Genomic DNA, 70,078 nt, shown 5'->3' on the forward strand with positions numbered 1-70,078 from the left:
CCCACACACACAGCTGCCACCCCCCTAGGGGCTCGGCCGCCCTCACCCGCTACGCCTAAGCCCTTTCTCCAGCCCCGGGGGCCAAGGCCACCTCCCGGCGCCACCCCCGGCCCGAACCGCTTCTTGCCCTTCCTTCGACTGGGCCGGAGCCCCCCGCAGCCACCTCCGGCTCCTCCTCCCAGCTCCCGCGGTCAGAATCATGCCGGCGCGCCTCCAGCCTGCTGTCCCCCGGACTGCCTTTAGGGGCAGGCTGGAGGCGCGCGCCACCCCCTCCCAGTCCCCTTAACCTTTGCTGCCGGCCGGGACATTTTTCCTTAGCACCTTGAACGCAGATCTCCTGCCCTGGGCTACTGGGAACGGGAAGGGCTGTGTTTCCCTTTTCTCGGTGCCAAGGGCAGGAAGGATCCGGCGCCTCTGGTCTCTGCAGACTCCCAAACCTTGCCCCGCGCTTAACATACTCTCCCACTACTTTACCCCACCCCCACCCCCGCCGCCCCCATCTACTGCGGGATTCCAAGACACAAAGTTTCATATAGGGTCTGAGTTTGTAGGGTGTCATCAGGAGGCGTCATGTTTGCACTCCGAGCTGAGGAGCTGAGTGGGCACGACTGACCTGCCACCTTGCCTTTGTTGCAAGGGGGAGGAGCCCTGAGCTTTGAGTCCAGACAAGCTGTGAGGATGTCCCTTTAACGTATGTTTGCAAACTGAGTCCTGGGTCTGGGTGGTGGTAGGGCTGCCTGGCCCCTCCTGCCAGGGTGGCATTAACTCCCTCCCTTCACTGGTAAAATTCCCAGTAGGACATTTGGCAGAAGAGCTGGGCAGGGAGCTGCCAACCAGGCCTGGCCCTGTCTCCTGGGTTCCCAGGGTGCTGGCTTGTCCCCTACCCTGACTTCTTCTCCCACCTTAGGGCCCCAAATGAAGGCACCATCCCTCCCATCCCATCTTCCTCAGGCGGGTTGGGACTCGCAAAGTGATCTAACAAGAAGAGAAGGAAAATAACAACAGAGTAACTGTAAGAGGAAGGAATGAGTAATAAAGCCGACCCAGGCAGGGAGGAGGGCTTTTATGTTTAAGAGATGCTATTTGCTTTTTAGGTCACAGGCTGCAAAAACAGGCTTTGATCCGAAGTGGGCGAATAATTTATTGAGAAAGTTTGCATGGTAGGGGAAAAAAGGGATGTTTGTTTGATCTGGAGGCCTCTCAGTTGTCCCAAGTGCTGTTGGCTGTTGTTTAGAGTGGAAAAGCATTTGGTTCCACAGCAAATGCCTCACCGAGGGAAGTCCTCGCCCCAGGCAGCAAGACTTGCAGTGAATGCTGGTTTTGAAATTGTTTAGCCAAGGGTCTCCCCAGCACTTTTGGAGTTGAAGTGTTTAAGGATAGAGTTGTTTGGGCTCGGGATGCAGCAAATGTGTCCAGAACATTTCCCATCCAACAGGCTTTTCCTTTCCCTAAATTGCCTGGCTAAACAGCCAGTAACACTGATCCAAGAGGCTGTCAGAAATCTCCACTTAGCTTTCGCTGACAGGTGAGGTGGGACTGCTGGTCCCCAGCCCCCAAGTCCTTCCAGAATCATGAGATTAGGCTTTTGACACTGATTTCCACATCCTCAAGTTTGGGGGGCAAGGTATTCTGGTTAATCAGTGTTCCAGTTAACAGGGAGGTACTTGTCTTATACCCAAGACCCAAGTCAGAGGCTTCCAGTCCAAATTCTTAACAGCTCATCCAGCAGGCTCTTCGTGGGCCTCACAGTTTTCCTTTTAGGTTCTCCAAGGGGAGGCCAAGTCAGAGTTATGAGAAGGGGGGGTACCCCTTGCTTGCCCTGTCCTCCACATAGGACCCTCACTATGTGTCTCAAAGATGAGGAACCCAGGGGCTTCCCTGGTAGCGCAGTGGTTGAGAGTCCGCCTGCCGATGCAGGGGACACGGGTTCGTGCCCCGGTCCGGGAAGATCCCACGTGCCGCGGAGCAGCTAGGCCCGTGAGCCATGGCCGCTGAGGCTGTGCGTCCGGAGCCTGTGCTCTGCAACGGGAGAGGCCACAAAAGTGAGAGGCCCGCGTACCGCAAAAAAAAAAAAAAAAAAAGACGAGGAACCCAGGAAGATTCTCAGAAAACCTATAGGAATCTGGAATACCCCAGCCATACCTGGGAGTTGTAGGTCTGTGCACTGTACACTGTACCCCCTGGGGGGGGAGGGGGGCAAGGCGCACTATTTGGAGCCAGACAGTCTAGGTTTGAATGCTAGCTTTGCAGTCACCAGCTGTGGCAATTGCTCTGTGCCTCAGTTTCTTCATCTGCAATTGGGGTTAATAACAGTACCTACCTCATGGTGGGTGTGTGGATTAAGCGATATATCGCATAAAGAAGACTACGCACAAAGCCAGGCATGTGGTAAGCACTTGATTAGTATTAGCCATTCTTACTGTTATTATGAATGACCTGGATAGGACCCAAATGCAGCTGACCTTTGATCTCTCCCCTTTAGGCTAGGCCAGAGAGCCAGCTCCCTTCTCTGAAGAAGGGATCAGAAGGACCCTGCAGTTGCCAATGGGCAGCCATCCATGGGAGCGAGTGGACTGAGCTTTGCCCTCTCTGAGGTGGAGGGTAGGGTGCGAAGGTGCTGAAGGACAAAGTAGACAAAGCCCCTTTCTCTCTCCCAGGATCCCCTTGGTATGTCCCCAGAACTGGGTCTGGAGGGTGGGTGTGGACAGTGTGTTCTAGGGGAGCTGGGTGCCCCCTGGGACACTTGGAATTGCAGGTGGGCAATGATGGGTGTTGGAGGAGGGTTAGTCTCCCCCGTGATTGGAGAAGTAAGTTTGAGCATCTGTGTGTACCAAATCATTTTTGTCATGGCAGATACTGTCCCTGAGAAGGCATCAAAGTTAATGAGAGATAGGAGAGAGTGGGGCTCTGACCCCCGTTTAAAATGGTTTAAGAATGTGCAGCTCTTGTTTTCTGAATGTCTGGCCTTCCCGACACAAGCAGGCTCTGAGGACAGGTTTTCCAGCCGAAATATGATTAAATTGTATTAGCATCTTATTACATACACGCCTTAGTGGTCTGCCTCAGACTGGGAGAGTTTTTGTTTCTCTTTGGAAGATTGTGTCTGGAATGGTAAATTGCCTGCTTGAAAGCCTCCCCACCCCCCTTTTTTTAAGGAGGAAGACGAAATCCTGCTGTGTATGGTGGCAGGCTGGGTAGGCCTGGTGGCCCCCAGAGAGGAGAGGCCAGAGGCCAGGTTGGGGTGTTTTAACTGCCTAGGGAGCTGCTGCAGTAGCAGGCCTGAAAGGCCCACTGTTTCCAGGGTCAGCTGGAAGGGCGTTAATGGAGGCCCAGGGTGTTTATTTGAGTTTATTTGCGGAGAGGTCTTTAAAAGGGGGCTGGCATTGGGCCTTGGTGTTTCAAGTCCAGACCCGAGGCCCCCACTAAGACCAGTGGCTAGTGTTGCCGAGAAAACATCTGCCACCAAATTGCCGTCCTATTACTGAGTTGACATTGATCGTTAGCCAGGAGCCCAACCAAATACAGCCTCCTGGAAGATGTGTGAGGTTAAGACAGGGAAGGCGGGCCATGCAAACGGGACGAAATCTTGGGCTGGGGTGTTTGCTCCCGCAAGCTGCGAGCAGGCCAGCTGGGCTGCGTGGTCCCACACTTCTAGAGGGAGGAGACAAGAACACACTCGGCACTCCATGTGTACCAAGTCCCTGTTATGTGCTGGGGCGCCAGCAGGAATCCAAACAGTTGCGCTTTTTACTCTCGTGGAACGTATATTCCCAAGGAGGAGGACATTCAACAAGTAGCTCAACAAACACAAATTGTGATGGGTGCTCTGAAGAAGCTGACTGATTGGGTGGTGGGCTTTCTGTAGATAAGGCAGCTGGCATAGACCTCTGTGACGTTTAAGCCGAAACTTGAAGGATGAAAAGTCAGACGTGCCTAGGCTGCGTAGACCATTCCAGGCAGAGAGCACACCTGTGTACAGGTCTCGAATCATGGACTGTTTGGTTTGTTTCGGGAAATGAAAGGAGGCCAGTTTGGCTGGGAAGTGGTGGGGATGGGGGCGGTGGTCAGTATGTGGTAGGCAGGGGTAAGATCACATAGGGTCTTATGGTCAGAAGCTTGAGTTTTGCCCTTTGAGCAGCAGGAAACCTTTGAAAGATTTTAAATAGGGCATGACATGATCTGATTTATGCTTTTTGAAGATCATTCTGGCTGCTGTGTGGATCTTGGATTATGAGGGAGCCATAGCGGAAGTTGGAAGATGAATGAGGAGTCCCGCAAGAGATGAGACTGGCTTGGACCAGCATGGTAGCAGTAGAGATAGGGGAAATGTGGGTGGATTCTCACTGTATCCTGGAGGGAGCGCCCACTGGACTTGCAAGCGTTGGCGGTGGGGCGGAGGAGGCTGTGGACTGCTGCTCATCGAGGGGACTCAGAGGGGACCCGAAGGAGAGCCGTGTGTGTCTCCGTGCTGGGAATGTTGTGGGAGTGCAAGTGCACTGGTGGCAGTGGCAGGAAACGGGGATGCTTTCTTTCCCAGAGTCTTCTTTGTAGGTAAGGTTTCAGGAGCACTTTCTGCCCCTAAAAGCAAGTGCCTTGTGACCCTGAGGTATTTTCCCAGAGCAGACCTTGCTTTGGGAGAGGTTGGGGGAGGCAGTGGAAAAGGAAAACCAGAGGCCAAGACCATGTCTTGGCACTCCCATCCCCCACCTGCGTGTATAGCCCTGGATTTCAGCTTTGGTAAAAGAGTCCTCCCTGTCTCCTTTGCTGGGTTGGAGAGGGCCTTCATGGGGCAAAAGGCCATGCCGCAGGGGAGCCCAGGCCTCATTTGGGGCTTCATTAGCCACTGGCAGTAGAGGCTCACCTGAGGCAGGGAGGCCTTTGGAACAGACTTGGTTCAAAGGAAAGAAGCAAAGCAGTGGTTTCCCGCTGAAGCCTAGTTATTATTCCAGTTAAGCCACCGCAGAATCTGCTCCCTTAATAACACCCTGCTAAGGAGGACTCTGGGGTGTTTCACGGAGGGCAGGTTGGACGGGCGGCTGGCTGAGGGTGGGTGCAGGTCTGCACGCCAACGGGGCACTCTGGTCCTAGGCAGTGAGAAGGTCATTGGCAGTCGAGAGGTCCTGTTGTAGGGGACCTTGCTTACTGTGCAGGCTCACTGCCTCGCTGAGGAGGCCTTCAGGTGGGCGCTGGTTAGGAGGACTGTCCACCTGGCCCGAGTCTGCTGTGGAGTTAAGAACCAACACTCAATACGGAGTGCCAGCCACCGTGCTAAGGGCTTTATACTGCTCTCATTTACTCACCAGCTGATTCTGGCCCACAGATGTGTTTAGTTTGGCCCTCTCAAAGTGTTTTAAAAATCTGAATCAGTTGCCAACATTTTAAGTTCAGGAGATTTATGTAAAATTCCAGATCCAGTTTGTGTCCTTTGGGAGGTGTGTCTTTTCCAAGGTCCCTGGTCTAGTGAGGGGTGCAGGTAGGATTTGAACTTGGCCTCCCTGAATCCAGTGCTCCTGCTTTATATGCTATGAGAGAGCCTGGCTTGCAAGTGCCCCTTTTCTGGAAATGAAGAGCAATGCAATTCATGTAGAGGATTGCAGGAGAAAACAGGTGGGTGCACTTAGAGCACCTCCCCCCCTGCTCCTGTTCTACCTGTGAAAGGGCTGGGTTGGCAAGATGTAGGCTAGAGTCAAGAGTTCTGTTAAAGTCACCTCATCACACTCAGACCCCGGAGGATAGCAAGGATGGGCAGCTGTGGGTGGTGGAGCATTATTGCCCCATTCAGCGTGTGACACAGAGGCAGGGTAGCCTAAAGGTCAAGAACATGGTCTCCTGAGTCAGACCTCTTACGAGCACTGTGATCTTGGGCAAGTCACTTAACCTCTGAGCTTCATTTTCCTCAGCTGCAAAAGGGAAGCAGCCGTCAGGCCCACCAGCACCAAAGGGCTGTTCTGAGGCCTCAGTGAGGTCCCTGTGTACCAGGACGCACCCCCTCCCCAAGCAATGGGTGCTTAGCAGTTTTAGCTCTTGTTCCTGCCTCCTTGGCGTCCATGCTGCCGCCAGGCATCCCTCCATACCCCCACACCCTCTAGAGAGCACTTTGCCTGCACCTTTGGAGCTGGGCAGCAAGCAGCGCCAGTGAACCTTCCTGGCATCCTGATCCTGCTACTGGGGGCACAGGGGTGGAGAGAAGCTCCTGGCTAAGGTCAAATATGAGGCAGGAGGGTACTTCTGAATAGCTCAGAGTTCTGGGTAGTCACACCCCGCCTTAGAGAGCCAATGCTCCCTGGTCTCTGCAGGGCCACAGTCAAATAAGGTGACCCCCAGGCTTGGGCATGAGCAGACCTGGGATGACAGCAGGTGGCAAATGGGATTCCGAGTGGGGGTGGGGAGCCTGGCTGGCCTGCAGCTGGGACGGGCAGCGGGGCTCTTTCCCTACTGACACTGGCTCCTTGTCCTTTGCTGTGGACAGTGAGGCAGCCCAGGGTCTAGACTGACAGGAACACGGTGGAAAGCACTCTGGGCCCTGAGCCCCAGGTCTCTTCTCACGTTAGGACTCGGCCACTGACTAGCTGTGAGACCCGGGGCAGGTTAACAAGCCACTCAGTGTGCTCCCCTCCAAGAGGGACAAGAGCAGGCTCTGCCACCCAGGACTCTGCAGGATTAGAGGAACTAGTGGGTGGGAGAGCACTTGCAAGAGGCAGGAGCTGACAAGGGCACAAAGGCAGCTCAGTGTGGGCTCAGGGATCAGACCACGTGGATTCAAATCCCAGTTCAGCCAGTTACTAGCAGGACAAGGCACTGAGCCTCCTCCGTAAAAGAAGCGAATAGCTCACAGCTCCCCAGGTTAGGACCTGAGATAGCATGGGTAGGGGAAAGAGCTCAGTATGGAAGAGCTGCCCTTCCTACCTCGAAGTTAAATACTGTAGTGGAGAGAAAGTTGGTTTTTTCTTTTATCTGCAGAAGGACATTGAGGGGAGGGAGGGCAGCCCAGCCCAGCCCATTCACCCTGGGCCTGGTGTGGCTCAGGGACCCAGCTTGCAGCCTCCCTGCCCCCACCCCATCTCCACACCCCTCTGGCGGCCGCTCTCAGTATGTGCCCTCAGTGCCGTCTGGACTGGCTTGTCCCTCAACTCCGATGACCTGATCCTCCTAGAAGAGTCAGTCTCGTTTCCTGTGCCCTCCCTCCCCAGCACCCAGCAGGGTACCACTTGTAACTTGCAGGTGAGAGTGGATTCTTCGGTGGGCCTGAGTTTCCTTGAGTGGAAGCTGGCACTGGGCAGGTCCTGGTCTCTGTTCATTCTGGGGCTGCTGACCCCCCTTGCCCTCCCTCGTCTTTGACCAGACTCTCCGTTGTCTGAGGCTCTGGGCTCAGGAGGTGGGAGATGCCGCCCCCTCTCCCAGCCCCAGGGCCCATGTAGGTGGGCGGGGAGAGGGCGAGGCTGGTGAGGAGAAGGCTAGGGCACCACCTTGTTCTCACTCTTTCTCTGCAGTGGGGTGAGTGTGGGGAGGAAGGTTATTGGGCAATTTTCTGAGAGACTGAGGATTTCCCAAGCCGCCTGTGAGTATAATGGGGCCTGCCTTTCATTGCAGATGGAAGAGAAGAGGCGAAAGTACTCCATCAGCAGCGACAACTCTGACACCACCGACAGTAAGGCCTTCCATCTGGGGCTCCTACCGGGAAAGTGTTTGCATAATTATCAGGCCCACAGGCCCAGATCGGGGGACACTGCCCCATGGTCTTAATGTTGATGAAAGCATCAATCAGGCCAGGTCCCTCTGCTCCTAAGAAAATCCCCACACCACTGTGGCCTCCAGGGCCTTGCTGTCCTCTTTACTCTACTCCCCTTTACCCTCTAGCTCTCAGCCCCATGTGTTTTGCTCTGGTTGGAACAGATCAACTCCCCTCTGGGCCTTTGCCTATGCTGTTCTTGGCTGCTAGGAACACACCCCTCTCCCTCTGGCCCTGCCGTTGGGTCAGGGCCCTGTAGAAGTGTCCACACAACAGATAAAAAACCTGTCACTCTTCATTATAGTGACCTGATAAGTATCATTTCCTAACCAAGCATCATTTCCTTATTAAGGTAAGCTCCTTGATAAGAGGGGTCATGTCTTGCTGACTGCTGTATCCAGCTAGATCGGGCACATAATAGGTGATCAGTAAATGTTTGCGGAAAAAATTAATGAAGGAGTCTGACCTTCATGGGATCTTGGCAACAGAACCTCAGGGTAGACTTTTGTGGGGGCTGGGTGTGCCAGCCCTGGATATGGGGGGGGCACTGTTACAGAGAAAATGGGGCTTAGGGAGCCCCTTCTTAAATACGGAGGCGAAAAGGGAGGTTTGTGTCAGGTGAGGGCTTTTTTCTGGTACTAGAAGGCAGCTCTTCTTAGATGCCCTAAGAACCTGGGCCTGCATGAGCCAGTCGGAGTAAAGAGTTCCATTCTGCCCTGTGTAGGAGAGACACTCTGCCAGGAAGATCCCACTTAGCGGTGTCCTCTGGTGAAAGCCCAGGCTGAGGAAGAGCCTGCGCTGCCCGGGAGGCCGGGCCTGGAGCCCTGCAACTGTAGACCTTAGTTTGTTCACGTACGTGGTGAGCAACTGGGATTGGGGAGATCTCCAAGGCCCCTTAGAGCTCCCGGAGTTCTCTAATCCCCCGGAGCCTGAGGACACATGCACTAGAATGAGAAATCTGGTCCCAGCCCCTTCTCTCCCTCCAGGTTTCACTCAGTGTCCTTTGGGGTCTGTTTACTCAGCTTGGCTCTGGTGTCTGACCTGGCCCGCCGTTCCTCCCTGAAGCAGTAGATCACAGCGTCCGGCCCTTTGTGGCTGCAGTCACGCTGCCTGTGGCCTGTTTCAGTAGAGCCAAGAAGAACTGCATCCTCCGCTTCTAACTTTATTTCAGGCAAAGGAACCCTTGAGGGCCAGGCGCCCGCAAGGGAGAGCATCTGGGCAGCTGAGCCCTGTTTCTGCATTGGAGTTGGGCCGGGCTGAGGCATCCTCCCTTTTCACCAGTCCCCACCACTACCCATCCGTAGCTGCTGCTCCTTTGACCCATAGGAGTGGGGGCCAACCTGAGTGTAGTCCAGCGAGGGCCTCTAGACCCTAGTGATGTAATAGGTAATCTTAATCAAGAAAGCGCTGTGTGCCAGGGACTGTGCCAAGACTTTACAGGCATGATATCATTTAATTCTCACAACAACTCTTTGAAGATAGTTATTCTCTGCCCCCATTTTATAGAAAAGCAAGCTGAGGCTCAGAGAGACTAAGTCATTCGTCCAGGGTGAGGAGCTAGTAAGTGGCTGAGCCAGGGCTCAAGGTTAGTCTGTGGGTCTACTTTAGAGCAGCAATCTTCCCACTACCTTGTCTCGCCTCTGCATACCCACTGGGCATCATCCCAGAGTGTCTAATCAGCAGTGGGGGTGGAGAGTGGCCACAGAAGGCTTCTTATAGCCCTCCTTCACCAAGGAGGAAGCAGAGGACCAGAGAGGGCAAGGGATTTGTCATGGATCACACACAGGAAGCTAATACTGAGTCCTTGTCCAAACTGCCTTTCACCTCCCAGGCGTCTTCTGGTTGGTGGGTAGCGGAGGCATCATGTCCCCATTCATTGTTGGAAAGGCCCAGAGCAGGGACAGCCCACCAGGTGCTTACAGAGGTCTCCGCCTCCTGAACATTCAAGCCAGAGCTTTCCTGACAGACCTCCTTTCCTTGGACATGGGTGGGTGGTGTTCCTGGCCTTCCAGGGGCCCCTCATGGGCTGTGCTCTCTCTGCAGGTCACGCTACATCTGCATCAAGATGCTCCAAACTGCCCAGCAGCACCAAATCAGGCTGGCCCCGGCAGAACGAAAAGAAACCCTCAGAGGTGGGTAGTGACAAGTATCCTGGAGAAAGATGAAACAGAGGTGGAAAGGAGAGGGAGGGATGTATGGGGGAAGTGCAGGTATATGGTGGGGGAGAGGATTCCTGGCAGAGGGTGCAGTCATTGCAGAACAAGACCAGTATGGCTGAGTAGAGTGGATGGGAGGAAGGGGTGGGGGAGCCAGTTCTCATAACCTTGTAGGTTGTTGTAAAGATGGGTCCTATTGATCTGAGTGAGAGGAGAAGCCTTTCAAGGATCGTAAGCAGGGTAATTATATAGTCTGCTGTTTTAATGAAAGGTCCCACTGGCTGCTGTGAGGAGAAGGGAATATGAGGGGCAAGGGTGGGAGTGGGGAGGATTCTTTGGCAGTGGTCCAGGAGAGAAATGACGGTGGCTTAGAGCTGAGTGATGGCAGTAGAGTAAGAAACAGTAGGATCTGGGACATTCTGGAGGTTGAGCCCAGAGTGACAGGATTTGCTGATGTAGGGATGAAGGGTGGAGTCCTCAAAGTCATCCAGTTAGGTCAGCCACTCCTTATTATGCCCATTTCACATGCATCTGCCCTTTAAGCCTTCCTTATTTTGATGCTGTTTCTTGGGACAGGTGGAGGTACTTATGGCCTCTGGAGCTGTGGAGGAGAGCTTTGGGGGTGGGTAGACAAATGGACATGGGATCCTCCTCTGCAGCCCGTGAAAAATTGCATCCTAGAGACTCATCGCTCCCTCTTAGGTCTTTAATGCGTTGCACTGGGCACAGAAGAGACCCTTGGCACAAATGAGGCTGCCAGAGCATTGAGTACCCAAGAAGGGGGTTGCTTTTGAATCTGACCCTTAAGAGAGAGATTGTTCTGCAGCCCACAGGGTAGCCAGGCACTGGGCTAGACACTACTTTTTTAACCTTCCTGTTATAATAAGGAAATTGAGGATCCTAAGGTTATACAGCCAAGATGTGAGGTTCTTGGGGCCAACCGCGCCAAGGGTGGGAAGGCTTGGAGTTCTGGGGCAGAGCACTTGGCCCGGGTTGAGGGAGGATATCTTTGTTCTGAGCCTGGCAACCTCCTCTCCCCTCCCTCACTGCAGGGGCCATCCTGGAGCTGCTATCATTAGCCAGTCCCTAGAGGGGGTCTTCCGGAAAAACCTTGCATTTGAAAAAGGACTCCCCGCCTCCTCCGGGAGCTGGCCTACCCTGGGGCTCTCCTTTTGTGGGGTTGGGGGTGGGGACACCTTTGAGACCTGAAACCTCCCATTCCCATCCCCCAACCTAGTATCCTCCCTTGGCCCTATAGGGGAGCGGTGGAGATGGAAGGAAATATCTCCAGGAATGCAGTCAGGACTGGAATGAGAGCAGGGGGTGAGGTGAGCATGGGAGGATGCTGTTCTTGAGGCTCTTGGCACCTCCTGGTCTGGCCCTGCTCAGTGGGTGGAAGGCATGTGCTCATGTGCACTGGGAAGTAGGATACAGAGTGTGCTAGGGCCCTGGGAGTCCCGGGGACCACCCCTCCACCCGTCTGCCCCCACCCGCATCTTGAGAGCTGCAGGGGCTCCCAATTACTACTAGGGTTGGATTAGTAAAACAATAGCCATCTTTTGTGCCTTCCTGGTCCTGGAAGGCAGGAATTGTTCTGCCTGTTTGGGAGCTGAGGAACCTGCCTCTCAGAATCCCACCTGCCCCCTGCTTTCAGGGGCTATTCAGATTGGAGAAAAGAGGGGAAGTTCTGGGGAGGCCCTGGGGCTGGCTTAATCCCTTCCCCTGACTCCCCCCTTCAAGCCCCAGTGGGAGGCAGGGCCTCCTCTCAGGGCGGAGATCCCTGGGGCAGTGCTGCCATCTACACCGGGGATAGGCAGGCAGGCTGGGGGGAAACAGGTGTCAGGCAAAGGCTGAGGGGAAAGGGTGATTTGCATGGGGCTGAAAATTCCCCTGCCTCTTGGGTTTTCCAGCGCAGGGCCTTTGAACCTTTCCCCACCTAAAAATAGAGTCAAACCATTGCAAGGGTGTTGATCCCCAGCCCTGCTGGGGACTGGCCTTGCATGGCCCTGGGTTCAAACCCAGGAGCCTCTGCAGGGGGCTCTGAGGCCTGACTGGAGACACCCGCCCTCAAGTCTTAGGCTCCAGAAGAGCTGAGGAAGTCTTCCCCGCCTTGAACTGTCGCCAAGGACAGGCTTTTCCTCCCACAGCAGGCTGGAGAGCAGCCTGCGAGGTTTCCCTCGTCCCCTAAGTGAGGAGGCTGAGCCATAGCCGGCATAAATTCCAAGTTATCGTGGGGCAGAGAGGAAACCATCAATGAAAGCTTCCAAATTATTTGGCTCATGAGAAGGCGGAGATGAAAGCGAGGATTTGGCGGCAGATAACGTTTGCAGTAAATCTCTTCACAGGGCTGTCCCTTCTCTTTCTGTGCATGGGCTGGAGAGAAAGGCCTTTATAATCTGCTGGAGCTGGGGGCCGAGGGCTATGGACACCTGGTGAAAGGGCATCTGGAGTCCCTTCTGCTCAGTCCCCAGAGTAAGAAGCCGGTGGGGTCGTTTTCAGGCTGCTCACACGGTCTGCTCCCAGTCTGGCCCAAGTTCCCAGCCTTAATGCTTGCAAGTTGATGTGTGTGGTGCAGGAGTCCCTTCCTGGTGGCCGCAGAGCCACGGGACCCATGGCTTACTTCGTCTCCTCATCTGTGAAGGTGGACATTGATGGGTGGCGATTTGAGGATTAGGAGTATCTGGCATAGCAGCAGCACTGGCACGTAGAGAAGCCACCAGCTATGGAAAGAGCTTTAGGCCTAAAGGTGGCTTTAGGCGACACTGGCAGGGCTGCCCCTGGAATGACCTGTGCACTCTGAGGGTGCAGATCAAGGAGCGCGCTATACACCAGAGGGAGGTGCCCCGGGCTGGAACAAAGTGATCTGACCAGGAGTCAGGACCCTGGACAGGGCCAAAGCCTTGAGGCCCAGCTTCCCTTCTGGCCCTTAACCAGTGGGTGGCCTCCCTCATCCTGAGTGAAAGGGGACTGCAGGCCTCAGTACCGGGGGGCTGAGAGAACAGGCCCTGGGATTCCTGGGAGGCTGGGTTAGGATTTTTGGTGGGAGTACACTAAGTCTGAAGTTGGCCCCAGGATCCCGTTTGGCAGTGGAGGGGAAAGGTGGGGCTGACCCCAAGCACACAGGCTGCTGCCTTCCTCTGCTCTGCCTGCCAGCGGGATCCCAACAAAGCTGAGATCTGTCCCTTGGGGCTTAAGTCGGCCAGGCTAGTCCTGAAGGAGAGGAAGGGATTAGCCTGGTTGGGGAGGTGATATTAGTACATAAACCACGCTGAGGCCTTGGCTTTCTGGCCTGGCCTGTCTCACCAAATAGCATGAACGTAACTTAGTGGGTCATATCTGTGAGAGCCTTATAGAGATCACAGACCAGAGATTATTTTTTTAAATACCAATATCAAACCCCCAACCCTTATCATTCCCAAGAATTCTGACTTAAATGTTCTGGAGTAGGGCCCCAGGTACCTGTACTTTTTAAAAGCCCTCCTGCTGGAAGCCAGGCTTAAGAACTACTGCCATAGGGTAGGAATAAAGACGCAGACGTAGAGAACGGACTTGACACAGTGGGGGAAGGGGAAGCTGGGACGAAGTGAGAGAGAAGCAGTGACATATATACACTACCAAATGTAAAACGGATGGCTAGTGGGAAGCAGCCGCATAGCACAGGGAGATCAGCTCGGTGCTTTGTGACCACCTAGAGGGGTGGGATAGGGAGGGTGGGAGGGAGGCTCAAGAGGGAGAGGATATGGGGGTATATGTATACATATAGCTGATTCACTTTGTTATACAGCAGAAACTAATGCAACATTGTAAAACAATTATACTCCAATAAAGATATTAAAAAAAAAAAAAAAAAAAAGAAGAACTACTGCCATAGACCTTTTCCCCTGATCTGCTAAGACAGGAGTTTCTGGCTTGGTCCTCCCTGGGAGTTGAGGGAGGAAGGGAAGGCCTTCCAGCCTGGGTCCGTGACCTAAACAAAGGCTGGGAGTGTGGGTAGGAGCATCCCACAGCTCACCCCTTCTCCCAAAGCAGCCAGGGGACTGAAGGTTTCTGCCAAGCCCTCTGCCTGGCATAGGTGGGAAGGGCAGTTTGAGAAGAGACCCGGAGGCCATCCTGTGGTTTGGAGGCTGCTGTTTGAAGCTGTATCTTCCTCAGGCCTGGGGCAGAGAGGCAGATGGAGGGGCAATCCGAGAAGCGAGGGTTTCCCCTAGGCAGGCTGTCTTGAGGTAGAAAGCTGAAAGCTGTGTTTTCAGGAAGTCAGAGTCCCCAGAAGTCAGCCAGTGGGCAGGAACATAGGTCCTTAGGACCCTAGGACTAGTGATAGTGATTAAACTCAGCAGACACTTGAGAGCACCTACTAGGCCCAGCCTAGTGCTAGGGGGCACAGAAAATGCAGGCCCTATCCCTGGGGAGCTTGTCCTCTGACTGTTAGCAGGATGCAGGTGCTATACAGGAAAGTGACCGTTATGAGAGGTGCGGCCGCTTTGCCACTAAGGAGCTCTGTGACCTTGGGCAAGTAATAGTTTCTCTCTGAGCCTCAGGGTCATCATCTATAGAGCTCTGCCCTGCAGTTACTGTTCTGATGTGACTGTCCTGCCCTGAGGCCTGTGGAGCCTGAGGGTGGGGGAGATCCCAGACGTGAGTGGAAGTGAAGCTGGCCTCCCTGGGATGGAAGCCTGGATGGTCCCAGAGCAGGGTGGGCAGGAGCTGGCCTCCTTTTTAGGCCCTGGTGACAAACTGTATATACCCCTAGATGAGAGAATGGGGCTTCTCTGCAGGTCCACAGGGGCCCTTCACCAGTGCTCAGCCTTTCACCCCTGGGACAGGGCCCAGGAGAAGGAGGTGACCCTGTGAACAGCCTCTGCCACCAGTGGAGTGTCTTCCTGACCCAGGGTCTGTGAAAGTTCCTCTATAAGGATGGCCTTCCCTAGGAAAGGCAGCGAGTGGAGAGTGAGAATGCAGTATATCTGCTTGACCCATTGCTTTTGAAAATGGACCTCTTCCTCCCTGGGTGAAGGCAAGGGTGACCAGATTGTGCTGGGGTGCAAAGCCACAGGATAAATAAAGGTGCATTCTTGGAGGAGCCAGAGGTATTACCCAAATGTTTGAAATAACGTATTTTATATTAAAACAATGATGGCGTATGTTGTAGCAAAATGCTCCCAAACTTGAGAAGTAAAACAGGAGGCTCCAAAAAAGAAAAGTTTTTTGCTTACCCCTGTGGTTTTGAGCGGTGTTTCTAGCCAGCAGTTCCTCTGCTACCCTGGGAAGCAGGCAGGCAGTGAGGGGAGCCCTTCCTCTGGGCTAAGCGCCTGCTCTCTGAGCCTCCCACTGCCTTCCTCTGGGGTGGGGGGCAGAATCCACTTCTCGTATAGTTAGGAACATTGCTGCTCCCGCCAACTGGAAAGGCCTCCTGGCCTCTGGGACTTGTCTTGCAAAAGAAATGTGTGTAATAAATTCTCTTTAAGAGCAGGAAGTGCTGTTATCCTTGTGAAAGAGAAAGATGTTGAGAGTGTGTGTGTGTGTGTGTGTGTGTGTGTGTGTGTGTGTGTAAATGTCTGACCAAATTAGCCTAGTGGTAGCTTGAATGGGACTGGGAGGCTATTTCCAGAGCCCTTCTCTGGAATGTAGGCCTAATTTTAAGTATCTAAGTATGCTCTTGGCTGAGATACTCTTTATCAGTTTCCAGCCCAAGAAAGAGATCTTTTTTAAAAGAAGAAATAGCTGACTGGTTTGCAGGCAGCCTTACGTTGGTTAAAGGACAGTGCAGACCTTAGGCAAGTGGTTTAACCTCTCTGAGTCTTGGTCTCCACATCTGTAAAGTGGGAGTAATATGAATTGGGTGAGATTGTATATATATAGCATTTAGCACAGCACCTGGCATACTAGAACAGGGCAATCACTTTTCACTATTAGCTGTTCTTTCTAATGAGATGAGGTGCTCAGAAAAAAAACTGATTTCAAATGAGGTACCGGTAGTAATTTTACTTGGCTCTTTTAGGACAGACTGTGAAACATCCTTTGGGAGATTAGAGAGAGGGGGCACTCCTAGCTTTGCATTGGGACTTTTGATGTGGACAGAGTCAAGGAGAGGCAGTCCAGGCCAAAGCCATTTTCATTGGCTTTGGGACAGTGACCAAGACCAGTTCCTGAGTTCCACCTGGAAGAATCCTTTGGGCCAGACCTCTGTCTGCACTCTCCCTGCTAGGAGGACAGGACAGGAAGTTTCAGAGTTTAGTCATACTTCAGACCAATCCTGGGGTTCATTCACTTACTCACTCACTTGTTTCACAAGCATTTCTTGAGTACCTGCTATGTGCCAGGCGCTGTGCCACAAACAGGCACAATGATAAGCACGACACATGCAGTCTCTGCCTCTCTCAGCTTGATTATTAGAGGAGATGGACATTAAGCAAATAATTACACAAATAATCATATTCTGTAATTATGATAGATGTTGGAGCTTTTCCTTAAGTGACTGAACTTCCCCTCATGCCTCTTGGTCTGAAATACACTATGATGTAATACTTCACCCTTGAGAAAAGGAAGCAGAAACTAAGGTCCCAGGATGAAATGTTCAAATAACATTCATAAATCTTGCGATCATGTACAGAAACTCTTAGCATAGCAGAGTGAAAGTTGCCTGTTGTCATTGTCTTTATTTGCTTTTGGACATGATGTCAGACTCCAGATATGACATGCTTTCTGGCATAGCCCGTTTTTGGTTCTTCTGGGGAAGTAGGTACAGAAAGCTCCATAGACTTTTCAATGCTTGTGGTCTTCAGTCTTGGGAAAAGGAACTAGAGGGCAAGCCACGTGCAGTTTCCCCGCATCTGGGCAGAGCAGGGTCTTCAGCTCCCTTCAGAGCTGCGTTGGCACCTCTGGCACTCACATTGGTTACTAGATTAGAGTTTTAGACCTTTAAACATTCTTCATACTGTTTGAAGAAGCTACAATTAACATCTCCCAAGCAGCTCAGCAGAACTTGGTTGCTAGGCAGCAGACCTCTAAAGACAATTTGTCAATTTCTGCCAAAAGGGAAAAATAGTAAACATTCACATTCTTAGAAAATTGCTTGTTTTCCAGCTTCCAACTTCCTTGCCATGGCAAGGCCTCCAGTTCATCAGTGTCCATTTTATTCCTTATTTAGTTTTCATAAATAATTCAGAGGCATTTTAGGAGAATAATCGAGCCTTTTTTTAAGCCTAACCTTTGGCAGTTCAAAACAGAAAGATGTTTGGGTTGCTGTATTTGTGGACAGGTTTTGTATGAATGTACAGGGGTTCCTTTGGAAGGTACAGAGTACCGAGCTGTAGCCTTGGGCAGCTACCCAGAAAGGTGGTAGCAGATCCATGGGAGGCTCTTGAGTAGTTCAGCCTTAGTTAGCACCTAGCATGTGTCAGGCCCTGCGTGCACTGCTGCAGCAAGAGACGAGGAGATTCCAGTACAGGGGCTGTGGAAGTTCAGAGGAGCCCAGAACTCAGCCTGGCATCGGGGAAGGCTTCCCAGAGCAGATGTGGGCTGGACTAATACCCTAAGCGTGAAACAGGCTGCCCCCACTTTGGCAGGGAGAAGACTGTCCCAGCAGGGTCCTCTCATGTGCCAAGGGTGAAAAGTACTTGGGAGGGAGACTACCCGTGCATCCTTGTGGCCATGGGGCCTGGTAGACTGCAGCTCAGCCTGAGGGCAGTGGGAAGACAGTAGAAAGCCACTGGAGAACTTGGAACTTGCGAAGGTCACTGTCTGATTTGCATATTCCAGCCCTTGGGGAAACCACTTGATTTGGCTTGGGGTTAACTCAAGGGCATTGGCCATGAGCAGGTGGCCAAGAGGGGCTGGGGTTGTGCAGGGGTGCTGAATGGCTCCGGTGTTGTCTATCTGGGTTCCTTTGCCACTTCCAACATGAAGGACCTTGTGTAGGTTATTAAACTAACCTGAGTCCCGGGTTTCTCAACTGTAAAATAGGGATAATGGTAGCACCCACCTCACAGAGTTGGTATAGGGACTAATAATTCAAGAACAGCCGTTAGACTGGCACTGGGCACACAGTGCTCTTTAAGTGTTGACTGGTACCATTAAGATGGTGCTGCCCTTCCTGTGCTTCCATCAGTCCTCTGCCCAAAAGGGCCACAGGTAACCAGTCTGCCCCCTGCTGCCTGAATGACCGCAGATGAAACTTGCAACTCTCTTGGGACTGAACTCTTTTTCTCTCTCTCTCTCTCTCTCTCTCTCTCTCTCTCTCTCTCTCTCTCTCTCTCCTGAATCTCCCTGACTGAATTGAGCACGGGATCCCTTCCAGCTCTTGAGTTCTCAATGCCAAGCCTGTTCCTAGGTCAGGGCCACCTCTCCCCCCGCTGGTGCGGCTTGGCAGTCTGTCTTTGCCTTACAGACTAGGGCTGCCTCTTGCTCCATTCAGTCCACGTGCTTGGGTTATTTCAGCTCTGGATATATGCATGGTGTGTATCACCTGTTCATGGGGGTTCAAAAAGCATTGCCAAGGAGCCAGCTGGGGGCCCAGAAGGGCCCTTTTATTCATGCATTCATTTGATCATCCACTCAGTCACTATTTATTGAGCACCTACTATGTGCCAGTCACCCTGCCAGGCATTGAGAATGTTGCAGAGAATAGGACAGGTGTGGCAGGAGAGATGACAAGAAGCAAGCAACATGCATACACCAGTTAATTTTCAGGAGTATAAATACTGAGACATGAGGCAGAATGATGGGCTGGAAAGTGGCTCTGTCGGGTGGTTGGCGGCCCTGAGTCAGGGTGATCAGGGTGATCCCTCAGGGGTGACATTTAAACTACAGCCCAGGATCAGGGAACAGCAAGAGGTTTCAGACTCACCTGTGCCCCTTTTGGAGGGGCACACAGTGACACTTGGCTCTTGAACGGTTGATTTCCGGTGCAGGATGACAGGCTTTCACTGTCGGGCGGTTCCTTTTGGCATCAGAGCAACAGGGCATTAGATGTCGAACCACGTGGCTTGCCAGGCTTGGGAGAACTTTGAGACAGTCACCAGTCCACTGTGGGTTCAGTTTACCCCCACCAGGTCATATACTGGGTCCCAGAGGGAAATAACCCAGCCCCAGCCAGCAAAGGGAGGTGCCGAAGGATACCACAGAAGCACCCAGTACCTGAGTTTGTGTTTTTCTATCAGCCGTCTTGCTACTTGCTAATAAGATATGCAAATTATCAGGGCTGTGAAATCTTTGCACATTTCATCTTCTGTTTAATTAGCATTTAATCGTAATCTCATTTTAATTTTTTCACACTGGCACCCTAATTAAATGTTAGGGTGTTAGCCTTAACAATTAAGTTATATTGGCAAATAGAGTCTTCAAGAAACTTGACCTTTTGCAAGCCAGGGCCCTCTCTAGCTAGATGCAGACATTAATTAGTTTTCTGCAAGATGCTGCCTTGAGCCCCCTTGGTGTGCCCATTTCAGTTGTTTCCTTGTGGTTACAGCCCTAGATTCAAGTGAGACACACAGCCAGCGGGTGGGGCCTCCTGCAGGCAGAGATTACCACTGAATGGCTTGTCACGAGCCTCTGGAAGGCCAGTGGATGCTGATTCTTCCTCAGCGCTGGGTCTGAGGCCTGGAGGACTCCTTGAAGTGGTTTCTCTTCTCTCCACACTGTGAACTCTCCTTTAACTTGTGATTCTCATGTGATGATCACTGGGAAAGTTGGTACCAAAGCAAGTCACACAGTGTCCAGTGCTGCCACCAGGTCCTACAGCAGCCTTTTGTGGAGGACCCAGTGAGGCCGAGCAGCCAGGGCAGGTGAGGCACTGCCAGTGCCACTGAGGCTTGCCTTGGAGGTTGCTTTGGGGTGGGGGCAACAGACAGAATGTGGGAAGAGCTGTTTCCCCACAAGTGAGCAGGTGCTCAAAAGAAAACCAAAGCATGAGGGTGCGTCCAGTCACAGCCTGGCCCTGAGGGAATTTGGATGGGCTTGATTTGAGAAGGAATTCAACACACTCCTCCTACCCCATCACAAACAGAATGGTACTTCAGAGCTCCCACTGAGCAGGGCTCATGGTATCCTTGTTCTTTTTTTTTTTTTTTTTTTTAATTTTTACTGGAGTCGAGCCGATTTACAATGTTATGTCAGTTTCAGGTGTACAGCAAAGTGAATCAGTTATACATATACATATATCCACTCTTCTTTAGGTTTTTTTCCCATAGAGGCCATCACGATATCCTTGTTCTTGAGAGACCGTGGAGACCCTGACCCATGAGAGGCTATTCTCTGGGCTGCCCCAAACCCTGGGCTCTCCCTCAGCTATCTGCACGAGGCCCTGGCACGTAGTTGCCTGGACTCTTTGACGCTAGTGACTGTGGTAGCAATAGCAAACATAACTTTGGATCTTCAGCAGAAATTTCTGAACCGTTACTTCACGGCAGTATTGCATTCACAGAAGCCTTTCTGCCATCTGATGTTTCCTCACTGTTTTTGCTTTTCTCGGCAAGTCTTTCCTCTTCTCTCTGAGGTCCACTACCATCCATCACTCACATTCTGTCCTTGAGCAGGTCAGAGCACATAAATTCAGTCCAACACATTTATTGAAGATCTTCTGTGTGCTGGGTTCAGAGAAGATGCATTCTTGTACTTAGTACTTTTGTGCCATCTTCTTATTTTTGAGTGAGTGGGCTTTCTGCATTTGCCTTTTCCTGCCCTGGCCTGTGAAGCAGATCACACTGAGGCAATCTGAAGCCATTCTCTCTCCACCTTTGCTCCCCACAGGTTTTCCGGACAGACTTGATCACAGCCATGAAGATTCCAGACTCATACCAGCTCAGCCCAGATGACTACTATATCCTGGCAGACCCATGGCGACAGGAATGGGAGAAAGGTGTGCAGGTGCCTGCGGGGGCAGAGGCCATTCCAGAGCCCGTGGTGAGGTGAGCCGGGAAGCCCAGGCCAGGGGGGCCGTAGGCAGGGGATGAAGGGGAGGCTAGGACCAGTCAAGGGATTCCTTTCTAGTGTGTCTCTATTCTTAGATTCTTTTGCCCTAAAAAACACTGCAGTGTTCCAGAAATACTGCAGGCCAAGGGTTTGAGCTTGGGCTCAGCTCTGGAGCCAGACAGCCTGGGTTCAAATTGCCAGTCATATTCAGTGCGACCTTGGGCCAGAAATGTAATCTCCCTGGGTGTCAGTTTCCTTGTGCGTAAAATGGGAGTGATAACAATAGCACCTGCCCCATGCAGTGGTCGAGATGATGTAGAGAAACGATGCATGGCAGGTCCTGGACACAGGACCTGGCACACATGAGCACTCGGTGAAAACTGGCCATGGATTAGCTTGACGTCGATCCAGACTGGGTCCCACCAGAGGATCTTCTCAGGGAAATCTCCAGGTTTTCAACTAGTCCTTAAGATAGGGATAAGCCACGCTCTTGACTTCTTCAGCCTTTTTAAGGAGTTCTTAGCAGGAGGGAATCCAGTGCCTGGCACACACATCAGATGTTCACGAAGCAGTTGCTACGACCAGGCTCTGAGGAGGCCCTCCTGCCAGGGCTGGGCCAGGGTTGGCTCAGGGATGAGTCCTCATTGGGCTGTGGTGCCTTCTGCTCTTGTAGGTCAGAGAGACGCCTGGTGCTCTTGTCAGGAGGTGGCCTTGTGGCCATAAGCCTTGCATCCAGTGACAGAGTTCAGCCAAGTGCTTCTTGCTGCACCCCGGGAAGCCCTCCAAGTCATGTCTTGGGACACAGGGGCCTACTGTCCTGGCCTTCTCTGCCCACCAGCTTGCCTGGGCTGGGCAGCTTGTGTTATTGGCAGTTCATTCCCGGCCTTGGCAGCCCTGTGGCTCTCACTTAGGCTCATTTTGACCAGGCCTGGGGCAAAGATCTCAGCTGTCACCTCCCTTGACATTGGCACTGTTGCTTCCTGGCAGCCACACCTATGACTGGCTCACAGACACCCAGTGCCTGCCTGATGCCAGGCCTGTGCTGGGCATGGGATTACAGAGGCGAAGCGGACTCTAAGCCTCACTCGGTGGTCAGTGAGGATTGGGTGTTGGGCAGTGCTCAGCCTCCTGGGCTCCCAAGGGCTGAATGCCTACCAGCTCTTGTCTTCAGCTCTCTGAGAATCAGGGAAGCTCCAGGCCTCTCTGGACGGGAGTGTATGTGGGATTTAGAGAAAGAATTTATTCTACACATCCTCTGCCCAGGGCCGAAAACGTGGGTCGGCCTCCTAGCCAGTTTCGCACCCTCAGCTCTGCAGACTGAAGAACTGTTACTGACCTCTTTGAACCTGTTTCCTTCTCTGTAAAATGGGTCTAAAAACAGTACATGCCTGATACTGTGGTGGTGAGGATTAAATGAGAATTCGCATGCCAGGGGCCCAGGATAATGAGGCAGAGGGGTGGGCCACCAGCTGGGCAGAGAGGAGTGAGTCCTGCTTAGGCTCAGCCCAGCAGTCTGTCCTCTGTCCTTGATGTCAGTGTCAGGTGGTTCCAGAAACATCCGCCGGCCTGGGTGATTACTTGCAGATGCCTCCACACCAGCAGCTTGGCTTCAGTTGGTGTTGTACCTGTTGACATCAAGACGAGAGCATGTGTTCAGACAGCTTTGGCTTTACTAGGTACATTCCCCACATACACATGGCTGCTCTAGGCTGACAGGAGCCAGGCACTCCTGGACCATCCATTGCTCTTTGAAGAGGATAGACTGGAGGGGGAGGGATGCTCTCGTGGAGATATCTCTGTGCCCCATCTTTCCCTTTCTCCCTCCAGCCTGGTCCCTACATCTTCTGGGGTGCCTTCCACTGCACAGCCCTCATCTGGAAGCTAGCACGGCAGCCACCATGCTCAGAATTGTTATAGGAACTCTGTTCCTGAGAACTTGCTATGCTGAACCTGTTAACACTCATCTTCTCATTTAATTATCATATTGGCCCTCTAAAGGGCATATTGCTGTCCCCATTCTATAGATGAGGAAGTCAGGAAATTCTGGGGAATTCCCTGCCTGACCACCACCAGGACCTTGTGGGCTGGGCCGGGAAAACACAGGCCACGGGAACAAGCCCTGGGTTGCCCCTGTGTGTCCCAAAGAGAGTCTTACGCCCTGATCACCCTGGCTCGCCGACTCTGCCCTCCCCTGCTGCTACCCTGGCTCCCTCCATCCCTCTCTCCTTGCCCAGTCCTCCCTGGCCCTTGAGCAGGTCTGCCCACCTCACGGTCTGAAACTTCCCTGGATAATGAGAACCTCTCACTCTCAGATCATGAATTGAGGGAGGGCCTACACTGCTCCCTCAGTGTGGCCAAAAGACTCAGCTCAGGGAAAAACCAACCTCTGGTGTCTGTCTGGTCTCCTGGAGTAGAGAGCCCTCCCCTTCTCCAGATCCCAGCCCAGCCATCCACCTCCTCCCAGATGACCTCAGTCTTACTGGCTGCTGCTGAGACTGAGGCCTTGGCCTAGGGTAAGGTCTGTCCACCCTTGATAGGAGTGTTTCCTCCATAGTCAGAGCCAGAAGAGGCCAAACAGATGAAGATGAGAGCCCCAGGAAGTACAGGAAATGCCTTTTTTGTTGTGAGCCCTCTAACCTCAGCTTCCCAGAGAAAGGAATGTGATCTTGGCCCCAAGAGGTCTGGCCAGGTGGCAGCTGACTGAGCACACAAGTGTGGGTAGTTAGGCCAGTAGGTGGTGGGCATTTGGGCAAGAGTTATCCAAAACCCCAGCTAAGCGTATGCTGGGGGCACAAACAAAGCAGGGTCATGGCAAAATTACGGTGTTTTTCAAGGACTATGTTAATTTAAATAAGAGCCCCATGAGGAAAGGCAGAATTTTGTAGGACCAAGAGTACTAATATTCCTTCTATTTGGAGTGATCTGGGGGCCGGGGAGCATCACGTCATTATCTTTGCCTGAGACCTTCCTTAATCTGGGCATCTTGTGTGGGAAAAGGTGGTGCCAGGCCCTTTCCCTTTCTCCTCGTCTCCCTCAGTCTCCTCTGGGCCTCCCTCTTGCCTGGAGGCCATTCTGCCTCCCTGTGTCCTTCATCCTTCCTGCCCCCCTTGCTGACACCGGGGCATTTCCTGGCGCCCAGGAGCCCTCCCCACAGCTGAGCCACGTCTGTGCATCCAAAGCCCTGCCTTCTCCTCCCCAGTCGGCGCTGAGTCACAGCCCCTGGCAGCCCTGCCTTCGACCCCAGGAGGCCTCTCGGGCAAGTAAGGGGCCTCTCAGCCCTGGCAGGGCTGGCCAGATGGAGGCCAGGCTCCGCAGCAATAACCATGGCAACTGGTAGGGGGTGGGAAGAGCTGGCATTCTGAACTGGCATCAGGAACTGAGGGGTAGCACACAGCTGATCGAAGAGAGGAAGCTGTGCTCTCCCAAGGCAAAACACCCTCATTCCTATTCAGAAGAAGCAAAGTGTATATCTTAAAATACATACTCACACACATATAGTGCTTACTACATGCCAGGCACAGTTCTAAGAGCTCTACATGTATTTATCCATTTAATCCTCATGCCAACTGTAGAAGGTAGGTGCTGTTATCATTAGCCCATTTTCTGGGGCACAGAGAAGTTAAGTGGCTTACCCAGAGTCACACATTAAGTGGTGGAGCTGGACTTGGAGACCTCACCCTGCAGTCAGGGCACTTCCAAGCTGCCTCAGAGGCAGAGCCATGGCCCGAGGGTGGGCTGACCTCGAGTGTGACCCTGAGACTGTAGCAGGTGCATCCTCTTCACCCCAGAGGAGCCCTGGCCTCAGTGCCCCCGAGGCTATTGGTGGAGGAGGGGCCAGAGCTTGTGAGGGCCTGGAAATAATCCCTGGCTTCTCCCCAGCTTTGAGGGGTATGCTGAAGGACCTGGAGGCCAGCTGGCTCTATCCCCCTGGTCCCAAAGTGGCTGGCACTGGGCATTGCCCAGGACAGCACTTGGAATGCCTCCTACAGCCTCTGCAGGGTGGGCAGGTGGGAGGAGGGAATGGAAGGAGGTGGGCCCTGCTCGGCATCAAAGTCTCACACCTCACTTGCCCACTAGCTCCTCAGCCAGGCTGGCCAACTTACTAAAGGCCCCCAGACCCAGCAAGAGTAGCAGGCTGAGGGTACCCTCCCCTCACACCTTCTCTTGATTTCCTAGGATTCTTCCACCATTGGAAGGCCCCCCTACCCAGGTGTCCCCTAGCGGCTCCGAACTTGGTGAGGGCTCCCAGCCTGATTGGCCAGGGGGCAGCCGCTATGACCTGGACGAGATTGACGCCTACTGGCTGGAACTCATCAACTCGGAGCTCAGGGAGATGGGTAGGTGACCCGCCAGCTGAGAATGGGGTGGGGGCAGGCCAAGGAGGGTTTTCTTCTGAACCCCAGCACCCTCACCCTCAGAAGGGCAGTGGCCATGTGGGCTTTGGCACGCCACAGGTCTGGGGGGAAAGTCCCTGCTGCGTTACTGATCCCTGTGCTTCAATTTCTGTAGCTCTCAGATGGAGGCAATAATAGCATGTCATTTATACGGTTTGGGGGAATACTGTAGTAAGTGTGACTGTTGCATGAAGATTGAGTGAGCGCTAGGAGTCTAGGATTACAAATGGGGCCAGGGTCAGTTGGTATGGGCCTTCTGGCTGGAGCCCACCGTGTCCCAAGAAGGGCCAGCTCTGCCATATTCGGCCACCTTCCCAGGTCCCCCCCATACACATAGCTCGAGCAGTGGGTTCCCCACGGAGCCGGCTGCATCCCAGAGACACTTCATGGTATCTGTGTGTACACAAGCATGTGTGTGGTCGCAAGAAGTGTCTGAAGTCAACACCACACCAGGCCCCGGGGGCCTTTGAGGTTGCGTGGTCCAGCGCAGTCAGGTTTTGGACCATGGAGCTGGGGTCCTGAGGGTGCAACCAGTGAGTGGGTGGAAACCCTCCTGTACATCTGCCCTGAGAGGCCAGGCTCCTGACACCCTGCCCTGCTGTCCCTCACAGAGAGGCCAGAGCTGGATGAACTGACGCTCGAGCGCGTACTGGAGGAGCTGGAGACTCTGTGCCACCAGAACATGGCACGGGCCATCGAGACGCAGGAGGGGCTGGGCATCGAGTATGATGAGGATGTCGTCTGTGATGTGTGCCGCTCTCCCGAGGGTGAAGATGGCAACGAGATGGTCTTCTGCGACAAATGCAACGTCTGCGTGCACCAGGTAGGCAGCCCCCATCGCCGTCAGCATGCTGTGCGGGCAGGCCTCTGCCTGACCCGGTCACCCTGGCTGTAGGGGTGCTGCAGTACTGTGGGCATGGGCCCCTAAGAAGGAGGGCAAGGGGGTGGAAGGGAATGGCGTGAGTGCCCGTGGTGCGAGGGATACCCAGGGCCCCTCGGCTCAGCCCCCTCAGCCAGATTTGAGTAACGCCCATTGGATGGTCTTTCTGTCCTGTCCTGCCGGCCTCCCTCAGATCCTCCCCACTGAGCACCCTACCCCCTCCTCACCATCCTGACCTTACAACGAGGTAGCACAGTGTAGTGCTCGAGAGCAGAGCCTGGAGCCAGGCCACCTGGTTTCGAACCATGGCTCTGCCCTTTGCAAGGTATTTGATTTTGGGTAAGTTTCTTAATCTCTCTGAGCCTCTGTTTCCTCAAGTATAAATAAAAGTAAGTTGTTGTGAGGATTAAGTTCCTTACTATGAGTCATTTGGTTAGAACGGTATAGTAAGAGTTGTTCGTGTTTGTTAACAGTATTGGTATTATAAACCAGGTGCCGCCTGACCAGGCTCCCCTCTTCATCTTGGGCCCCAAGGCTATAGGTCTGGGGCATCTCTGGGCCTTGTTTGTAGAAGATGTAGAAGACCTGACAGGAACCCAGTGGACCCACTCTGGCCCTAACTTTGAGGCCCTCCCTTACCCACTTCTGCTGGAATAGCACCCAGGGAGCTTAACAGGGCTTCACCTGGCTGGCAGGTTGGTAGGCAGTGCACCACCCTCCTCATTCATCTATGTCCCTTATACCCAGCAGCTCTTAGATCCATAAGCCCTAGGTATTACCAGAAGGGTGCCCAATCACAGATCCCTGTGAAAAAAGATGAAAGCTCTGGGCCTTGTCCTCAGGCAGCATACATACCCAAATTTGTATTCAATTTTTTTTTTTTTTTAAAGCCGGCCTCTCGCTGTTGTGGCCTCCCCCGTTGCGGAGCACAGGCCCTGGACGCGCAGGCTCAGCGGCCATGGCTCACAGGCCCAGCCGCTCCACGGCATGTGGGATCCTCCCAGACTGGGGCGCGAACCCGTGTCCCCTGCATCGGCAGGCGGACTCCCAACCACTGTGCCACCAGGGAAGCCCTTGTATTCAATTTAAGGGTATTCATGGATGCCCCTGAAATCCATCACTGATTAGGAACCTCTGCCGAAGTGACTGACCTCCCAGCAGAGGGCAGAGCTGAGCCCTTTCACAGAGGACTGTGAGATGGTGAAATTTCAACGCACAGCCCACGCAAAGAGAATCCCTGGAGCCCTTGCATTATAGTCCCTTAGGAGATCTCTTTGGCAGAGATGAGTAGCAGTGTCACTCTGGAGCTCCTAGCTTGGGCTGGGGCTAGGACTGTTTGTAGCCAAATGCTGACCAGACGCAGATTGGCCAATGCCTCTGACCTGTGACCACCCTGCTCTTTCCCCAGGCATGCTACGGGATCCTCAAGGTGCCCACAGGCAGCTGGTTGTGCCGGACGTGTGCCCTGGGTGTCCAGCCAAAGTGCCTGCTCTGCCCCAAGCGAGGAGGAGCCTTGAAGCCCACTAGAAGTGGGACCAAGTGGGTGCACGTCAGCTGCGCTCTGTGGATTCCTGAGGTGGGCAGATGTGGGGCTGGGGCGGCCCTGGGGCACAGCCGTGGGGAAGTGGGTCTGAACAGAACTCAGAACCCCGACGGCAGAGCACTAGGAAAAGAAGGTGATGGGCCACGTTAAATGGCGGATCTCAGGTGTCGAGCCTGGGAAGAGCTCAGGCAGCAGCCCACAGGGAACTTTACCCATGGACCTAGGCAGAACTTGGGTGGCTATTTCCATGGGAAAATGGGATTATGAGCCACTGGAGGATCCAGGTGGTGTGAGAGCTGGACAGAAGTCAGGCAGCCGACTCTAGGGCAAAGCAGGTTGTGGGTCTACCCAAATCTAGGCGGTGGTCCCAACCAAAGTCAAGTGCTTTTTTTAAAATGAAAATAAGCCAAATGACCTAAAAGGAAATCAGGTGGGGAGCCTGATGAAAATTGGAGAGTAGGGCTGTGGCTGGAATGGGGGTGTGGGCTCAGGTCTGAGTCTGGGGGGGTACTATGGACGATGGGCGGAGCCCACAGTGAGTTAGCAGAGGCCCTGGGCTCCTGTCTTACTTGAAATGTGAAATGCTGACATTCGCTGGCGTTTCAGCTCTCTCCCTGCTGTGTGCCCTGACCTAGAATGAGGCCCCACTCCAATGCTGCCTGTGCCCGGAAGCAAGCCAGGTGGCCCTGTCAGCAGGTGGCCCCTCCCCTTCCTGGGCTCGCAGTCTGAAAGTCCTTGCTGGGACCCACATCACAGGTTTCTGTGATCATAGTGGTTATGTCAGCAATAGTCACTCGTGGCCACATCAGCATCTTGAAGTCTGGGACTACCTCTGAGTATACCTGGTCTGGGCACATCAGGGACACAGGGGATCAACAAGGACCTACCGTGGGGGCTCTTTGGTTCAGGATCTCTGGGCGGGGGCCCTTTTTCCCTCCTCAGGCATGGGCAGTAGGAAGGCAAATGTACCCTGCCTCTGGGGCTGAGGAGTGGGCTGTGCCCAGGAGATGGGCATGGTTATAGCCCTGTCCCCGTAGGAGGGGCTAAACAAAGGCACATCCCCCTTGGCCAGGAAAGCCCTGGAGGTCCCCAAGAAGAGATCCTACCATGGGGACCTATAGTCGCCACCCAGAAAAATAACTAAAATAAATTCAAGTTCTAATAAGAACTCTGAAGATGCTATTAACAAAGGCCTGAGGTACAAAAGAGAGGGGGACCTCGCATGTACTCATCTGCACATGGAAGCATCTCTGTCTTGAGACTCACATAGTCACAGGCACACATACACTCAGTCAGTTACACACACGGAAGCGTACTCTCCCAGTCACAGTTTAAGCCTAGCCGCTATAGAGCACACACTAACACAACGTGGTCAACTTGGGAAGTCAGGAAGGACTTGGGACTCTCCCACTGCCGTGTCTGCCCACCACCTGGTTTCAGCAGACAGGCCCCCCATTTAGGTGATCCCTGGAGGCAGGCTGGGGATGAGAGGCCTGATGCAGCTCCCTGTGTCCTGCCCCAGGTCAGCATCGGGTGCCCCGAGAAGATGGAGCCCATCACCAAGATCTCGCATATCCCAGCCAGCCGCTGGGCTCTGTCCTGCAGCCTCTGCAAGGAGTGCACGGGCACCTGCATCCAGGTACACAGCCCCTTCACCCCGCTGCTGCCCGGGAGCCCATGTAGGAGCCAGCTACACAGAGGGGTGTGTCTGGGACACTCTGTAAAGCAGGCCACTGCCAGCACCCTCCACCTGCCCCATGGTGCTACAGACAGAAGCACTGATGTGCCTGGGACAGGGACCAGAGCCAGCACCCCACCTGCCGGGCACTCCTCCATCCCTAGTTCCACTAGGCATGGGTCACAGGCCTGGGGAGCCAGGCTCACCACCCCGTTACAGTACTGAGGGGGCTTTCCCCAAGAGCAAGGGTCTGTGGGCTTAATAAATACATTGACCTCTCTTCTGATGTCAAACTTGACATGTGAGAGGGGTAAGAATCAAACTTTTCCTCCAACTAAACTAACAGGCTCTCCCTACACGTGGCAGGGCTGTGTTAGTTTGTTGACAGTAACGGTTCCCAAATTCTAGGGCGTATCAGTATTACCCAGAGGACTTGTTAAAACACAGATTGCTTGGCCTACCCCCCAGAGGTCCTAATTCTGTAGATCTGTAGGTGGCGCTGAGAATTTGCATATTTCTAGCAAGCTCCCGTGTGATATTGATGCTCCTGGCCTATAGGTTGGGAAGTGGGAGGGTCATCCTTTCTCTCCCTTGTCTCTTCAGGAACAGTTGTCATTGTAAACAGTAGATGTACCTCCACTCATTTATAAGACTTTCAGAATGGTTTGTGAGTGCACCGTAAACGGCCACTAATATTTCGATGGGTTATTGCTGAAACAGTTGTCAGCTACCCACAGGCAGCATCCCACGTAACTCAGGCCCTGAGTTGGCCCTAACTGACTGGACAGGAGAAGAAGGAAGGGACCCAACTCCAGCCCCTCTTCCCAGAGGACAAGGGAGGGGCACAGCTCCCCATCTTAGATAACATTGCAGGAGCAGAGGAGGCAGGGACCCATCAACAGCCTCTTTCTTTCGATGCCTCAGATCCAAAGTCGTTGTCCGCACAGAAGTGCAGCTTGTCCCCAGAGGGATTGTCAGTCATCTGACTGTTGACTTCCCCAGGGTATATGATGCTGTCCAGCTCCCCCAGAGCTCCCCTTCCCATCTTCCATGACTCCCTCCACAACCTGCAGGATGTTGGCAGCCCATGCCATTTTGTTTAGGGTCTCGCCAGCATTCTGCATTCTCAGTGTAACCCTGGGGGATGCCCCACATTGTTCTTCCCTCCCACCAGGGCTCCCTTCATACCTCACGCTGCCCTTCCTCTCCCTCTAGTGTTCCATGCCTTCCTGCGTCACGGCATTCCACGTCACATGCGCCTTTGACCACAGCCTGGAAATGAGGACTATATTAGCAGACAACGACGAGGTCAAGTTCAAGTCGTTCTGCCAGGAGCACAGTGATGGGGGCCCACGGGGTGAAACCACGTCCGAACCCGTGGAGCCCAGCCCAGCCAGCGAGGACCTGGAGAAGGTGACCCTACGCAAGCAACGGCTGCAGCAGCTGGAGGAAGACTTCTATGAGCTGGTGGAGCCAGCTGAGGTGGCTGAGCGCCTGGACCTGGCTGAGGTGCTGGTCGACTTCATCTACCAGTACTGGAAGCTGAAGAGGAAAGCCAACGCCAACCAGCCACTGCTGACGCCCAAGACTGACGAGGTGGACAACCTGGCCCAGCAGGAGCAGGACGTCCTCTACCGCCGCCTGAAGCTCTTCACGCACCTGCGGCAGGACCTGGAGAGAGTGAGTCCCCCTGCCGCCCCCCAACCCGCCTGCCCGGTGGGCAACCCAGGAGGCCTTTCCACCCCTCCCTCACTGCCCTGGAGCAGCCGTGGTTCACCAGGATTCACATTGTGAGCTCTGGCCAAGGCGCTGAGGGCCTCGGGGTCTCAGACAGGGTTGGGGTAACTGAGCGTTTGTAGAACAGGGGAGGATCCAGCTCTGAGGTCTCTGAGTCCCTCTCGTCCCAGCCCTTTTGCAGGCCTGGTGAAGGGTGGGGCCCCTGCCAGGACTGTGAGGCTGGGAAACACCAGGGCTGGGGCAAGGACCCAAGCTCCTGACTCCTGGTGGTCTCTGTGGGCCCTGCCTGGTCCCAACACACGTGCTTTGCTTAGAGTCGGAGGCAGGGGAGGAGCTGGGAGTCACAAGTGAGTTGAATCGGTGTAATAAGCACGTGCTGGGCCAAAGCAGGGAAGACAGGTGTGAGTGCAGCTCCTGGGGGTGCTGGGTAGAGGAAACAGTGTGAGCAGAGGCACGGGCTGGAGACCAGCTGAGGCCTGTGTGGAGTGGAAGGATGGGGCTGCGTGGGTGGACCAAGGTGTGTCTGGAAGCTGCAGAAGTGTTCTAAGCGGGGACTCTCCTGCTGTGGCTGCAGATTCCAGATGCTCACCCTGGAGGTGGAATCACGGGGCCCAGATGGAGTGAGTGCGTTGGCCAGAAGCCCTCAGCTGTGCCCTGGGAGGCAGGGGATCTTGCCTTGGTCCAGGCGCATCGCTTTGGGGGCTGAGTGAGATGAGGAAGATGTGCAGACACCTCGGTTTTGGGCTGGGCCGTGGAGGTTGGGGACCAGTGAGAGTTGCTTTCCTAGAGCCTGGAGGCCCCCCAGAGCCTCTAATGCCTGCTGTTCCTCCCAGAAAGAAGGGGAAAGAGTCCTGCCTTCTGTGGAGCGTGCCCTTGAACTTGGCTTTTTTGGTACCCCTCCCCTGACTCCTCCAGCTGATAAAGTACCACCCCCCAAGTTGGGGGCACCCCAAGGATGAAGCAGGGTGTCCCAAGCCCTTGATCTAGTCCTCTGAACCCCAGGTTCCGTTCTGGCCTCTCCTCTGGGTGACATTCAGTTCTAGGATTCGGAGTACGAGGGGTCATGTCAGGGGGACACAGACTCACATGCCTGCCCGCTGCCCAGGCCATGCTGGGAAACAGCCGGGGTGGAAGCATCAAGGGGGCTTTGTGTGACTTAAGGCAAGCTGCTTTACTTAGGCATGTCTCAGTTGGCGAGTCTGTAGAATATGGTTAGAGCAATTCAGCAGATGTTGTGCTGTGGGCAGGGCGGGGCGGGACAGGGGGGCATGGAGGTGGAAGCTCTGAAACTGGACCCGGCTTCTCCACCCTCCTGCACCCCACGCATCTGCCCTGAGGCCTGGTCACGTGGAAATGACCCTGCTGGCCTGGGAGGGAGCTTACTGCCTGGCAGCCAGCCTGCCACCAGGTCAGAAGGTGGGAGGCAGGGGGATCACCAAATGTCCACGGCTCCAGCCAGGACAGAGAGCAGGGCCACCTACACTGCAGTCACCGCTTCCTGGGTAGCCCAGCCTCCTGTCTCCCAGGGCCATCAGGTACAAATCCTTCCGAGACCAAAACTGCTTCCACACTTGTCCTCAGGCCACCCTCGAGTCTCCACCCGCAGGGTCTCGAGTACAGACACCCTGCTTTTAGCCCTCCTGTTTCCAAACGACTCATCACATCTGACCTCCCTGGTCTGTGCTGCTCAGCCCACATGTCTGGCCCTGGCTAGGCTGCGTGGAGAGGTCAGGGGACGGGCTCACCTATTGAACCATCACCCTGGAAAAAGAGATGAGAGGTAGATATTGCCATCCATAAGGAGCAGATGGGGAAGGTGGGGCTCAGAGAGGTGAAGAAAGCCTTGGAGGAATGTGTGTTTTCTAGAGTTGAGTTGAATTGGGGCCTGAATAGGAGAGGAGTTTGTCAGAGAGTTGTTGGCTTATTCTCTATTCTGTACATTTCCTGGGCAAAAGTACCCCCTTATCAGTCCCCCGACCTCTCGACCCCATTGTCAACTGGTACAGGTGAAGCCAGGGGCTGAGGTTGTCATGGGCTAGGATACTGAGGTAGCTCTGGGGCTCCTGGGTCTGTGCCTCACAGACCCCTTTGGTTGAGGCACAAAGCCCTCCAGGTGTGAGTTGGTCCACTCTTCCCCAGGAAGAGGAGGCAGGGCCAGCCTTGGAGTCTGTGCAGCTTCTCAGGGTTCAGGAGGGCCCTGTCAAAATGCTGCTTCTCCAGCAGCCTCCAGGCTGGGCTGAGGGGCACCAGCTGAGTGCAAGGCCAGGGAGTGCACAGCCCTGGCAGGCTGAGGAGAGGAAGTCCTACAGCCATGCGCCAGTTGACCCCCTCCGGTCCAGCCTCAGATCTTTTCACGGCCATGCGTTGGTGACTCGAGTGAGTGAACAGGGCCGAGAACTATGCCATGGGGGAGGCTTTCTGCAAAGACCCATGACTGTTGGTGGCCTGGCCAGCAGGCCCAGTCTCTGACCATGACCCTGTGCCAACAGTCAAGAGTATCCAGCCTGTCTCTGGGCACCACGCCAGCTTGGGCTGGATGCATTGAGGATTCAAGGCAGGGGTTGAGACTGAGGCTGTGTGTAGCCTGGGTCTACATTCAGTTCCAGCACTTCCAGCTTTGTGCCTTCTGAGTTATAGTTTCTACTTCTCTGAGTTTCAGTTTCCTTTCCTGTAAAATGGGAATAAGGATCTAGCTGACCTTAGATCCCAGGAAAGATAGGGGATAGAGCTTAGCACACTACCGTCCATTGTTAGTGGTGGTTATTGTTGCTGTTCTGTGTCTTAGAAGGGTGGGCTGCTCAGATGGCGGCCTCCAGGGAGGACTGAAAGGGCAGGCCCAGTGCTAAGGCCCAGGAATCATGCATCCTCCCTGATTGATTTGCCTCCCAAGGCAGGAGTTTTGCTGAGAGAAGCAGGGGTCATGCTACCACCAGCATGAAATCCCATTTTACGGTCAGCCTAGAAGATATGCTCTCCTAAGATTTCAGCCTTAGGCCTCAGCTGTGGCAGACAGCACAGGAAGGCATGGCCACTGCAGCCTCCCAGAGTTATTCACAGCTGACAAAAAAACTGCAGCTCTGATGATCAGCGATCAGCCCAACAAACACCGGTTGGTGTCCCCTAGCAACTGTGCTCGTGGTTTGGGCTACGTGGGGCCTCACTGCCTGTGGCTCTGGATCTGGTTACCAGGAGTTTATTGAAGGTTTCACCTGGCCTGAGAGGAGCCGAGAGGGCAGGGGCAGCTTTCAGACACACACACACACACACACGCCCCAGGGGATGGACATGTAGGAACTCCCCATAGCTCTCTCCAGGAGAGGAAGGTCCTGCCCTCCCCCACACTCGCCACCTGCTTCCTCAGCAGTTGTCACACCTCGTTTACTCTGTCCTCAGTGCCTGGGTTGTGTCTCCTTGACCTCCCACCAAAGCCTGTCTTGTCCCGGGCAGCCGTGGCCTCCAGCCTCCAGCTCGTCAACCCCATGGCTCCCAACTCTAGGATTTTTTCCAACCCATTAGCCCCTCCACCCACTCAAAGCCTGTCACCCCCTCCAACTGCTTTGGGTCAATAGCCCCGAATCCCCAATCCCCCTTCTTCACCACAGTCTCCCATTCTCCCTGCTCAGTTCCTCCTTCACTGTCCCCTGCTTTCTTCACTCCCACCCCATGTGGCATTAGCTCACTGCCAGTCCCTTGCACCTGTGCAAAGGCCACACCCCAGGCAGAGCCTCACCCAGTAGGAGGCACTCAGCCCACCAGGAGCGATCCTATAGCAGTGAGCAAGTGAGCCCCCCAGGATGCCTGCCAGCCAGCCTTGGTGGGACACTAGCCAGCAGCATTCTGGGCTCCCCCGTTACCACCTGTCTGCACTCCTGCTCCCCTCCCTCAGGGCTCCCCCGTCTCTTAGCAGACCTCACCTCCTGTTCCTCAGACCAGAACCCTCCAACTCCTTGCCCGGTGGTGCCCTCTGTACCCGTTCTCTGCCCTTTTCTCCCATGTCCTCCCCTCCCCGCCCCCCAGGGATTTCTTTCCAGCCCACACCCCGCAGCACAGGAGTATCTATCTTGTCTTCACCCCTTCTCCGTCTCCAGGATTCCTCCAGTGTCCGAATTCATTTTACCTTCTCCCATCTTCAAAAGCAAGTCCTCCCTCCCCGTGTCCCTCTAGTCATGGGTTTCTCACCCTTGTTACTCTCTCTCCTTTTCTGTCATCCCTCACTGTTCTTACTTCCTTGCTTCTCACTCTGCCTAGGCTCCTGCCACCACCATATTCCAGAACCTTCCACCAGGGCCACCTACAGCCTCCATCTCCCATTTCTCCATCCTCATCCCCCAGCCTTCTCAGCAGTGGTTGCCACAGTCAAGCATGCCCTTGGTCTTGAAACACTTTTCCTGTGGATGCTCTGTCCAGATTCCCCCCGATACCCCAGTTCTGCTCCCTCTCTGAGTCCTGGTTGCCACAGTCAAGCATGCCCTTGGTCTTGAAACACTTTTCCTGTGGATGCTCTGTCCAGATTCCCCCCGATACCCCAGTTCTGCTCCCTCTCTGAGTCCTGGTTGCCACAGTCAAGCATGCCCTTGGTCTTGAAACACTTTTCCTGTGGATGCTCTGTCCAGATTCCCCCCGATACCCCAGTTCTGCTCCCTCTCTGAGTCCTGGTTGCCACAGTCAAGCATGCCCTTGGTCTTGAAACACTTTTCCTGTGGATGCTCTGTCCAGATTCCCCCCGATACCCCAGTTCTGCTCCCTCTCTGAGTCCAGCTTTACTCCCCATCAGGAGGCTGGCTCCAGCCCACACCCCCTCCCCACCTCCAGCATCTCATGCCCAGTATCCCCTGTCCCCACCACAACCTCCCCAGGCTCCATGAATGCCCCCTACACTGGTCCATTCTAGCTCAAGATAACTGGCTGGGAGTCCTCCCTGCCCCTCTCCTCTCCTCAGCCCACATCCAGGCTCTCTTTGCAAAACTTGCTGTTATCAAAACAATTTTATCAAAAAGTAAAACCTGCTTTTATTACTGATCCCTGCTCTAGTTCAGGGGGACTTTTCCGCTTGATTCTATTTTGTACTCTTTGATTTTTTTTTTTTTAAAGAGAACATTTTGTCTTTATAATAAGAAAAAAACAATGTAAGAAGTCTGATAGCCTGGGTGGGCTTCTAAGGTGGTATCTATAGTTTTCCCCAAAAGCCATCATGGAAGAGGAATTTTACAACATTCAGTAACATGGGGAGAAATGAGAGAAGTAATTGATGATTCCAGGGTGAAGTGGGAATAAGGGGTCACAATGTGACCAAAGTACCAACCAGAGAATGTTGGCACCATTGGGATTCTCACAGAATCTTCCGTAGCAGGAATCTCCAGACATAAGTGATTGTGTAATGTATGTGCCCTTATCATGGAAAGAAAATTGAGCATTTACCTCCAATATATTGTATTTTTAGTATCTCATTTATATCTTCCATGGTATGTTATAAAAGCAAACCTAATCAGAATTTCTAATTGCACCAAAAAAAAAACCCCAAACACTGGAAGTTCTAATATTTTCTTCCTATAACTGTGATGAGCTGTCAAAATCAATAATAGCCCATGCAGCTCACTTTGGAGGCCCTTGGCCTAGGACAGTAGTTCTCAGGTTCCATGGTGCTATGTAAAATGTATATTTGAGGGCCCCCGCCTCCAGAGAGTTTGATATTCCCCCAAGCCTGGGAATCTGTATTTTTAACCAGCCACCCCAGGGATTTGGGGGTAATCTTGGCCAGTAATTCATTTGAGCCTGCTTTAAGAAACCTTGCTCTAGTGTTTCGAAAAGATAAAAAAAGAAAAGAAAGAAACTGCATCTGTTTTTGTTTGTTTTCGGTACACTGACCTCTCACTGTTGTGGCCTCTCCCGTTGCGGAGCACAGGCTCCGGATGCGCAGGCTCAGCGGCCATGGCTCACGGGCCCAGCTGCTCCGCGGCATGTGGGATCTTCCCAGACCAGGGCATGAACCCATGTCCCCTGCATCGGCAGGCGGACTCTCAACCACTGCGCCACCAGGGAAGCCCTACATCTGTATTTTAATAGGAAGTAGACCTTGGCTGATCTGTTTTTAGGCTGGAAATATTGAATGGTTTGTTCTTAGGCCTCCAAAGTAGCCACGAATCCATCCACCTCTCTTCATCCCTACTGTCCCCATGCGTACTTGGCCACATGACTGCCAGGAGGAAAGAGACCAGGATATGAGGAGGATAAGGTTGGGCTGTTTAGATGTGGTGGACAGGAATGCCCTCTGGAGGTGATATTTGAGCCAAGACCTGAAGGATGAGGTCTAGCCTTGGGAAGAGAGGGTTGAAGAGCATTTGGGGCCAAGAGTTGAATGTATATCAAGGCCCCAAGGCAGAAGTGGGCTGGACACAGAAAGAAAGGGACTGGAGGACAGTGCGGCTGGACGTTGGAGGACTGTGGGACATAGACTGTGAGGATGACTGTGGGAGGTCAAATTGGGCAAGGCTCTGAGCTGTGGCTCTGGTTTTTTTAAGTGTGACAGGAAGAAAACTATATCTGTTTCCTAGGGCTACTGCGACAAAGTACTACAAACTCCGTGGCTTTAAACAACATAAATTTGTTTTCTCACAGTTCTAGAGGCCAGAAATTCTAGATCAAGGTGTTGGCAGGGTTGATTCCTCCTAGAGGCTCTGAGGCTGAAACTCTCCATACCTCTCTCCTAGCTTCCGGTGGTTGCTGGCAACCCTTGGTGGTGTTCTGTGACTTGTAGACCCATGACTCCAGTCTCTGTCGTCACATGGCATTCTCTCAGTATGTCTTCACATGGCCTTTTATAAGGACATTAGTCATTGCATTTAGGGCTCACTCATATCCAGTGTAATCTTAACTAATTACATCCAAGGTTCCAGGTGGACATAAATTTTGGGAAAGGACACTATTCAACCCAGTGCAGAATCTATTGGAGGTTTCAAGGGGAGGAGGATTTACATTTATGTTTCAAGAATATTGCTCCAGGATAGCAGAGAGGTCAAAACAGCTGGCTGTCCAGGTGAAGATGATGGGGGTGTCCAGGAGGTGGAGGAAGCTGTTGGGATGGGAGGGAGTCAGGTTCACCAGGAACAGGAATTCCCTGTGGTATTCCAGTCCAGTGGTTAGGACTCCACGCTTTCACTGCATGGGCCCAGTTTCGATCCCTGGTTGGGGAACTAAGATCCCGCAAGCTGTGCAAAGCGGCCAGAAAAAAAAGTTCACCAGGAAGGACTGATGGGACATACTGATGGATCAGCTGTGGAGCAGATGAGGAGGGGCTGGGTCCTTAAGGATGACTCCTGGGTCTCAGCACTTACACATCCCTGCTCCCTGGTCCCCACCACCACCCACATCCCTCCACAGTTCCCCCTGACCTGGCTCAATCAGGCCTCAGAGCCTGACACTCTAGCCACAAGGCCTTGCTCTCCTCTCCCCTACCTGGCCTTACTCTGGGTTCTTGTCTTCAGCCTGTGTCCCTCTGTGATCACCTCCCACCTGGCCTATCTGCCCCTTTCTCCAGGGAACCTTCTCACCACCCCCAAGTCTGGGTCAGGGCTGCCTGGGTCAGTACTTGGTCAGCATCTCTCTGCTCTGCTGGGCAGCAAGCTCTCAGAAGAAAGGGGCCCTGGTGGCACTGCTCGTAGCTGAGCCCAGGGCCCAACACAAGCCTGTGCTTAGGGACATGTGGGGGGAGTCCAGGATCTGCAAGGAAGTCAGACGGTGCCAGTGAGCTGAAGCAAGGGCAGGCTGGGCCAGGTGGCTGCCCCTTGGGGAGGTGCTGGCCACAGGAGAGCCTGGTGTTCACAGTCTAGGCTGGGGTGCGGAGTACTGCTGAGAGTCCTTGCAGAACCTGTTCTCCAGAGGCCTGCTAGCCTGGTTCAGGTGTTCCGGGGTCTCCTTCACGACTAGACTCAGGAAGGAGAGGAGGAGGCCCACGCCAGCAGAGAGGTCTGATGACAGCTACCCCAGGGCAGTAGAAGTGATGGTCATGACAACAGGCAGGGGCTCTGGAACTCTCAAGTCATGCCCAGGCAGTTAAGGATATGAAGACTGAACTCAGCCTTGAAGACGGAACCCAGCTGGAGGTAGAATCTGGTGGGACCCGGGATTCCAGTTCCACACTTTCTGGCCAGCTGTCCCTGTTGCTGCTGGAGACTGTGACCTAAGCTGAAGAAGTGCCAGAGCAAGGCAGTGTCCTGACGGGGAGGTGGCCTGGTCTTGGTCCCAGAGGTGTGATGTACCCTGAGAGCAGCCGGTGAGGGATGGCACGCTGGGCAGAGGGAGGTGCCAGGTGGCCAGGGAGCAATGTGGCGCATCCTTCAGGTGCTTCCAGACCAGTCACAGGGTGGGCCCTGTCCCATGGGCTAAGCAAGCTGGTCTCCCAGGCCCTAAGGGGCTCTTCCTAGCTGGCCTAAGGGAGTCAGAGAGGCCCTGCCCTTCCCCACGAGGAGTTCTGTCTCTAGCCGACCGAATATGGCCGAGTGCACTTGGGCCCTTGACCAGAGCAGCTGTGGGCCTGGCTCAGGGCCAGTGCAGCAAGTGGACACGGGTCAGCTGCGGGCTGGACCGCTGTGCATCAGGCAGGCACAGCCTGTCCGCTCAGAGCTCTTCTGCTGGAGTGCTCTCTACTCATGTGCTGGTCATTCGTGTCTCAGGATAGGAGGTGGTTTTTGCCGGGGTGCTTGTGGCTAAAGTTTCTTCAATGGAAGGAAGGCTTGGACGGGAGCCAAGGGGTGAACTTGGTGATCTCTCGAGGTCCCCACAAGCCTTGGGGCACTGTGTATACAGGGCAGGGCACCACGTTGGAAGGGCTTTGGGCACTGGCATGACTCAGCCCGGAAGTTTAGGCCAAGAAGAGGAAGGCAGTCGCCCGCCTGAGCTCCGCAGATGCTCTCCCTGCTGGCTGTGATCCGAAACACAGCCTTGGCCCCGTGGTTTGGATCAGAGTGTTGCAGCTCAGGGCTGAGGATGCATTCAGGGCCTGGGTATTGATTCCCAGATGTCCTGGGCAGGTTAGGCAGTGGTGGCCCCTCAGAGCTAGGAGGTCCGGGTGGTTGCTTATGAGTAAGGTGGAAAACCTCTCTTGTGTTTCCTCAGGTTAGAAATCTGTGCTACATGGTGACAAGGCGCGAGAGAACGAAACACGCCATCTGCAAACTCCAGGAGCAGATATTCCACCTGCAGATGAAACTTATTGAACAGGATCTGTGTCGAGGTAGGCGTCCCCCCTGCTGGCCGCCGCCACCCCTCCTCTGCACACCCTCAAGGGGCTGGGTCCCAGTGAGGATGTGCGTCTTCGGGGCCCGATGCGGCATGTGTACAGGGTCAGGGGCCACGGGCCCCCACCCCTACCCTCTGTATCCAGTTAGTAGGCCCAAGTGGGGCCCTGCCGGGGGTCCTAGGTGTGTGTTGGCAGGCAAGGAGCCAAAGATGCAATGTGGGCTTCGGACCTGCCCTCGTGGAGCTTTCTGGTTCACAGGGCGCTCAGGCGGTGCTGGGCCATAGTGGTTCAGGAGGAAATTGCATGTGAACAGGTACAAACCAGGAGTCCCAGCACCTCTGTGCTGGTGCTGGGGCAGGAAGGGCCCAAGCTGGCGAGCTTCCCTGAACCCCTGTGTGCCTGCGTTTCGATTCTGAAGAAGGCAGCTCTTACGCTTTTGCCATCACGTGCATTTAACAGATCCGGAAGTCAAAGGTCAAAGAAGCTCTGACAGCGGTCTTACTTATTAGCTGTGGATATTGCTGGACAGTAGGGCCCTGCCTGGACTGTTTACATGTTAAGGAAGGCAGGGCTTAGCCCAGAAAATGGTACTCTAATGTTGAATTCTATGCAGCAGAAATAGCTGGATGGGGGGATTTTTAAGCCAGGGGCTGCCACTGCCAACTCGGCCTGTGGGTCAGGCTGGGCCGGGAGTAGAGGGAGGAGAGCTGCCCGGCCACCACCAGAGCCAATGACTGAGAACCTGCTACTGCCCCACCCCCGCCCGAGAGCTGAGCTGCCTCGACTGCGCTTTGGAATCACCACCTACTCTGGCCCCAGAAGCCAGCACTGCCCAGGACAGGTGCTGGGTCATGGTGGGTCACAGCCATGCAGAGGTCAGGGCTGACTGTGTACCTCAAGGACCATGGCAGCTTCCTGGCTGCCCAACCTTTCCAGGCTCCCTCTCATCTGTCGGTTCCTTCGGCGAGCGCTGATTGAGTATAGACGGGATGCCGGGCTCTGTGGCGGGCACTGCGAGTACCCTGCCATGGACTGAATGGACAGGCTTCCTGTCCTCGTGGAGCTCACCGTCTGGAAAGACAAAGGAGAGTGGTGTCCAAGGGGCTGCCGTTGGCGCCAGTGCAGGGACAGAGGTATCAGGGTTGGCTTCATGGTGGTGGTGTTGCCGGAACACCTCAGCCTTCTTAGGACTCACTATGGCCACACCTCCAACTGCAGGAAGGCAGTGGAGAGTGGTAAGGTATGCCGTCACAGGCACAGGATTCCAGAACCACGGTCAGGAGCTTGGAGGGTCGGCATCCCCGCATTGAGCTGGAGACATTCGCAGCTCCTAGACCGGAGTGGCAGCAACAGGCCACCTTTTGGTCAGGGCAGGGCATTTGGAGAGAAGATTAGTTGGCTTCTGAAGCTGATGCCCTCAATGTTGTGACGCTTGACCCGTGGGGTGAGACATGGGCTACAGGCATATTGCTGAGGCCTGTCTGGCCAGAGGGCTAGAGAAGGTTTCCCAGGGGCAGTGTATTTAAGCTGTGAGCTGAACCAGGTGAAGGACAGGGCAGGGAAACTGCATATTTGGAGACCTGGAGGCCAGAGCTGTCTTGTTAGAGAAACTGGAAGGAAACTGGCATATCTGCAACTAGGGCAGAAGGAAAATGTCTGAAGTGAGGCCGAGGGGTTGCCAGGGTCAGATGTGCAAGGTCTTGTGCCCTTGGAAGGAGCTCAGGCCATGGTGAGGGCAGTGGGGGACTTGAGAAGCCCCTCTCTGAAGTATGTAGGCACCGGTCCCATGTGATAGATGAGAAGACTGAGGCCTGGCCTGAGGTTACACAGGGAATTAACAGCAGAGCTGGGAAGATTCCCGGAGTTGGGGCCACACTCCTCAACCTTCTCTTAAACGCTTACTCAGGAAGCTCTCCAGCCTCTGGCTGAGAAGCTGGGAGAAGATTCCTGGCAGCTCCCCACCACAACATGTCCCTCCCCTGCTCCATTGTGTTCTACGGCTCCCCAGACCCATGTGGTCATGGACTAAAAGGATATGAGGGCCAGGTGTGTACCCTGAGTCTCCCATCAAAGCAGACCAGGAGAGCGAGGCAGGGGACTTGCTCAAGGGCGCTGCCTGCTGTGTCAGGAGTGGAACCCAAGGCTCTTCACTCCTCAGAGTGTCCTGTCCACCTTCAGGTCTGGCTCCTTGGCCTGGCATTTAAGGCCCTGCCCTGTCCACTCACCTCCAGCCTTCCCACCCACCAGGACTCTGTCCTGAGATCTTTAGGCCATATAGATCAGACGTCCAGGTCCTACAAAGTGGTCTTCCACCCTCCTCGTGGCCCTGTGCCCCTCACCAAGCCCCTCAAGGGCAGTTACCCCTCTCTCCCACACTAGCTATTCCCCGACTCACTGGAGCCCCAGTTATCCCAGGTCCCACGTGGCTCAGAGCCTGGACCACAGAGGCAGGAGGAGGTGACCTAGAAGGCAAGGCACTGACTGATGGGGAGGACTCCTTGGATGCCACACAGTGGTCTTAGTTCTGGCTGGGCTGCTTGGGGTAACCATCTCCCTCCTGCTCTCTCTTTCCCTGACGCAGAGCGGTCTGGGAGGAGAGCAAAGGGCAAGAAGAGCGACTCGAAAAGGAAAGGCCGCGAGGGTCCGAAGGGCAGCCCCGAGAAGAAAGAGAAAGTGAAGGCAGGGTCCGACTCAGTCCTGGGGCAGCTTGGTGAGTGGCCTGGTGCACACAGCCAGGCTCATACCATCACTCCACTTGCAGCTCCCCACGAAAGGCCATGGGGACCACCAGCATCCCTGCTGCAGAGTGGGACGCCCGAGAGGGGTAGCCGGGCCCTTGCTTGCCCACGCACTCCTTCCAGCCGTAAAGGAGGCTGGGGTCTGGCATCCTGAGAGTTCCTCTTTTGTAGACTGGAGACTGGGCCCAAGAGCTCAGGGACTGCTAGGCCATCCTGGCGCTTCCAGGAACCCAGCCTCATGCTGGGAGGTGAGGGCCTGCCGTCATTCTCTGTCCCTGTCCCCCTCTGCCAGAATGTCCTCAAATGGGCCTCCCTTCAGCCCCAGCAAATCTTCCGGGAGCCACCCAGAGAGACCCATAGGAGTGGCCCTGGCCCAGCCCATCTCATTGTCACAGACCTATTTATGGCTGCCCCGTTAAGCACAGCAGTCCTAGAGGGACCCTCAGCCTTGGGCTTTGTCTCCTAGGATGTCACGTGCTTCCTCTAGAGCACTTCTCAGGGCAGGGGTGGTGTCCCCTTCCCGACCTCAGCTCTAGTGTAGAAGCCCCAGGTCATCTTTTATTTTCCTCGGTCTCAGGAAGGAAACAACTTGGGATCTAATGGGAAGCCCAGTCTCACCAGCTGCCACCTCCCAAGACCTCAGTAAAGGAGGGAGGGCCCATAGCTGGAGCTGGCCCTGGCATCCAAAAGGGACCTTCTACCCAGATATACCTTGCTGTCCGGTTCACGCCTGACGCCCATATCCAAGTTACCTGCTTTGGAAGCTCTGAGAAGCGACACATGAAAATCTAGTGCCCCCTGGTGGCCTGAGGGTGCTTTCCTCCATTCCTCCATCCCTTATGCCCCCAGGATACAGGGTGATGGGCAGGCCTGGGCGTCCACCTTGTGCAATCTCGAAGGGCCCTCGCTTGGTTTCATGCTCTGCTGTTGCCAGTTTGAAATTCTTAAAATTTTTGAACAGGGAGCCCACATTTTCACTTTACGCTCTGCTTCTCAAACTGTGAAGCCTGTCCCAGGAGCAGGACGTCCTTCTGGGGAGAGGGGTATTTGGTGTGGAGCCTGCTTTTTGGCGGTGTTGGCAGGATGCATGGACGAAACAAGATAACTCAACAGGGTATAGCACAGAGGGAAAGAGGGAGGAAGGTACGGTGGTGTGCAGGGGAGGGTCAGAGAGGGCTTCCTGAAGGAGAGTGGGACACAACACCTGCTGGCATCTCACCTGCCTTCTTTCTCCCTTCGGCCAGGCCTGTCCACTTCGTTCCCCATCGACGGCACCTTCTTCAACAGCTGGCTGGCGCAGTCGGTGCAGATCACGGCAGAGAACATGGCCATGAGCGAGTGGTCGTTAAACAATGGGCACCGCGAGGACCCTGCTCCGGGGCTGCTGTCGGAGGAGCTGCTGCAGGACGAGGAGACGCTGCTGAGCTTCATGCGGGACCCCTCACTGCGACCTGGCGACCCTGCCAGGAAGACCCGTGGCCGCACCCGCCTGCCTGCCAAGAAGAAACCACCACAGGATGGGCCCGGTTCACGGACGACTCCAGACAAAACCCCCAAGAAGCCCTGGGGCCAGGATGCTGGCAGCGGCAAGGGGGGTCAGGGGCCACCTGCCAGGAAGCCACCACGGCGAACACCTTCTCACCTGCCATCCAGTCCTACAGCCGAGGACTGTCCCATCCCAGCAGCTCCCGAGAGCCCCCCACCGCTGGCCCCCGAGACCCCAGACGAGGCAGCCCCAATGGCTGCCGACTCGAATGTCCAAGTGCCTGGCCCTACGGCGAGTCCCAAGCCCTCAGGCCGGCTTCGGCCGCCCCGCGAGAGCAGGGGAACCCGGAGATCGCCAAGTGCCAGGCCTGATGCCGGGACAGGACCGCCTTCTGCTGTGGCCGAGAGGCCAAAGGTCAGCCTACACTTTGACACTGAGACTGATGGCTACTTCTCTGACGGGGAGATGAGCGACTCAGATGTGGAGGCCGAGGACAGCGGGGTGCAGCGGGGTCCCCGGGAAGCAGGGGCTGAGGAGGTGGTCCGCATGGGGGTACTGGCCTCCTAAGTCACCCCCTGCCCCTGTCCTGGGCCCTGCTCTGGTCCGCGCACGAGGCCTCAGCCCAGTCACAACTGCCATTTCCAATCTCTGCTGAGTGTCTCAGACCCTCGAGGCTGCCACTCTGTTGTGGTTTTATTTTTAATATAAAGAGAGTTTCGAATTCCACACTATTGTCTTTCCTCTGTGCTGGCCTAGGACGTTAGGATTCCTTACATGGCTCTGGCCACAAGGACCGCACCAGGTCCTGGGCACCATCCCTGCCGCGGCAGCATCCCCGCCCGGCCCATGCGGTATTCCTGGGCTCCTGGCTACACGTAGGCAAGGTGAAGAAGAGCTCAGGACTCCAGCCTGCTGCCACTGGGTGACACAGAGTGTCATTTGGGCATTATTATGGCAGATGGGCCAGCCCAAGACCTGTCCCGCCTTGCCCCCAAATCCCACTGGGGTCCATCTGGGGGGTCCTGCTGCACTCCACTGATCCCCAAGGAAGTATAATAAGTGATACCCAGCCAGAGTCTACTCACTGTCACAAGCACAACGAGCTTATACGAGAAAGCACTGAGGGGGCGAAGAGGGCCTGCTGGTTCCAAGGGAGCCACAGCCGTTCCTGATCGACCCACATCATCAGAGGCCTGCCCGCCCACCCCGTGACCCTCCACCCCCTTGCTGCTCTGCCCCTGCCAGCGCCCAGCCCGGCGGCTCTGGGAAGGGCTTCCCAGAATCCTTCCTGAGCTGTGCCGTTTTCTCAGGGGACTCCCAGCCAGCCAGCCGCCAGTGCCGGCGGAGGGCTGCAAGGGAGGGCCAGTGCCCAGATGGGGGGCGTGGGGCTCAGACTCGCCCACTGCAGAGAATCACTCTGGGACTCCAACTTCCTTCCTTCCTTCCTTCGGGGCCAGTCTCGGCCGAGGTCTGATCACTCCCAGATAGCTGACCAGACCAGACCACTTGCCTTTTCAAGTTTCCCAGTCCTGCTAAGAGATGAGCTTCTTCCTGAGTTTCCTTTTGGAAACTCCTCTTTCCAACAAGCAGTGGGATCCCGGGGCCCAGGACGCGTCAGTGACGGCCTGCTGGGGCTGTTTTAAGTGTTGCTGGATCTCCCTGGTTCCTCCCTCCCTCCGAGCCTTAACCCCCTTTCCCAGCCATTCCCTCCCTCCCCACCATCACCGTCCTGCCTTTCCCACCCCACCCTCTAGGTCCCAGGTAGTAGCTCTGAAGAGTTTCAGTGGAGTGGCCCCAGGGTGACAGCTCAGGGAACAAACAAAACAAGGAATTCAGTGAAAACGTGTTTTTCTTTCTTTTATGAATTACTCCTGGATCACTTCTGCCACTGGTAAAGCCAGAACTTCTCCAACAAGAACCTTGCAAAAGTCCAGTGAATCATTCTGTGGATGCCAAAGAATATTTTGACCATAATACAGCACAGCCTGGACCTGACAACTTGTCACTTGGACTATTTTTTAAACGGAGCTCTTTAGCAACCAAGTATAGAAACATGTTCATCGCACACGTCCAGGAGGCGAGCGCAAGCTCTTGGATGAGGATGCTGTTCTGCTGCTGGTGTTGGATTTCAGATCCCCAGGCTGGGCCCGCTGTGAGCTCTCCTGAACTCTGAGACTCACCGTGGGAGGAGACTGATGGCGAAACCAGCGTGGCAAAAGTGTTACCATGGGGTTGCCCCCACGTGACACACGAAGCGCAAATCGGCGGGATGGGGAAGCAGCTCGAGCACCCATCCCCGACTCCAAATTTTCAAGGTACGACAGTGGCATGATCATCGACACTCAGTTTCATGTGAATTTTATCAAAACAGGAAACAAAGACAACGACTAAGTTGAAAGGGTCGGACAGATTTGTCCAGTCGGAGCAGACTCGGAGTGGGCTTCGAGGACTCTGGGCGTTGGGATGGCATGAGCTACCATGTAGAGTTTAGTCTGCCTGCCCGCCCGCCTTGGCAGTAGTGGCCAGTGCAGTGTCAACATCAGCACCCCAACCCCATTCTCTGTTTACTGCCTTTGAATAGACCTTCCTTCCCCGTGCTTCGGGTCACCTCGGGCCACAACCTTGTCTGTGCTGGATTGCTCAGTCTGACCTCACAGGAAGCAAAAGGGACGAGCTTTAAAGAACAACCAAGCTCTGCTGGGGGATGGGGGGACCAGGAATGGCTCGGGTCCAGTAGACTCGGCACTTGCCTGTTTACCCTTCATCCATCCTGAGGCAGAGTGTGGGCTCCCTGGGGGTGAGGGTAGGGAGAGAAGCAGGGTGGGAAGGTAGTGGGTCTGGCCAGGGTCTGGACTGGGTGGGCCAGGTCGGGCAGCCAGCACTCTGCAGAGGGCCTCTACTCAAGTCGGCCTCTGGATTCCGACCCTTTTCCCGATTGGCTCTTGCTTTTGGATTGAACTATCCCTGGGGCCCACATCCTGCACGGAGTCCAAGTGTCTGTAAGGCTGGCTGGCCAGGATCTCCCAGGCCACGCCCTAGAGCTGTCCTTGTCAGGCAGCTGTCCACCCCTAGGATGTCCACCGGGCTGCAGAGAGGACGAGGATAACCGGTTCCCACTGCTGGCCTTTCTGCTATTAGCCACAGCCCCTTCGCTCTTTTTCCAGCCTGCCGACGGCTTTGCCGCCTCGGAGTTTAAGATGGGAAGCTGGGAAGAAGGTAGGAGGCCTTTTCCAGACCAGAGGCTGAGGCAGATCTTTCGCTTGACCGTATCTGATCACACTCACTGGCCCTCCTCAGGGAGGGAGAAGCTGCTCTGGAGCTCATCCGGGCTGTCATCACCACCCTCCCAGTCCCCACTGCCCACCTCCTTCCCCCTCATCACAGTGAGAAAGGATAATGTGCAAGGAAAGTATTTTTATGGATCATAAATGTATTTTAGAACAAATAAGGAGAAGAAAGGTAGAAGGGTTTATTTTATTAAATGAGCTCTGACTCGGTGACAGTGTGTGAGCATTTGCAGTGTGAAGGTCTCAGGTTCCTTGGAGAAGCCACCCAGGTTTCCAAACATGGGTGTTGGACTGTGGATGTGTGAGCCTGTTCCAGAGCACACCTTGTGTGTGTCCGAGTGCAGGCGTATCTGTGTGTGTCGTGTATGGGCACACGATGGGACTTGGGGGACAATTCCTCGAGAATCACCTGCTCGATTCTAACAGACATTGGCAGCAGCTGGATTTGGCGTTTCCTTGCTTACTGCCAGATGTGGCCAACCTCTGCCCACGCCCGAAGCTCTGTAGAATGGCCTGGGTGCCTGTAGCAAGGCCCCTGGGGAGGCCCCTTCCCATGCCCCTGGCCCAGCTGGCCACATTGGCCAAAGAGCCAGGCTGGAGTCTGGGGCCTTTGGTTGTTCTTTAAGGCACTCCCTGCTACTTTGTCCCTCGGATGCACAGCACTCTGTGCTCCACATCGGCTCGGGGTGGGGGGATGATATGAATGTCACAGGAGGAGACACCTTCTGTCTTTGTTTCAATGAAAGTGATGTGCCATTTGTTAATATACAAGAGAAATATTGAAAATATATTGAAAAGAGCAATTTTAAATTATTTTTGGCTTATGTTGCAATATTTATTTTCTTGTATTAGAAAAGATTCCTTTGTAGAGAAAAAATGTATTTTTCATTAACGCGAAAACCTATTTCTCCTTTTTGTACATTGTCCATGTTTGCTACCCTTCATGAGCAATAGAATGTATGGCCGCCTGGGGGTGGCCGGTGCCCGCGTGCCCTGCATGATTCTGTGTTGCCGCTGCCGCATAGCTCCCAGTCCCATCCTGTCCTGCTCACTCCTGGGGGTCTTCCAGAGCCCAGCCCCCACTAGGGCCCGTGTCTTCACGACCCCTCCGCACTCCTCATGTGTTGGCAAACGCAGTTAATAAAGCGATGTTTTCTGTGCTGGCTGGTGTGAGGCTCTGTTGCACCGGGGGCGGGGGGTGGAGGTTCACTGAAACGGCGAGTGTTCCCTGGCTGTCCGAAGGGACGTTAGCAAGCGCTCAGTACGCACTGGGGCTGGGCATATTTCATTTTCTCCTCACTGCTTTCATCCCCTGGAGTTCAGAGTGGACGATGGAGCTTCGCAAAGCCACACCCCCGCTAAGAGGTGAAGTTCAGCGTTCAAGTCGGGACCCCTTGAGCCACCTACCTGGGGCAGTGGGAAGGTTTGGGAGGAAACTCGAGCCTCTGTCCCTGGATCAGGGAAGGCTTTTGCCCAGGCTTGTTTTTCACTCATTATTTCCTGAGTACTTACTCCGGACCAGGCTCTGTAAAGTATGGGGAATGTAGCCACCATCTATCTCTGCCCTGGGGGAGCTCACAGACCGGCAGGGACACAATGAGGGAGCTGGGAGGTACTATGGAGGCCTGGGCTGACTGGGCAGAGGTACACTCAGGTTACTCTGAGGAAGCAACACCATTCGTTCATGCATGCATTCATTCACTTGACCATCAGTCTACTGAGATACATCTCATTCTGCCAGTGTGCTGGGTCGTACACTGTGGATGGCACCAGGACCCTGCCCTCCCGGAGCTTCCAGACTTCCAGGCATCGTAGACTTGAAGAATAACTAGTTGCTCGCCCAAGGGGAGCTGGCTGGGAGGAAGGGACAACAAGCGCTCTGGGTAGAGGGCTCGGCAAGCGCAAAGATGGATTAAGCTACGTGCGGAGGGGTTTTGAACCTCCTCTGAGAGCCCAAGGGGAGGCTGTGTGGAAAGGGGCTTGAATTGAGACTCAAGGAATCTAGCTTCTGGGGCCGCTGACTTAGTTGTTAACCACGGAGAACTGCCCCATTTCCTCACTGATGCAGTAGAAGGTAAGTCCCCGAGGGCACCTCCAGATCCAAAGTTCTGTGATTCCCCCCGATGCAGAAAAGTGATGGAAAGAAACCTGGGGTGAGCGAATGTGCTTTGAATGCCTATGGAGGGAGGTGTCCCTCACTGAGGGGCCACATCCCTGCTGCTGGGACCTGGGAACCCTGTCTGACAGAGCTGTGTGGGTTCTTTCAGGGCACCCAGCGGAGCGTGAGAAGGGCTCACTCGGCATCCTCAACCACAGTCAGCATGAGGTGCTGGTGGATCAGCCCCAGGGTTGAGGGGGCTCCTGCTCGGCCAGCCCCCCTAGCTGTGGTTTGGGGCTGTCAGCTCTCTGGGCCAGCTGCCCTGGGCTCGGCACCCCAGCCTCTCCCTCCTCCCAAATCCAGGCCCACTTGACCGCAGTGCTCCAGAAGAGTGATGCAGGGGCTCCGTGGCCAGACCTGCAGCTGCAAAGCTGTGGGGCAGGAGAGGTCAAGGTACCTGTGGGTCCAAAGCAGCAATGTGCAGTAGAAATAAAAGTGTGAGCCGCATCAGTAATTCTAGTGGCCACATTTTTAACAAGTAAAAAGAAAGAGGTAAAATGAATTTTTTAATTTTTTAATTTTTTAATTTAATGCATTATATCCAAACTACGATCACTTGAACCTGTAATCAGTATAAAATAATTACTAATGAGCCAATGGCACAGGAATCCGAGGGGAGGCCAGGTGTCCACTCCCGCCGTTTCGTTCATGCACACATGGATTCAGCACTCACGGGGCATCAGCTGCTGGGCCCCGAGGACTCTGGGATGACCACATGCCCCTCCGCAGAGACCAGGCCAGTGTGGGAGACAAACTTTAATCCGATAGTCCCAAAACCAGGTGCAATGACACACAGACTGCGCGGCAGCGGGGAGGGACTCTCGTGCCCACCCTGAACTTGCCTTGTTCTTGTGAAACTCCTGCAGGGTAGGATCTGGGACGCCATCTGCTGCCCAGCCCTGATGCCGGATGATATGTGTTTTTTTTGCCACAATTTTTTTAAAAAAAGAATACTATATAGGAAAAAAAAAAGGAACCCTGCTACATTTAATAATGTATGACTGCTTTGCTGCAACAACAAACACAATGTTAAGGAAAAAGAAGCCATTCTAAAACATTAAAAAGAAAAGAGGGGATTCCCTGGCAGTCCAGTGGTTAGGTCTTTGTGCTGTCACTGCCGGGGGGCCCGGCTACGATCCCGGGTTGGGGAACTATGATCTCACAAGCTGTGCAGTGCGGCCAAAAAAATGTTGTTAATTTAAGAAAATTTTAATTAAAAAAATTAAAAACAAAAAGAGTTCACATTGGGCCTCTGCCTTTCCTAGAGCACCCATGACTCTCCTGGGCCCCCCAACTCAAACTCAAGTCTTCTTTTTATTTTAACCCAACCCTCACAGTTTTTTGCACAGCACTGTAGGAAAATATGTCTGACCCAGGCCGAGGAAACCAGGGTTCTACTCTTCTCTCTGCCGTTGACTTGATGTACCTCAGTTTTCCCATCTGTAAAATGGGAGAAGAGGTTGGGGATACTGCTTTCTCTAGGTCCATGGTCAGAGGATGTGGTCAGTGAGGATCAGGTCAGAGTCTGCCGGGGCCCTTCATTTTACCTTAAGTCCAGCTGGGTGAGGTGGGGCTGGCTGGCAGAGGGGGCTACATGAGCCTCCAGACTGAACTTGGACAGAGCAGGAGCAGGAAGACGCTGCAGGCTTTCACACAATCAGAATGCCATCATGGCCGCTGATTCATCTGTCACCAGGTGAGGGGTCAGTAGGAGCATAGCATTAGCCATAGGTGTGATCATGAGGTGAGACACAAGGTCCGGTTGGGACGGTGACAGGGTTAAGCACTGAGCAGGGCCTGCAGGCACTGGAAGGAAGGTGAGGTGTCTGTCCTCCAGGCTTGGGTATGGGGCCGAGGCCTCGCTGGCAAGGCTGGGGGTGGGGGGCTCTGTGATTTGGGTGACAGCAATTGTAGGGTGGGCTTGTCCAGGTCTAGGGGTTTGGGTTCAGTGGGCAATTCCCCCTTATTCTCCCTCCATCCTCAGTTAACGTTAGCTAACTGTGGCCGTTCAGGTCCAGAGAATTCATCCATGAACACACCACAAAGGAGAAAGTGACTAGAAATGGATTCTTGTGGGCCTTATGGTAATGCAGAATTAGGGACTGTGTTTTGGCCCTTTCTGGACCTCAGTTTTCTCATCTGTCAAATGAGGATGAGAGTTCCTACTGGGCCCACCATGCCGGGTGGCTGAGAGTTCCTACTGGGCATGGATGTGAAGGGAACAGAATGAGGAACCACTGACTGGGTGAGGGGAGGGGGAACAGCGGTTTAGGCAGAGGGCGCTCTAGCGCTGGCAGACTGACCAGAGGCCAGGAGGCCAGAGGGATTTGTTTACTGAGTCCCGGAATCCTAGCGGCGAAGCCCCGAAGCCCCGCTGTTTACAAGTTCTCACGGCTCTTCCTGCGCCCAAGCAGGACACCTGTGGTCTGGGGGCAGGGCAGGGACTGGCCACGTGCGGCCTGGGCGGGGCCGGCTAAGGGCGGGTTGTAAGCACCTGGTGTTCATCAGGGAAGCCATTCACGTGATGCCTGTGCCAGTCAGCTGCCTACGCCTGAGAAACACCCACCTTCCCAGCATTCCCGGTTCCTCGGTGGCCATCCTGAAACCTCGTAACCCACGAGGCCCGAGGTAGCCGAGTTCCTCCTGTCCGGCACCCTCACCCTCTTTTGCAAAGAAGGAACGTTCCATGGCTGGGGACTGAATGTTGGGAGCAGCACGAAACTCAGAAGAGCACCAGGGTTTGCAGGAGAAGCCAAGTAAGAAAAGTGAGTCGGCAAAATAAACCATCACCTGTGGATATTCTGAACTGCTATCTTGGGACGCTGGGTGATTGCCTGGTTCTGGCGACAGGTGCTTGGTATACAGAACTTTGTTTCCCACACGCCAGCTGTACTATTCATGCTCATCAGCTTACAGAAGGAAGCCTAGGAGACTTGGGAAGGAGCTGCCGTGGACGGGCCTGATAGCTGCCTCGTCCAGCGTAAGACTCCTAAATGGGTTCACGGCAAAGGGAGCAGTGTGCCCTGTAGGGACGTCCGGAACCAGAGGGGTTGCTTAAATCTTAGGGACCCCTCTGCCCTCCAGGAGCACATCCTTCTGGTCAAGAAAGTGTATGGGACCAGTACCAACCTGCACCGTCAGTCCTGGGTCCTACCTGGCCCTCATCTGAGGAGCCGCATCTGGGTGATAGGACCTCAGTGTTTAGGGGGGTGGGGGGGGCATGAAAGCACGTCTTGTCCACCACCTTCTCTAGGACAGCCTCTGAATTCTAGTGACACAGAGCCTGTCACTTTATAAGCAACCCACTGCTAAGCCATCTGTATTAAATTTTTAAATGTCTTCCTTAAATTCAACTGTAATTGTCACTCTGAAACGATGTTTCTATTCACAGGCGGTTCTGAGCCCGGGAGCCACAGAGGTCAGTCAAGTCCAGTCCAGTGTCCGCTGGGCAGCCCTTGGGCTGTGTGATGAGTTAGGACACGCTGCCCACCTGACTTTTCAAATTCAGGACTTTTCTAGGGGATCAGAAGGCAGGGTACTCCCCTCATCTACTTCTATTACGCTTCTCCTGCTCGATGGATGGAACCACCAGATCTCCACACTGTGCAGGCAAAGCCAGTCCCAGGTAAGAGGTGCATGAAGAGGGGGGGGTCAGAGAGGGACAGATGTGGTCTCAGCTCCCCACTCCCAGCAGTACCCTCAGGGAGCCCCACTCCCTCAGCCCGATGTCTTGTAGGTTGTGTAGCTGTGTCAGCAGCTCCAGCTTGTGTTTTATTTTGACCTCAAACGTGTGTCTTCCCCATTGTCAGCGCCACACATTCTGGTGCACGTGCTCAGTGTGGCCTTTTGGGGATACATGTCTGTCCAGGTGTTCTCAGCTTCAAATAGTGTATCCTGATCTGATGGCCCCATGAGCAGGCTCCCCTGGTGGATCCCCGGCTCCTGCCTTGGGCTGGAAAACATGGTCATACATCATAAAATGTTGGTTTCGGAATCAGTGTCAGAAGTAGCCTACTTATCATGACAGGTGAGAAGCAGGTTGAAAGACGAGAAGGATCAGCCCCGCTCTTCTGCCTCCTTCTCAGTTCAGGCCTCATGTTCTCGTCTTTCCCTCCACTGACATTTCCTTCTAAGATGCTCTCCACACAGCACCTCTTCAGGTTCTGGGCTCTACCGGCCCCAAATCACAGCGTGCCCTTTTCTGCCGTGCCTCTGTCATCGCCATGCTGTCTGCTCGCACTGTTCTCTCACCCCTTCTCCACTAACCAGTTTATACACCTTCAAGATTCAGCTCTGGTGCCCCTTTTCTAGAAACCTCGATGGGGTTTGGGGGCCTTTCCCTTTTGCCTTCCATGGTGCCTTAGGCAGATCTCTGCCCGTTTTTCATCATTCCATGCTAGTCCCCAGCGGGCAGGTGTTGAGGAAATTCCTGCTGACTGACTGGTGGAAGGGCAAACAGAAAGTAAGGCCAAATGTCCCAACCTGAATCCAATACCAGCACAATACTTGCAAAATCCCTGGTGATAACGGTTTTCCACACGTAAGGTTTTGTATATGCGAGAGAGAAAAAAAGAGAGAACCTGGTGAGTAGGGACCCCGCCTCCTACTTTGCCCAGCCCAGCCCAGCGCGTGGAGTGGTGGGCAAAGGCTGCCCACATACCAGGTAATCAGAAGGGTCAGGCACTGCTTCTCCAAAGACGCAAGGCAGATTGAGGCCCCAGAGAATCCGAGAGGGGTCCCCATGCCACCCAACTGCCAGAGGCCTGTGGATTCTGAACCTGGCCCCAAATAGCAGCTGAGGTGGAAAAAGACTCAGACTGTTCTCTAAATATCTTTGTGCCACTGCCATCTGCTGCAGTCGGGAAAGAAAGCAGCGTCACGTGGTTTCCTTCAGGAGCTGTCAGAGCTGTGTCCCCATGCAATAGAGCCCCTAGTTGTAAATAAGCTCTGGGGCCCAGAACAGGGCTGGAGCTCTCCTGTTCTGCCCCTTATCCAAAAAGGGGCGCTTGGCCATTCAAGTCTCGAAAGTGAAGTCCCTAGAACGGAGGAAAGTCAACATGAGTTTCTCCAGACTGCAATCAATGTGGCGTGGCTTCCCAACCAAGAGGTGGATCTAGAGAGCTCAACCCAAACCCAAGGGCCAGGAGAAAACCCTAAAAACGGTGCTGTAACTCGGTAATGTTTATAATCTCTAGTTTCTGAGATTTTGCTAATCCCGGATGAAATGAGACTACAATTCCACTGATGAGGGTCACATTCAGTTCCTTTTAGCTCAAGAAAGTAGTAAACCAAAATCTCCATTTTTGACCCCCAGGTGTTTCTCTGTCCACCTGTACCTCACCTCCAATTATTTCTTCCCTTTGTTTATTTTACCAGCCATGAAACGTGACACCTGTGAAGATTCTGACTGGAGGACTGATACCCATTAACCCAGGCCCTTTCAATACAATCAGGTAAGAAAGCGCTTCAGTCTTCTTTTTGCAACATTACCAGCTTGTTCGTAGTGGCATAGTGCCGTCACTGAAGTCATAGTGACTTTAATAAACAGGTTAAATGGTTCACCATAGTGCCCCCAATCAAAATCCACATTCCAAAGCGAGGCTTCCTTTGCTTACTAAATAATAGCCAGAAAATTATTGTCTTGGTGTCTGATTTTAAATAAATTGAGTTAAGAGGCTTTGTAAACACAGGCTCTGACCTTTGTCAATTAACTGAATCCCCAGTTGAACCCTTTATAAGGGACGCAGCAGAAACAGGGCCTGTTCTAGGACCTTTGTTAATCATCAGGTTTCTAAGCTGTTGTTCTCACCTTTCAATTAGGAGGATGGTGGCCACCACCCAAAGGGCTTCTTTTACAGTTTCCTAGTTCCTCTATTCCCAAAAAGGTGTTTTTCACACTCTTTTGGGGGCTATGATATTGCATTACTTGTAGCTTTAGTACAAATATCAGATAGTCTAGTGGGATATTATATAGCTAAATTCAAGAAAATGAGCTAAATAAATTGGACTTTATTTTCTTAGCATTTATCCCTTCAGTGCATTCACTACCTACCTATTAGTTGCAGTTCTACAAATAACTTGAGTCCATACTAAATCTCTATTTGATGGACCCAACTGTAATAGAATCATGATCGTTTATGTTAAGAGTTAGCATAAATCTTGATGTCCTGCACACTGTTAGTGGGAAGGTTAAAGGGATGGCTGTAGAAAGGTTTTATATTTGGATTTAAGTCTCAAAAGTAGCTTGATAACCCGTAACAAAATGATAAAATTTTTCATTCGAGTCACCTGAGGAGTTGAAAAAAGTCTGCATCCTGAGGGCAGCCTGGGCTTTGGGTGATTCTGAATTGCAGCCAAGGTTGAGAACCACCGACTACAGGTTACACCGACATAGGATTTACTAATAAATGAATTCTCAGGGGGAAAAAAAAAAAAGATACATTTTTTTCTTCCCTGATTGGCCAATGACCATTTAGTGTTACTAGTATTTAGTGTTATATTACTGTTTTTCCTAAATGAAAATCCACACACTTTGGCACCAGGAAAACCTGAGAACCTTGTTGAAGATTTGGATTTCTGCCCTCCACCCCACCCCGGATTTACTGAATCACAATATTTGGTGGGATTTTTTTTCTCGTGTGTTTTAAAGCCAGCTCTGCCCCGCCCCCCGACACACACACAGGAGATTCTGATGCATACTAAAGCTAGAGAACCTTGATGTAGATAAAACCAACCAGCTGCCTTATTTTTCACATTTCAACGGACTTGGCATCGTGTAAGTCCTACTACAGTGTGCCCGTGAGTTGTTTTCAGTCTTACAAGGCAAATTAGGCCTCGGTACTTAATTTAAGCAAAGGTTCCTTGGAATCCTTGCACAAAGGGTACGTTCTATAATCTTAATAATTTCGAAGTCCAAGAAATTTCTAATAAGCACAATGAAAATTACAATTGGATGGTAAAAATGGGACTTGACACCAGAGTGTTTCAAAGACCAGGTAATCATTTTATTTTTCTATTCCTGACACTCAAATTCTTAGGGGGTGAAAAGACAATAGAACATAATCAAAATAACACACAAACACAATTCAAGGACATTTAACCAACTATTATAGCTGTTCTTTGTAAAATATATAAAGGTAAACAAACATCTTTATATAAATTAATGCTTAACAATCTGTATACACTGTAAAACAATTGTTAAAATTCACACTAAGATGCTAGTGCAAGCAGTGGTGTACAAAAGTGCAAACAAGGTTAGTGATGAAAAACTTATCACCGACTTACCACTTCAACATACTCTGCATTCAGTCAAATACTGAAGGCCTCACCACGGAAAACACTTTTATCACTTTTAAAGTTATGTGACTACATTCACCCTGAGTGCTCTTGCCTCAGTATGGCAACTGATTATGAGTTCAGGTGAGGAGCAGCACCAGGGAATCCAGAAACCCGTGTGAAGTTGGCCATTCTGATGTGAATCTTCATACCTGATAATGAAAACAATTTCAAGGACAGCTTGTATGTCAAAAACTGTAGAACTGTCACCTCCCTTGACCCTCAAATATTTAAAACTAAAATTAAATCTAATTCCCTCGCTTCATTTAAAATACATGCTGAAGAATTCATCCACTCCAGTGTGGCTTTTCCACAGAAAATAATTCTGCATGAAATCACTCAAAAGCCTTTCCCATTTCTGTCCTAAAATCTATTTGGGGTGGGGGCACTCCTGAAACAAAGTTTGCTTTGGATAAATTTGCTTTACTGTGATTACTTTGGACTCCGTTTAAAAGTGTGGTCAAAGCCTGAAACAATCAATCAGAGGTACTAAATATATTAGCTACTTAATGTTCCAAATTATGAGGGCAAAAATTAGTTCAAAATTGCATCTTCAACAGACTCTGTAGATTCCCTTTATACTCAGTGATCTTTTTATCCAGGTGTGGGCTGGGGTACGTGAGGGGTAATGGTTCCAGGGTTCAAGAGTAGAAACATGGTTTTAACAAAATTCCAATCACTTTACACAGAGGCACAGTCCCTATATTTTTAAGAGCTTGTCCTCTTTCTTTTCTTTTTCCTCTTTTTCTTTTTTCTTTTTTTTTTGGTTAAAAAGCACTAATTTGCATTTCAAAAGGACAATGATGGAAATGACCAGAAACATAAATATAGAGCTTTGAGAATTTAGTCCTTAATTGAAGATACACTGTTTTCTGAACTCTTAACTATTTATTACAAAAAAAAATTTTAATGTTTATAGAAAACCTTTAATTCCCTATTAATTTTGCATCCAGAAGTTTATATTTGCTAATCTCTGCTTTTTTCATGCTCTCTTGGAGACTTTTTGAAGCTTCACCAACTTTTACATACGTTTAAAATGGTTCAAACAGGGACTTCCCTGGCAGTCTCCACGATTCCAATGCAGGGGACACAGCGATCCCTGGTCGGGGAACTAAGATCCCGCATGCTGCATGGCACGGCCAGAAAAAAAAAAATCCAAACCATATACTCTAAATAAAATCAACACAAGATTTTCTGAGAGACTTCCTTTTATATTAGCTATTTTCAATGTACTCTGGTCAAAATTTATTTGGCAATAGAAGTCTTGCAAACTTCAGTCCTGTAAGTGACTAAGACTGAAATGCTACGTTGAGCCACATACCAAGTACAGTTTCAGAAAATGTAAACCTGTCTCCTGAAACTCTCAAATCATGTCAACTAGAGGTATTCTGTTTTTAATGATGGAACTTGTGAAAATGCTGGGTTAATTAAATCATTTTGCAGAAGGCAAGAAACACTATTATCAAATATTACTCTATTTTAATGATTTACAAGTAACTTACATGCTGGAAAGCACTACACAGAAGTGTGAGCCAGTTGAAAACTAAAGAAAAGAAATGTTCTGTGTATACACTGTAAACCACAGTAAATTTGTATATGTACACAGGCACACAAAACTAAAATTTAGATCTATGCAGGCAGTATCTGAATTCATACTTCTTTGGCACTCAAGAGATACTGGGTCAACTAAGCCAATGGTGAAGAATATTTTTTCATATGCTTTAGGAAATATCTGTGCCCCGATTTTTAAAAATGCTATAATCTTCAATCTAAAATTTCACCAAGATAAACTGGAATCCATCAATTTAAACAGTTACACAAAAGTATAATTAACAGCAGTCGTTGAAACAGGTGTGAGGTTGAGAAGCTCTTCTTTAAAAATACAAAAGCCAGCTGAGACCCTCTATTTTTAGTTTTGGACTTAAGATTTTAAAACATCTTTTGAACACTTCCTGATTTATATGGAATCCAATCTTAACTTGTATACAACAGTGTTAATTACATTTTCACACTTTACAGTGGGAGGAACAAAATTAACCTACGTCCCCAATACTACCGTTTACCCAAAAACGACTCCGCAAATGTGCACACTTGCACAGGCACATACAGAGTATATGTCCCCCATGTGCTTTTACTGCTTCTTGGCATTCTCTTAACTTGCTTCTCCTGAAGGAAGCAGTGACTTAGTGTATATGCTCTGAGGAGCTCTCAGAACTAGATGGTATGCCCAATGGCTGGGGAACTCTGAGGCCCATCTCCCTGGAGCTGGCAAGAAAGTGCAGCTTCATGTCCAGAGGTTCAGGTCATAAGACTCTTACATCCTTGGGAAAATATCCACAGTTTAGTGTGGTCCACAAAGTGACTTTGTTCCTTTGATCCCAGTGACAGACCTAGAATGAGAGTTCTGGAACAACATATTTTGTACCAGAAAGCAAATCCCCTCTAGAGAAACCACTAAGCTTTTTCCTTTATACCAATTTATAACACAAATAATTAACCTCTCAATTATCACAATAGATACTAGGAAATACTTGAAGAAAGGCATGTCCCTGTAAATATTGAAAAGATACCATCAACAAGAGGCAATTACTTTTAATAAGGCTTAGTTCTGTCTGGTCAAGACGTTAAAAATGAGTACTTTAAACATATCTGGCAGAATAAACCAAGAGGCTGAAATGTCATTTGCTACTTTTCCCATGGTGTTACTGATGTTTCTAGGCAGGGAGAAAGCTTTTTATTTTCATTTAGAAGGAAGCTGAAAGTGAAATAGAATAGGTGAATTCCTAAAACCAAATGTCATGGTGAAATGACCTTGTTGGTTTAGCTAACTGGTAATTCCTTCCAGGCATATCCTTCAATCCTTATTTGCTTCATATATTACATTATGGATGACAGAAAGGACTACAGTAACTCTGATTTAGACAATAGCTAGAGAAAAACACTGATTCTGATATTAAAATTACTCTTGATGGAATTGGAGCAATCTATTCTCAATGGAATTGGTTAAATATACTATGAAACCTTGGTTTATGACCAAGAGAGGAAATCTTAAGCTTGACAGTCTTTAAAAATAAATATTTGGTACTTGTCTTTCAGCGAATTATGGGAATCTCTGACATATGGAAAAAAATAACTCAATTTCTTAGGAAATTAAAATGCTTTAAAAAGCTAACTAAAATCTTACTAGAAAGCCTGTCAATGAGGTTTGCAGACACTATCACATGGCAAGAATTGTATCTAAAAACAAAAGCCTTTTGTGCTATAAAGTGCGAGCTAGCTGAGAATAAAAAAAAAGAAAATTAAATACATGGATTCATTTTCTTTCCACCAAGAAATAAAATATGCCAAAAATGCAAAAGAGCTGTAGGACAGGAGCAAAATCCCCAAATATCTCAGTGACAAATGAAGGAGAATAGGCTCTTTTTCCTCAGATGCACGCCTCCACGATGAGACTGTGCACAAGACCCTACTTGTCGTTTGCCCTGGAGAGTACCATTAAGTATAAAGAGACTGGGGAGTACCTCTAAATGTGGGGAGACTGGTGCCTGTCACTACTTTTGGTGAAGAGGCACAGTAAGACGGAGCACTTCAGAATCAGACAACTGGAATGGGCCTATCAAACCAAAAATTAACCTTGGGTTGTACCAGAAGATGTGCTTTTCTGCAGAAGGCCGATCCCACAGGGACTAGGACATGGACCCCATCAGCATTGGTAATGGTAGTGTTACAGATAAAAATACACATGATTCAGAGATAAATGTGGTATAAGGTACAACCAAACACAACTTGTCTCCTGGAAAATGCAAAAGCCTCTAGGAACTTAAGCATTATTCTAAATATTCTGAAGCAGTCTCCTTTCCCAGTAAGCCCCTCATATAGATAATAGTAAACATACAAAATTTCAGAGCATACTAGCCAGATAAGACACATTAAAATGAAACATTTGCCCAATAAGGATGCCACACATTAGGGTTTGCTTTATTGCATGACGTTTGCATAAGAAAAAATAATGAAAACTGTAAGGCATCATGCAGTCATCAATAAGCTAATCATTAACTGTTCACTTAAGATAGGTGGACACATAATCTAAAATTAAAAACCTAGTTCCAAAAAAGTACATAAAAAGTTTAACATGATGAACTTTTAAATATGGTTTACATTTGTAGTTTCATATTAAAAAGTGCTTCAAAGGTAGTCTGGAAAGTTGCTCTTTAAAAATGGTGCTGGGGGTAATGTCAGATTATAAACTAAATTCTAATTATTTTTATGGAATTAGAAAGCTACATTGTGATATTCAGCTTACTTGAATCAGTCTTCAATTCTCACTCAAATTAGGTTGATAAGATATTAATAATCTAAACATCTGTTTTCTAACCAACAAAAGTCTATTGAACTCAAGTTATGCATGTCGAGTGATCAAATCTCTGAGTAGGCCTGAATGGTGAGACCCTGAACCGATGTGGGCTGGTGTTAATCAATGTACTGAGCCATCCAGCGGAAGCCTTCTCCATAACCTTGTCTTTTGAGCACACTACACATAAAAACTTCTAAGGGCCGGGCATTCAGTTCTTTCAGAGATACACTGCCCTAGAAGAGAAGATAGACATTATGTTGAATGACCCCTTAATGAAATAAAAGCTCCACTCCCCAGGAGAACTGCAGCTCGTACATCTTAGAACAAAGGGTGACTGTGATAAAGCCACGGCTGTTTGGCATCCAAGTACCCTCCCCTAAACACACAGGACGTCTCCTCTCACTCTGCTGGAGGACAGGATGTCTGCTCAGTGGGACAGAGGTGAGCTTGTGAGGCACACAAGAATGAAAATAATCGGTGACTTAGAAAAAATTCAAGTTACCTGGGACAACTGGCTTCACTTATATTAAAAACAAACATTCTCTGAGTAGGTTTATGACTAAACAAGGCATTTCTTAAAATTAATGTAATGTGGAGCAGGGACTTCCCTGGCAGTCCAGTGGGTAAGACTCTGAGCTCCCAATGTGGGGGGCGCCAGTTCGACCCCTGGTTGGGGAACTAGGATCCCACATGCAATGCAGCATGGCAAAAAAAAAATAAAATTAATGTGCAGTTATTAAAAAGAAGAAACAGAAAATAGACCAAAGTCTACCATATCTAACATAAGAGTCTCCTTCCATAGGCTGCAATATTTCTCTACTCTGGGATTTTTCAATACTAAGGTCCTTCCCCAAAACAAATACCAGTAAAAATGAATGCAAAAATAATGTGTCTTAAAGCTTATTATAAATCATATGTTCAGAAAACCCCAACACTGCTATGGCCAAGTTTACATTTTATTTTTATCTGTGGTGAACTCTTAAACACTGAACTGAGGGCCTAAATACACTACTGGTATGCTTAAACATTCAAGTATATTATTTAGTGGCTAATTCTGAAAAATTATGACAAAACTTTGAAAGCTTTCATTTAGTTTCTCATAAGCATAGGCTTTGATTTTTTTTTTTTTTTTTTGCGGTACGTGGGCCTCTCACTGTTGTGGCCTCTCCCGTTGCGGAGCACAGGCTCCAGATGCGCAGGCTCAGCGGCCATGGCTCACGGGCCCAGCCGCTCTGCGGCATGTGGGATCTTCCCGGACCGGGGCACGAACCCGTGTCCCCTGCATCGGCAGGTGGACTCTCAACCACTGCGCCACCAGGGAAGCCCGTAGGCTTTGACATTTTTGATATCACCAAGAAAAGGTTTCATTTCATTCAGTGGTAGAAAGAAAATAAATGAGGACATTAAAAAACGACCCAAATGTATAAATGACAGTTTTTAAGGAAAAAAAATGAAAATGGGCTTATGAGGTAGGACAATAATAATTTAAAGACATCTGGTTATACACCTGAAACTAGTATAATGTTGTATGTCAACTATACCCCAATTAAAAAAAAAAAAAGCCAGACTGTACCAATTAAACCGATAAGAATGATTACTGTTAGGGGTAGTGTGGGAACACACTATTTCAGAAGATTAAAAATAAATAAAATAAAAAGATATTTGTACTACTGAATGAAATATTCACACTTGTCAAAAAAATTCTTTTTTTTTTTTTTTTTACCTTTCCTGTTGTTTGACCATATAAACCAAACATCTCTCGCAACCTCTCTTCACTGATGGCTTCAGGTCTGTCAATCTTGTTTCCAAGAATCAGTATAGGCACGTTAGCAACAGTTTCATCTGTCATTAGTGACTGAAAAACAAAACAAAACAAAATGAACGACAAGATGTTGATATGAAACCATCTAAAGGTTCCTTGTGACAAGCTACCAAATGGGCATCAAGGACTCATTCTCTGTCATACCCGTCAGTTTGGCTAACTTTCTTTGGCAAACTCTCCCTACATTTTTTTTTTTTTTTTTTTTTGCCGTGCACGGGCCTCTCACTGTTGTGGCCTCTCCCGTTGCGGAGCACAGGCTCCGGACGCACAGGCCCAGCGGCCATGGCTCACGGGCCCAGCCGCTCCGCGGCATGTGGGATCTTCCCGGACCGGGGCACGAACCCGTGTCCCCTGTATCAGCAGGCAGACTCTCAACCACTGTGCCACCAGGGAAGCCCTCTCCCTACATTTTAAAGTGAGCTCAACAAACCCAAAGCTCAATTCTTCTGCCTCCCTAAGTCTCCTTCTGTAAATGCTCACTCTGTGAATAGACCCAACACTTTGAAGCATGCAGACCTGGTTTCATTTCTAGTTCTGCTGCTTTTGAGTTGTGAGATCTTACACAAATAAGGCTCATTGAAGTTCAAAGAGAATTTGCAATAGTACCACCTGCCTTATGGAGTTAATCTGAGAATTAAATGAGGTAATATGCACAGTGCTGGGCACAATGTAGGAACTCAGGAATTCCCTGACCCTGTTCCAAGACCAGAGACTATCTGGACTTTTCCACATGAATAAGTACTTGTTTGCTTGCTCTAGGCAGAGGCATGGCCAGGTCAACCTTCCATCAAATCATGGACCTGCTTTCTCTGTGGACCCAGATCTAGCACTGACCTTGCCTACTGCTTCTGAGCCCCTTTATGAAGCATGTGACCTGGGAGACGGGAGAGGAGGTGGCTACACATGGCCCTGATCACTCCTGGGAGTGGTGACAAAGATAGCATGTTATGCCATTTCCAGGTTCTGGCTAACTCCTGAAGAAACCAGCATCCTAGGAGGACCAGGGGCTTCAGATCAAGCCACTACAGGAATGTAGCAGACATGAAATATACTACAAGGGCACACTCTGCACAGAGTGAGCCCAAGCCTTCAGGAAGGAAGTCTGCATTAGTATCTCCTCAATAGCTACAATTACTCCAAGCTACTCCCTCTACATTCTAAGTAGAATAATCTCAGAACTCCACAAATTGTCAGGAGTTACATCAGAGGCTGCAAAAAAGCCACACTCTGATACCTACACATCCAGCCTATTTCCTCAGGCTTACCAGAGTGATTCAACTATGTTTAGTTTTAATTATTTAACTTACATCAAGTTCTTCTTTTGATTCTAACAGCCTTTCATGGTCTGCACAATCCACCAGAAATACAATGCCATTGATAGCAGGCAGGTAGTTTTTCCACACTCTTCGAGCTAATAAAAACAATCAGGAGTTAGATTTTATTTGCTGGTCAAACCTAGCAGATAGTTTGAGGGAAGAGTCCAACAAGATATCAAGTGTAGTTATCCCTTAGCTGCTGCTACTTCATTATATACTCAAGTTAATCTTTCACCCAATATTGCCAAAATCTTTCCAGGTGACCAAAGAAGAAATAACAGGTTTTCCTTGATTGTGGGCAAGTCAAATACTTCACTCTGCCCCAATTTTCCTATGTTAGAAGAAGAATTAATACTTGCTACTAATGGACAAGGATGCACATTAAGTTCATTGGAGGGACCACTACTGTTTCTTATATGCAGTGTTCATTTTTTTGACATTCCTTGTTTACCAGTTTTTTGCCAGTGATAAATCTGGAGTCAGTGACAGAAGGAAATTAGTATCGGGTACAGACTTGTTAAGTTAAAATAATAAAGCAAACTGTTCTACTCATAACAGAACTTAAAGTTTATGAAACCATTAGGGTAATTTTTGCCATGACATTCTCTTTTAGAGGGGAAAACAGTTTTGGGGGTACCCTAGGGGAAGGTAACTTTATTTTCTGACTTCAGTTTTATAATATACCTTAAAATAATATAGAAATGAAGTCTCAAACTCCATTAGGTTCTAAATCTAATCATTATATTCCAGGAATTAGTTTATGTATATTTTAAACAATTGATATATGTCTCAAATGTGCTTTCACTAGCCACAGGCTTTGTAATATTCATTATTTATGAATTACCATGTGGTGGATACTGCTAAGTCCTTTTGGGGATATTAAAAAATAACTAGGATTTCAGTCCCATTAAGTTTAGTAGAGGAAATAAGACAGTCGTTCCACACTTGCAGATATGTATACAAACACACTAATTGCTACGTAAGTATAGTTGAGAGCACTCCCAGCTGGGAGTGGCTTCTCAGGGGAGGCAGCGGGACTTACACTGGGCCCTGAAGGTGGGTTACCTATGTGCAGATGGGGATGGCATAAGCACAGAGGTGGGAGAACACCAAGATGGTTTGGTTTGGTTGGAGTAAAGAGAATGGGAAAGGGTATAGTGGGAAATAAAGACTCAAAAAGTAAAGTGCGATCAGATCATAGAGATCCTGAGTGCCAGGTCAGTGAGTCTGGCCTTTATTTTATAGGTAATGAGTTAGCCACTGAAGGTTTTTCATATAGAGCAATAACATATTCATAACATGATTACGACAGTAAGCGAAAGGTGGACTGGAGCAGGGTAAGAATGGAGGCTAAATTTTACTGATATGCTTTACCACCAAAAGCAATTCAGACTTAAATTGGAGTACCATGAAAATCATCCTTTGCATTTAAAGCGTTTATCTAGGGGTAATAACTCCTAAATTTTAAGTCTACCCTGGCTTTCTTTGAATAGAATGAGATTTCATGCACTGGAACATAATGGTCACATTTTTATTAAATAAAACAAAGCAATAGAATCTCACCTTGAACATGTCCACCCAGATCAAAAGTTGTAAATGTCATGCCAGCAATGGTTAGTTCTTCTGACGCTAAATAATAATACAAAATATTTTAACAACATGAAAATTAGACATCCATTCCTGGTATATATTGCCACTTAAAGTTTGATTTACTTTAATTGCAAATAAGGTCAAATGAAAAAGCAATTCTCTGTTGTAACTACTATATTCCCTTTCATATTGCCAATATAATGCACGTAAATGGTAATATTCATTTCTAGTATTCACTACCCACCACAAATCCAACACTTACTTATTTTTCCTTCTCTATCCTGCTGAAATTGACAATTATTTACTGTGAATTCAAGTGACTGCTCCAACCTAATAATTTTTCCTGTAATTCATCTTAAACGAAAAAGGTGAAATAACAGTATTCTCTCATGGCTGTCATATTTCGCAGGTGACAGTCTTTAATGACAAACACAATTATAATAAAAAATTTGGCTATTATTTCTTCAAATATTTTTTCTACTCCCTTCCTTCCCCTTCTGGGACTTCAATGATAGGTTTGCTAGACTACTTAATATTGTCCCACAAGTCACTGAGGCTCCGTTGATTTTTTTTTCAGTCATTTTTCTCTGTGTTTCTTTTAGTTTCTATTGCATTGACTTAAGTTCACTGGTCTTTCCTTCTGCAGTATTGGCACTAATTTGCTACTAATCCTTGGGACTTCCCTGGTGGTCCAGTGGTTAAGACTTGTGTTCCACTGCAGGGGTGCGGGTTCAACCCCTGGTCAGGGAACTAAGATTCCACATGCCGTGCAGTGTGGGACACCCTCCACCCCACAAAAAAAATTGCTATTAATCCTATCTAGTGAAAATTTCATTTCAGATATTTTATTTTTCTTTTCTATAAGTTCCATTTGGTTCTGTCTTATATCTTCCATTTCTCTCATTATGTTCATGTTCCCCTTAAATCCATTTTTTTTTTTTTTTGCGGTACGCGGGCCTCTCACTGCCGTGGCCTCTCCCGCCGCGGAGCACAGGCTCCGGACGCGCAGGCTCAGGGGCCATGGCTCACGGGCCCAGCCGCTCCGTAGCATGTGGGATCTTCCTGGACCGGGGCACGAACCCGTGTTCCCTGCATCGGCAGGCGGACTCCCAACCACTGCGCCACCAGGGAAGCCCTCCCTTAAATCCTTAAGCATATTCATAACAGCTATTTCAATGTCCTTATTTGCTAATTCCATCATCTTTTTTACTTCTGCCAACATCTTTGTTACAATCTGTTTTTACTGATTAATTTTTCTCCTGGTTATGGATCATACTTTCCTGCTTCTTTGCATGTCTAATGATTTATTGAATGTTGGATTTTTTTTAAATTAATTAATTAATTTATTTTTGGCTGCACTGGTTCCTCCCTGCTGTGCGCAGGCTTTCTCTAGTTGTGGCGAGCAGGGGCTACTCTTCCTTGCAGTGCGCGGGCTTCTCATTGCGGTGGCTTCTCTTGTCGTGGAGCACGGGCTCTAGGCACACGGGCTTCAGTAGTTGTGGCGCACTCACGGGCTTAGTTGCTCCGCGGCATGTGGAATCTTCCCGGACCAGGGATCGAACCCGTGTCTCTGGCATTGGCAGGCGGATTCTTAACCACTGTGCCACCAGGGAAGTCCCTGGATGTTAGATTTTGTTGTATCCTTTTCAAGAAGGTTGGACTTTGGGAATTCCCTGGTGGTCCAGTGGTTAGGACTCAGCGCTCTCACTGCAGGGACCCTGGTCAGGAACTAAGATCCTACGAGCCACGGGACACGGCCGAAAAAAAAAAAAAGAAAAGAAAGTTGGACTTTGTTCTGGCAGGCAGTTAAATTGCTTGCAGATCAGTTTTTTGGGTTGTTTTGTTTTTGTTTTTGTTTTTTTGCGGTACGTGGGCCTCTCACTGTTGTGGCCTCTCCCGCTGCGGAGCACAGGCTCCGGACGCGCAGGCTCAGCGGCCATGGCTCACGGGCCTAGCTGCCCCGCGGCATGCGGGATCCTCCCAGACCGGGGCACGAACCCGTGTCCCCTGTATCGACAGGCGGACTCCCAACCACTGTGCCACCAGGGAAGCCCCGCAGATCAGTTTTTAAGTTTTGTTAGGGCAGACCTAAAGTAGCCTTTACTTTGGAGCTACTTTAGCCCCATTACTAAGATATGATCCTTTGGAGTATTCAACAAGGTCTCTCCTTTTTGGCTGGTGTGAACTTGGATTCCCGGCCCCATGTGAGCTCTGGGAATTATTTGGCTAACAACTCCACTATAACTGTTCTTCCAGAAATTATTCTTTGACTGGCCATGTGTATTTCACCCTATGTATGCACAGATTGGTAATCAGCCATGAAAATATCTGGAGTTCTGGGATTTACCTGGTGGTCCAGTGGTTAAGACTCCATGCTTCTACTGCAGGGGGCCCAGGTTCGATCCCTGGTCAGGGAACTAGATCCCGAATGCATGCCACAACTTAAGAGTTCGCATGCCACAACTAACACCCGGCGCAGCCTAAATAAATATATATATTTTTTTAATTTCTGGAGTTCCTTCTCTGCAGAGCTCCTTCCTCTGTGGTAATCTGCCCAGCAAATTCTAGTCACCTCAGCCTCCCCAAATTCTGGTCTCTGTCTCCTCAACTCAGTAAGACTACTGGGTTGTTTGGGTTTCCTCTCCCTACACCATGATCTGAAAATTACCTCCTGTGATAAAACTTGAATAGAGAATCATTTGTTTTTCTTCTCTCAGGAATCATAGCCCTGTACTATGTTGTAGTAGATATTTTTGTCCAGTTTTCTAGTCATTTACAGTGGGATGGTAATTCCAGACTCTGTTATTCCCTCAAGGCCAAAAGCAGAAGACCCCCTACAATTACAATGAAAGGTTCAGTATAATTGTTAACTATTCAATATAACTATGAGACCCCAGAGTAGTTTATCTTGCTAAAAAAATTCTGTATGAAGACTGCCAACTGAATGAATAAGTAATACAATTTGTGTTCAAAGCATGATCCTTTCCATAAGGAAAAGATAATGCTTGGATGTGGTTGGCAAACTACCTCTATGGTTACAATCCCCAGTACGCTCCGTGCTTTCTAAAAGAAGTCCCAATTTGATTCAGATACAGAACACTGTTAACATCCCAGCAAGTTCCCTCTTGCCCCTTCCCAGTCTACACCTCCACTCCCAGAAGCAAGCACTGATCTGAATTCTATCACCACAGGTTTGTTTTGCCTGTTTTAGAATTTTATATAAATGGTATCATATAGTATATAAATTTTGTGACCAGCCTCTTCCATGCAATATAATATGCATCGTATGTATCAGCAGTTTATTCCTCTTTCTTGTTGAGTAGAATTCCATTGTTTATCCATTCTTTTTCTGAAGGACATCTAAGCTGTTTCCAGTTTGGGGCTACTACAGATAAATAAAACTGGTATAATAAACATTCTTGTATGAGAATTTTGGTGAACACATGTTTTTCATTTCTCCTAGATAAATACCTAGCAATAGAACTGCCAGATCATAGGGTAGATATATGTTACCTTTTTCACATATGCTTTTTCTTTTAAAATTTTTATTGGAGTACAGTTGATTTGCAATGTTGTGTTAGTTTCAGGTGTACAGCAAAGTGAATCAGTTATACACATATATATATATATATATACCCATTCCTTTTCAGATTCTTTTTTTTAAGATTTTTAAAAGATTTATTTATTTATTTAAAAGATTTATTTATTATTTATTAATTTATTTTGGCTGCG

General features: G+C 51.1%; 2 protein-coding genes across 3 annotated transcripts in view; one reads left to right on the forward strand and one right to left on the reverse strand.

The window, feature by feature from the left end:
- The first annotated feature begins 7,590 nt into the window (after positions 1–7,590).
- Positions 7,591–45,051, forward strand: JADE2 (jade family PHD finger 2). 2 transcript variants are annotated; one of them, XM_065873898.1, is made up of 11 exons: positions 7,591–7,648; positions 9,773–9,861; positions 20,632–20,789; positions 24,970–25,130; positions 25,799–26,010; positions 27,476–27,643; positions 29,133–29,249; positions 30,504–30,968; positions 40,137–40,254; positions 42,842–42,970; positions 44,243–45,051. In XM_065873898.1, exons 1-11 carry the CDS (start codon positions 7,591–7,593, stop codon positions 45,049–45,051), a joined length of 2,484 nt encoding a protein of 827 aa, XP_065729970.1. The 2 variants fall into 2 exon arrangements, with proteins under 2 accessions (XP_065729970.1, XP_065729971.1); XM_065873899.1 differs by lacking the exon at positions 42,842–42,970.
- A 16,173-nt stretch (positions 45,052–61,224) lies between these two features.
- SAR1B (secretion associated Ras related GTPase 1B) overlaps positions 61,225–70,078 on the reverse strand; it is a 27,319-nt gene continuing 18,465 nt past the window's right edge. Inside the window, exons 4-7 of the mRNA XM_065873455.1 lie at positions 66,320–66,385; positions 64,748–64,851; positions 63,342–63,473; positions 61,225–61,851 (exon numbers count right to left, since the gene is read on the reverse strand). Coding sequence (XP_065729527.1) covers positions 61,735–61,851; positions 63,342–63,473; positions 64,748–64,851; positions 66,320–66,385 — 419 coding nt within the window. The 3' untranslated portion in view covers positions 61,225–61,734. The remainder of the gene's footprint in view (positions 61,852–63,341; positions 63,474–64,747; positions 64,852–66,319; positions 66,386–70,078) is intronic.

This window comes from Phocoena phocoena, chromosome 3 (assembly GCF_963924675.1).
Source record: "Phocoena phocoena chromosome 3, mPhoPho1.1, whole genome shotgun sequence".
NCBI lineage: Eukaryota > Metazoa > Chordata > Mammalia > Artiodactyla > Phocoenidae > Phocoena > Phocoena phocoena.

Excerpts from the sequence above, each read along its gene's own strand:
- JADE2 (XM_065873898.1), top strand. The coding sequence starts at position 7,591 with ATGGAAGAGAAGAGGCGAAAGTACTCCATCAGCAGCGACAACTCTGAC. Across the intron at positions 29,250-30,503 it reads GCACGGGCACCTGCATCCAG|TGTTCCATGCCTTCCTGCGT; the intron begins GTACACAGCCCC and ends CTCTCCCTCTAG. Across the intron at positions 42,971-44,242 it reads CTCAGTCCTGGGGCAGCTTG|GCCTGTCCACTTCGTTCCCC; the intron begins GTGAGTGGCCTG and ends CCCTTCGGCCAG.